This window comes from Stenella coeruleoalba, assembly GCF_951394435.1.
Source record: "Stenella coeruleoalba genome assembly, chromosome: 19".
Classification (NCBI taxonomy): domain Eukaryota; kingdom Metazoa; phylum Chordata; class Mammalia; order Artiodactyla; family Delphinidae; genus Stenella; species Stenella coeruleoalba.
The window spans coordinates 43,922,682-43,980,715 of record NC_137165.1 but is presented as its reverse complement, the minus strand read 5'-3'; the positions used below and the strand labels follow the sequence as shown (position 1 = coordinate 43,980,715).

The 58,034-nt window shown below is 54.6% G+C and overlaps 4 protein-coding genes across 11 annotated transcripts; 1 reads left to right on the top strand and 3 right to left on the bottom strand.

Annotated features, from left to right (window-relative positions):
* Positions 1-12,384: 12,384 nt before the first annotated feature.
* HEXIM2 (HEXIM P-TEFb complex subunit 2) lies at positions 12,385-16,336 on the bottom strand. The gene is given in 3 exon segments (XM_079903828.1): positions 12,385-13,375; positions 15,877-15,912; positions 15,914-16,336. Coding segments are annotated over 3 exon segments (993 nt in total). The 5' UTR covers positions 16,082-16,336; the 3' UTR covers positions 12,385-12,586.
* On the bottom strand, positions 13,239-26,084 carry HEXIM1 (HEXIM P-TEFb complex subunit 1). 2 transcript variants are annotated; one of them, XM_079903827.1, is made up of 3 exons: positions 17,493-26,084; positions 15,877-15,991; positions 13,239-13,375 (listed from the first exon to the last, which is right to left on the bottom strand). In XM_079903827.1, the coding sequence occupies exon 1, from the start codon at positions 25,471-25,473 to the stop codon at positions 24,430-24,432; it is 1,044 nt and encodes a 347-aa protein (XP_079759953.1). In that variant the 5' UTR covers positions 25,474-26,084; the 3' UTR covers positions 13,239-13,375; positions 15,877-15,991; positions 17,493-24,429. The 2 variants fall into 2 exon arrangements, with proteins under 2 accessions (XP_079759953.1, XP_079759952.1); XM_079903826.1 differs by having other exon boundaries at positions 15,877-15,988.
* Positions 26,085-30,239: 4,155 nt separating this feature from the next.
* ACBD4 (acyl-CoA binding domain containing 4) lies at positions 30,240-36,515 on the bottom strand. Of its 7 annotated transcripts, XM_079905108.1 has the most exons (10): positions 36,439-36,515; positions 35,915-36,044; positions 35,537-35,657; positions 35,381-35,465; positions 34,980-35,100; positions 34,671-34,757; positions 34,279-34,349; positions 34,110-34,188; positions 33,251-33,390; positions 30,240-30,859 (listed from the first exon to the last, which is right to left on the bottom strand). In XM_079905108.1, exons 2-10 carry the CDS (start codon positions 36,000-36,002, stop codon positions 30,752-30,754), a joined length of 900 nt encoding a protein of 299 aa, XP_079761234.1. In that variant the 5' UTR covers positions 36,003-36,044; positions 36,439-36,515; the 3' UTR covers positions 30,240-30,751. The 7 variants fall into 7 exon arrangements, with proteins under 7 accessions (XP_079761234.1, XP_079761232.1, XP_079761233.1 ...); XM_079905106.1 differs by having other exon boundaries at positions 34,110-34,349; XM_079905107.1 differs by lacking the exon at positions 30,240-30,859 and adding an exon at positions 32,987-33,120 and having other exon boundaries at positions 34,110-34,349.
* A 1,611-nt stretch (positions 36,516-38,126) lies between these two features.
* On the top strand, positions 38,127-56,616 carry PLCD3 (phospholipase C delta 3). The gene is made up of 15 exons (XM_079904356.1): positions 38,127-38,366; positions 48,267-48,428; positions 48,527-48,755; positions 49,091-49,220; positions 50,151-50,379; positions 50,849-51,050; positions 51,222-51,366; positions 52,196-52,348; positions 53,503-53,646; positions 53,789-53,939; positions 54,785-54,901; positions 55,534-55,700; positions 55,873-56,008; positions 56,099-56,248; positions 56,391-56,616. The coding sequence occupies exons 1-15, from the start codon at positions 38,216-38,218 to the stop codon at positions 56,477-56,479; spliced, it is 2,355 nt and encodes a 784-aa protein (XP_079760482.1). The 5' UTR covers positions 38,127-38,215; the 3' UTR covers positions 56,480-56,616.
* The last annotated feature ends 1,418 nt before the right edge of the window (positions 56,617-58,034 follow it).

Genomic DNA, 58,034 nt, shown 5'->3' with positions numbered 1-58,034 from the left:
CGGTTGTTCAATTTTTTTTTTTTTTTTTGTATTAGTGCATTTAATCTCTCCATGGAACAGAAAAAGGGGGCTTTCTAAGCCAAGGTTTGACCAAAACAGGATTGTGGGTCATATCTGACGCATGCAAGAGAATAAACAAACAGCCTTCAGCACATTAATTCTTTGTGTGTGAAGAGATGCCGCTAATTGCAGATGCGTTTTATCTGTTTGTTAGGCCCCTTGTGGAATGTAGACTCTTGAGAAAAGCACTTCTCACCACTCAAAACCCACCGAAGCATGCCCAGCCCTGAGAGGGTCTTCTAGGAATGCAAACAAGCGGCTGCCTCTACAGCAATCAGCAGAGTTTAACTGCCTGATGAACACAGGGGAGGGGGTTATTTTTAAGGAAGAGAAATAGGTCCTACCTACTCCTGTGGGAGACTGATTATTCACTTACCTCCAGAGCTAACAGTTTTTGAAGGGTTGTGAGTGACACTGGTGGCGGCCAGAGCTGGGAGAAGCCCGTCTTGTCATCCATCACATCATCACACACCTGTCTGCACAGCAGATGTCTCCCCCTCACTGATGTGCCTTCCAGCACGGTCTCTGCTTGGTAACATAGATGAAGGCAGTGCCACGCTGTACTTGATGGGGAAAAAGATGACGATTCTCTTCCAAAACTCTCATTCAGACTTTCCATTCAGACTGCCTTCTTGCCACCAGCACCCCCGACCAAGGCAGGCTGCGATCAGTTAAACAGTTACTCATTCACTCAGTTACCAATTTAAATTTAATAGGGGGACTTCCCCGGCGGTCCAGTGGTTCAAACTCCGTGCTTCCACTGCAGGGAGCACGGGTTCCATCCCTGGTTTGGGAATTAAGATCCCACGTGCCAGGCGGTGGGCTAAAAAAAAAAAAAGAGAAAGAGAGAGAAAACAAATTAATAAGGAATTTCCTGGTTGCCTAGTGGTTAGAATTTTGGGCTTTCACTTCTGTGGCCTGGGTTCAATCCCTGGTTGGGGAAATGAGATCTCGCGAGATGTGCGGCGCCACCAAATAAATAAATTAATAAATTTACTAAATTCCCCATTTGTGCCACCCACCATGTTAGATGCAGGGGTGACAAAGATGACTAAGAGGGTCACTACCCTTAGGATCTCAGAGTGAAGCTAACAGCTCACTGTGAGTCCATGTAATTAGGGCAATGACAGAGGGAATTACGGAAGTGAGGTCCCTGAGGAGGGCGGGGCTGCCTGCTACCTCCCAAACAACCTCCTCCCCCACCCGTACCCAGCTTGCCATCGTGCCCAACACCCGCTTGCCAAACTCCTTCCTCCGAGCCTTTGCCCTGCCGTTCTCTCTGATAGTGATGCCCTTTCCCACCCCCACCTGACTGCAAGCCCCTGCTCCTCCCCCAGGATTCAGCTCAAAATAAGCCCTAAATTCAGGTGGGTGGTTCATCTGGGAGGATGCGATCAGGGAGGAAAACCCTAGGGATTCTTTTTAATGTTTTATTTCCTAAGGAGGAGGTTCAGTCTATCATCCTATATACCTTTCTGTGTCTAAAATATTTCATCGGAATGTATTCTCTTTTTTTTAAATACATTTATTTATTTTATTTATTTATTTATTTTTGACTGTGTTGGGTCTTCGTTGCTGCGCTCCGGCTTTCTCTAGTTGTGACGAATGGGGGCTACTCTTCATTGTGGTGCGCAGGCTTCTCATTGCAGTGGCTTCTCTTGCTACGGAGCATGGGCTTTAGGCGCATGGGCTTCAGTAGTTGCAGCACGCGAGCTCAGTAGTTGTGGCTCCCGGGCTTAGTTGCTCCGCGACATGTGGGATCTTCCCAGACCGAGCTCCAACCCGTGTCGTCTGCATTGGCAGGCGGATTCTCAACCACTGCACCACGAGGGAAGCCCCGGAATGTATTTTCAAAAGAGAGTCAGTTCAGGGACTTCCCTGGTGGCACAGTGGTTAAGAATCCACCTAACATGAATAAAGACGCAGAACAGGAACAAAGACGCAGAGGTAGAGAGTGGACTTGAGGACACGGGGAGAGGGAAGGGTAAGCTGGGACGAAGTGAGAGAGTGGCATGGACTTATAAATACTACCAGATGTAAAATAGATAGCCGGTGGGAAGCAGCCGCATAGCCTGCGGAGATCAGCCGCATAGGGAGATCAGCTCAGTGCTTTGTGACAACCTAGAAGGGTGTGATAGGGAGGGTGGGAAGGAGACCCAAGAGGGAGGAGATATGGGGATATATGTTTATGTATAGCTGATTCACTTTATTATACAGCAGAAACTAACACACCACTGTAAAGCAGTTATACTCCAATAAAGATGTTAAAAATAAATAAATAAAAGAATCCACTTGCCAGTGAAGGGGACACAGGTTCGAGCCCTGGTCCAGAAAGATCCCACATACCACGGAGCAACTAAGCCCGTGCACCACAACTACGGAGCCTGCGCTCTGGAGCCCGCGAGCCACAGCTACTGAAGCCCGCGTGCCTAGAGCCCGAGCTCCGCAACAAGAGAAGCCACCGCAATGAGAAGCCTACGCACCGCGATGAAGAGTAGCCCCCACTTGCCACAACTAGAGAAAGCCCGCGTGCAGCAACGAAGACCCAACACAGCCAAAAATAAATAAATAAATAAATTTATTTTTTAAAAAAAGAGTCAGTTCAAGCTACACCTCCACCTTGATCCCCACCTCCTGCTATGTTTCCTTGTCAAGAATCAAACTCAAAAATCCCTTACTGTCAGTCAAAAGCAATGTTGTGTTTCTAAAGATGTGTGGAAATGACTGTCGTCAATCTAGGATCCTGGTTCCCTTTAGGGTATGGAATGCAGTTGAGGAGGGATTGCTGCTGGGGCTTCAACAATAATAGCAATACTGCTATTTCCTTAACTGGGTGGTGAGGTGTTTGTTTTATGTCTAAAATATTATGTAATAAATTAAACATTTAAAAAAGCAACTGTGTCCAGAGTGAGATGGACAAGAAGACAGCAGGAAGGGAGAAAGAGCTTTAGAGAAGTTCAATAAGAAAGAACAGAGGTGACTTGCTCTCTGCTAGGCATGGAGGGCACATTGAGAAATCAGGTTTGACTGCTGGTGCGGAGCAGAGGGCAGAGAAAAAGGCACGAGGCTGCATCTCGCTGTAGTGAGCCATGTGGTGGTGGCTAAGAGCATGGACGCTGGAACTGGACCATCTGGGTTTAAGTCCCAGTGCAACCTCTTATCAGCCCATGACATTGGGTAACTGACTTCAATTTCCTCATCTTGAAAAATGCTTGAGGGGATCAAGTGTGTGATGTAGTGTGTGACACTTGCACTGGTTGGAATCTAGCAATTGCTGAATATTGTCATTACTGGCATTACTACTGCTTAGTCACGTGACCCTGAACAAGTCACTCCAAAACTCAGTCTCCCCATCTGTGAAGTGGGGACCTCGTCATATCGCCCAAAGAAACTCACGTGAATGAAAGCGCTTTGAACACTCAAGTGTGATTCACCAACAAGAGTTAGTAATAAATAAGAAGCTGTAGGGGAAAAAAGACAACAAGAGAAGGTGAGCTCCATGAGGGCAGGAGCTGTGTCCATCACTGTGCTACCCCCCAGTGCCTGGCACAGTGCCTGGCACAGCACAGACACCTACTATTATGAACTGACTTGTGTCCCCCGCCTACAAAAAATATATGCTGAAGTCCAAACCCCAATACCTCAAAATGTAACCTTATTTGGAAATAAGGCCTTTACATAGGTAAATCAAGTTAAAATGAGGTTATCAGGGTGAGCTCTAATCCAACAAGACTAGTGTCCTTATAAAAGGGGGAAATTTGGGGCTTCCCTGGTGGCGCAGTGGTTGAGAGTCCGCCTGCCGATGCAGGGGACACGGGTTTGTGCCCCGGTCCGGGAGGATCCCACATGCCGCGGAGCAGCGGGGCCCATGAGCCATGGCCGCTGAGCCTGCGCGTCTGGAGCCTGTGCTCCGCAACGGGAGAGGCCGCAACGGTGAGAGGCCCACATACCGCAAAAAAAAAAAAAGGGGGGAAATTTGGACACAGAGACAGACACACAGAGAGGGAAGACAAAGAATCAGAGAGATGCATCTACACGCCGAGGAATGCCAAAGATTGCCAGCAAACCTCCAGAACCTAAGAAGAGGCAAGGAAACTTCTTCCCCTGCCGGGGTCCCCAACTACACCCCCCCCCCGCCCCATACCGGTCTGAGGCCTATTAGGAAACAGGCTGCACAGCAGGAAGTGAGGGGTGGGCAAGTGAGCGAAGTTTCATCTGCCGCTCCTCATTGCTCGCATCACCACCTGACCCATGCCCCCTGACCATGCAAAAACTGTCTTCCACGAAACCAGTCCCTAGTGCCAGAAACATTGGGGACTGCTACCCTACAGGTCTCAGAGGGAGCACGGCCTGCCTACACCTTGGCTTCAGACTGCTAACCTCCAGAACTGTGAGGCGTTACAGTCTCAAGCCACTCAGCTCATGACTTTGTTATGGCAGCCCTAGAAGACTAACGCAGCCAGTAAATATCTGTTGGATGAAAAAATGGTGCTTCTGGTGAGAGACGGCGTCTCTTCACCAGCAGAGGAGGACGTATGTGTCCAGAGAGGTGACGGGGAAGGTGCCTCTCCTACTCTGCAGTGGGTGGGGAGCAGCAGTGGACAGAATAAGGCAGAATTGAACCTGAGTAGTCCCATGCCAGAGTCTGTGCTCTTCACCTCTGCACTGGAGAAGCCCAGCTGGTCCTAGAGAACCCTCCTTGCCCAGCCTCCTAGTGGCCTCCTCCCTCCCTACCTCTGCTCTGGGTAAGCAAGGAAAAATGGGACAGGAGATAATCAAGAAGGCACTAAAAAGGGAAGCAAGGATAGCATATGATCCTGAAACTTCAGGCAGACTCATACACAACACTTGCTCACAGACGGATGCCAGTAGCAGGAGGCCGGGTAATCCCCAGTCCAGAGCTCCCACCCCAGCCCCGCCCAGATGGGGCAGAATCGTCATCGCACACAAACCACAAGTGGTTGTGCCGCTGTGGCCATGAGGCAATGATTCTATGCCAGGCAGAATTTCAGAATCTGATTGCTGAAGGGGCCCTCAGCGTGTTTTCTGGTCTCACTTCCTGCCTTTCCTCATGAGCTCTGGCACATCCAGTGATGGAGGCTGCGAGTCTCCAGGGACAGTTTGGACCCTCCACTGATTGGTGGAAATTCCTCCTTGCTCTTTAACCTGAGCTCTGCCCATCCCCTGGTCTGCCCTTCAAGGCTCCCCAAACACCCTGACACCCTGACTCACTGCTGGCGTCTGCCCACTGGAGGTCATGCCATCTTGGAGTCTCCTAGGGATGTGGACAGATGCCAGGCACCTACACACCTGGCCAAGGCAAGCTGGGCAGAGAGAACATTCGAAACTCTTAGAACTCTAGTTCTCAGCCCTGGCCTTTACGCCCACACCCCACCCCACCCCAGCACCAAGCCTTTAAAATTCCAATGACTGGGAGTTCCCTGGGGGGTCCAGTGGTTAAGGCACAGAGCTTCCACTGCAGGGGGAGAAGTTTGATGGGATCCTGGGATCTAAGATCCTGCAAACCACGTGGTGTGGCCAAAAAAAAAAAAAAAAAAAAGGTTAAAGAACATAAGAGAGGGACTTCCCTGGTGGCACAGTTGTTAAGAATCCACCTGCCAATGCAGGGGACACAGATTCCAGCCCTGATCCGGGAAGATCCCATGTGCCGTGGAGCAACTAAGCCCATGTGCCACAACTACTGAGCCCACACTCTAGAGCCCACGACCCACGACTACTGAGCCCGTGAGCCACAACTACTGAAGCCCATGCACCTAGAGCCCAGGCTCTGCAACAAGAGAAGCCACCGCAATGAGAAGCCTGTGCACCACAATGAAGAGTAGCCCCCACGTGCAGCAACAAAGACCCAAAGCAGCCAAAAATAAATAAATAAATGAATTTATTAAAAAAAAAAAAAAGAATGTAAGAAAGAGTCACAGATTTAGAAAGATATTTAATTCAGCCTAAAGACAGGATATTGAACTAGGTAACATCTAGAACTCTCTCACATGCTTCCTTCCACGATACCTATATCTGTGTCTATATCTGCATATCTATCTATATCTTTATATATAGATACATAAAGATATGCTTTGGGGAGGATATCTGGACATACTGCTTTTTTTTTTTTTTTTTTTTTTTTTGCGGTACGCGGGTCTCTCACTGTTGTGGCCTCTCCCGTTGCGGGGCACAGGCTCCGGACACACAGGCTCAGCGGCCATGGCTCACAGGCCCAGCTGCTCTGCGGCATGTGGGATCTTCCCGGACCGGGGCATGAACCCGCATCCCCTGCATCGGCAGGCAGTGGACATACTGCTTTTAAATGTACTCTAGAAAAATTTTAAATCTAAGAATATCCAGGAATCTTTAGTAAAAGAAGGGTAAGGAGAGACAATAGAGCTATCAGATATTAAAGCGTATTAAGTAGCGATAAGAATTTTTTAATGTGATTAGTTTATCAATAAATGAGATAGATTTAAAATTAGTGGAATAGAAAACTCACAAATGCATTTGTGAAGGTAGTTTTTGACAAGCATGGAATTTCAAATCGTGATGAAAAGACTTTTTCAATAGTGTTAAGATTTGGGGAATTCATGCGGAAGGTTAAAAAAAGGCGTCTAGCATCTGAAGCCCAGGGGAGGAGGGGGGAGAGGCAGCTGAGGAAGGGGAGCTGAGAAGGATCCTGGAAGTGGGGTGAATCCAGGGAGGGGTGTTGCCTGTGGCTACAAGCACAGCTGATGTGGATTACAAGTGAGGACAGTTGGACGAGGGGCCCAGAGGAAAAGATCCTGTTTATCAAAGGCCCAAGAGGGAAACGGCTGAGGCTGGGACGGAGAAGCCAAGGAAGGGAAGTCTAGCCAGAGAGGACAGTGGGGCTGAGGGCACAACAGTAAGAGAGGATGCTGGCCAGTTGGGCAGCCACAGGGCTTGGTTCCAGGCACGGCTGTGAGAAATCCGACAGCTTCCCTGTGTCCAAGTCCTCACACTATGGTAAAGGAGTCTGAATGGCTGACTGGGTGTGTGTGGGCCTAAGGAGAACCCCAAGGAGGGTGCTGGAAGGATCAGGAGCCAGGACAGACTATAGACCCCCAAAGACCCCTTTCCCTTCCTTCTCCGTGTAACCTTGGGCTGTGGCCGCGGTAGGCTCTGGACACGCTCATCACGTCTCCTCACAACTTAGTCTCCTTGGGAACTTCCTCTCAGAGCCACTGGAGTGGGGTAGGGATGGGGCAGGGGAGGGGGCCCATCCTGGTTGTCCTGAGGCAGGAGACAGCAGGTGCCCAGGGGGCTGATCTGGGCGTTTCCATCTTGGATGGGGTCCCGGGAGGATCTCTGGGGCAGGTGGTCTCTGGAATGTCCATGCCCACAGGCAGCCTGGACACAGTGGCCAACTGGGGAGCCAGCTGTTCAGTCTGTCCGCTGCCAGGCCAGGCCTATGCAGTCCCCTCCCTCCCCTGGGTCCACAAAGTCCTTTTTGTTTGCGGGGCAGGGGTGGACGTTCAGCCATGGAGAAATGGGTGAGCTGAGCTCTGCTGAAAGCAGCAATAACATCTCCTTCTCTAGGGGAGAGGGGAGCCACGCTTTCTCACTCCCACCTGCCTTAAAGGCTCAGGGTGCAGGCAGCCCCTCAGTCCCCACAGAAGCTGTCCTCCTAAGGAGGCCAGTGGAGGACAAAGATGAGGTAAGGGGGGGTGAGGGGAGCTCCCAAGAACCACCTTGGAATGGAGCTATTCACTTCAGGGCTATGCAAGGCTCCGCAAAGTAGTAAAATGTATGGCTGCTTCCCGTTGAGAGCACTTCCCACACGGCTGGCGCTTTGCTAAGCCCTTAACTTCCTTCATCTCTTTGAAGACAGGAGAACACAGTGGTCAAGAGCTCGAATACAATCAGATAGCACCAGCTGCTACCCCAGTGAAGCAGGAGTTGTGGGACCTTGGGCAAGTTTCTCAACCTCTCTGAGCCGAAGTTTCCTCATCTCATGCCTCTGACCCCAAACCCCACGGTACTAATCACACAGTCTCCTGGGGCCACCTTCAGTGCCTGGACCCGGCAGCAAGGAGCCAAGAGTATTAAAGAGGAAGGTTTTTTGTTTTTTTTTTTTGCGGTACGCGGGCGCCTCACCGTTGTGGCCTCTCCCGCCGCAGAGCACAGGCTCCGGACGCGCAAGCTCAGCGGCCACGGCCCACAGGCCCAGCCGCTCCGCTCCGCAGCAGGTGGGATCTTCCCGGGCCAGGGCACGAACCCGCGTTCCCTGCATCGGCAGGCGGACTCTCAACAACTGCGCCACCAGGGAAGCCCAAAGAGGAAGATTTTTCAGGCCCGGCATCACAATCCCAGACAGAAGCTCCCAGCAGGGGTAAGCCCTTGGAGGGCCCAGGATCCTGGCCTGAAGCCCCCCCAGCCCCGTTGAACAGGGGAGGGGAGGCTCCTGAGTTAGAAGCAGAACTGGGATGGATCACAGGGCTCGGGACTCCTGGTCCAGCGCTCCCTTCACAGAAGGCCCTCAGGGAATCTGTGCTTTTCGGTATACAGGCCCCAGAAGACGAGTCTTTCCCTCTTGTCTCTACCACCGGAATACCCAGAATAAGTAAAACCATACAGACAGACGCAGGTTGATGGCTGCCTGGGCAGAAATGGGGACGGCGCTTCCTTTTGGGTTGATAATGTTTGGAACTAGACGGAGGTGGCAGTTGTACCCATTGTGAAGGTACTAAACGCCACTGAATTGTTCACTTTAAAATGGTTGATTTTATGTTACGTGAATTTCACCTCAATTGAAAATAAGGGTACCTGGGGAATTCCCTGGCCGTCCAGTGGTCAGGACTCTGCGCTTTCACGGCCAGGGGCGCGGGTTCGATCCCTGGTCGGGGGAACTAAGATCCCGCAAGCCGCTGGGGCACGGCAAAAAAAGAAAGAAAGAAAAAAAAGAAAAAAGGGTACCTGTAGATAAGAGATTACAGGAAGAAGAGTGGGCAAGTGCCAAAGGGGGAAGGGAAGGAGAGCCTGATGTGAGGGAGGAAGGAGGACGTCGTTGCAGAAACAGGGGAGTTGGAGGTGGGGGAAAGGCTTGAGGGGGGCGGTTTCCTAGGCTGCAGGGGAGGGTGGCCTGGAGGATGCAGCTGGTTGAGGAAGCAGAGTTTGATCCCGTGAACTTGGGAGCCCTTGCCCTTTAGAGGAAGGAGGGAGAACCAGGAGAGGGAGCGGGGCAGGCGCTTTTAGCCTGCGAGCCGTTTGCTTCCTCTCAGACTTTAGACTGGATGCTCCCGGGGGTGGGGGCAGGGACCTCATCTTCTTAAATGCTTTTAATTTTCAGAGCAGAGCATCATCAAGGTAGGCAGTTCCTTTAGAAATCCTGGCACCAATGGAATGAAATCGAACACATTAAGCAGCAGGAAGAGCACCCACCACCCTCCCACAGCGGGGAAGTGAGGACGGCACTGAGCTGCGTGTGGGTGCCACCTCCGGGCAGCAGGGGGGCTGCGGAGACCTCCCAGGGCTGAGGGGCCACCTGTCACCCCCTTGCAGGCCCCAGAGCCCCCAGAGGACAGCACCCACCAGGGGTCTGGGATGGGGGGGAAGGGATTGGCTGAGCACCGTGGGCTCCTTTGTCAGACCCAGGAAGGAGAGAGGGGGCAGCTACAGGAAGTAAGGGGGGGGAGAGGTGCTCCCTCCGGAATCTCTCCAGCCACTTCCCTCCCCTCCGGCTCCCACAGCTCCTGCACATGCTCAGTGTGCCCTCGAATTGGGTTGGCTGGGGGAGGGCCTTGACTGGCATCCCCACTTAAAGGGCCAGTGCCATCCTTGCCCGCGCCCAACGGGGCGCAATGGGAACTGGCCACCCTCTTCACTCATACCGAACTACTTCACCTCAGACCCCCTTCCCCACGTCCTGGCAGCTCCTCCCGCCGCCTCAGCTGCTCTGTGCACCCCATCACCTCTCATTCTCTGACCCCACTGCAGGCAGGGACTGTCCACTGGACACAGGGGTGTCCACCTGGGGTGGGGAAGAAAGGAGGATCCCAGACCAGGGTACGAAATCCCTCCTGGGAACTACCTGCCTCTCTGGGCCTCCCTCCCCCGGCCCAGCTGACCGAGATGGTCCTGGAAAGCAAATGGCCATGAGGGAATGAGGCACTGAGCATCTGCTCTGGAAAGGCCTGGGGAGAAAAGGGGAGTGTGTCTAAGCCCGGTTTCCCCAGCAGATAGGGTGGTGAAGGCTGTAAACTGGAGCTTCCTCACTGAGGTGGGGTCCCAGGACCAGGCAGCTCGAGAGGGAAAAGCAAAAAGAACCCACATCTGGCCACCGGGGCTGAGCTGGCCCTCCCCAGTGCCGATCCCCGAGTCACGCCAGCTCTACCCTGGGTTCTGGGTACTGAGGTCAGGGACCCAGGTGGGGGGAAGGAGGTGACACTGACTCTTCACTGATCCCTCTCGGCCCCTCCTGACACTCTCCCATCCCACACCCTTCTCCTCTGGTTTTGTTTTTGTTTTGCTCCTCTGTTTTCTTGCCCCACCCTGGGCCCCACCAGCCTTGGGAAAATGAACCCACCTCAGTGTGACCCTGACCCAGAGCCCTTCAGCCATTGTGTGTGTGTGTGTGTGTGTGTGTGTCTGTCTGTCTGTCTGTCTGTTGGGGTTGCAGCAGCTTTTCTCTTTCCAGGCTCCTCAGCTCCTTGACCAAGAAAGGCCAAGCTCCTCACCTCTCCCCTCCCCCGTGTGCAGCTCCTGCCTGCTCAGGGATACACCTCCAGCACCCTCTCCCTCGACGCTGCACCCACAGCCCTCCCCCACACTCCGGCAGCCCTCTGGAATCTCCTCTCCCCTCCTAGTTACTTTTACACACGCGCGCGCCTCCGGGTAAACAACCTTGTCCTGGCCCTGGCCCTCCCCTCTCCCTCCAGCTCCACGCTGAGGAATGCAGCAGCTGGGAGGCTGCCTGCACCCTGCCCAGGGGCCTTCAGGTCCCTGGCTAGCACCCCACAGGGGAAGGCTGGCCTAGGGCCAGCTTTCCTGGAATCCAAAAGCCGCTTCCTCTCTGAGCCTTGGGTTTTCCATCTGCAAAGTGGGGACAATCTTTCCTCTAGCCCTTCCTGACAGAGGTGTGTGGGATCAAAGGGGAGGGGGCTAGGACTCCCAGCCAGGGTTGGGTGGGGGGAGACCCCAAAGATGGGAGATTTTGCTCTCTTAAAACCCATCCCTTCCTAGGATCCGTTCTGGCCTTACTTCGCTGTAGAAGACGCTGGAGAGGTCTGGGTGTGACAGGGCAGAAATGAAAGTTGTCCTGGCAACACACAGGATTTTTCAACATTTCCATCCCAGCGGCTCCCAGGCCTGAGCCCTTCTCTCGCCCAGTGTGGCCTGTCAAGATGAGCTCTCCTGGAACCGAGGTTAGGCCGGGCCCGCCAGGCCTCTGCCCCTCCCTGTGCACGGTGGCAGAGCCAATACAGGCTCACTGGTGAGTTGACTAACTTCCCCTCCACCACCGCAGCCTGACACTCCGCAGCACAAGAACAAGAGACAAGGTGTCTGGGGAGAGGTGGGTCTGCGTGTGAGGGGCGTGTGAGCTCGCTTCAGAGCCCAAGACTGCTGGTGGGTTGGTGGCATATCCGGGCTGACTCAGCTCTCTATCAGACAGACAGGTGAGGGGCTCACCTCAGAGGGAATTAACCACACAGGTGATTAGGCTAAAAGCAGCAGGATGGCACCCCGAAGGCCAAGCCTCCAGCTCTGCTAAGGATCGATCCCCTGTCCATCCAGCCTTGGGCTTATTTTCCATCAGGAGAAAAGTCCCCTTGAGCGCTTACTTGTAAGCGCTCTTCTAGGAGGTCAGGGGGCAAACCTAACCTCCTGCCCAACCCCCAGCTGGGTGATGGGAGGCTGTCAAGCACAGAGAGACACAAGGCACCCAGACCTTGTCCAGCCCAGCCGTCTACACTGTGGGGAGGACAGGGAAAATACAGGGAGCCTGGGAACAAACCCTGAAGAAACTCCTGTACTTGGGCCTAGCCCTCTCCCCTCCCGGGGGAGTTCCCAGGTCCTCACAGCGATCTTGCATCTTAAGTCAGGCTCTGGCTGAACCTGGTGACTCCTGACTGAGACCCCTCCCGCCTCTGCCTTCCCCTCTCTAAAACCTTCAGAGCAGTCTGATGGCCCCCAGATACGTGGAGCAGATTTCAGGCACTCTGGAGACGCTGAGAAGCCCCCGATGCAGGGTCCGCTGTCCTCCCAGGCTGGGGGCAGCCCCAGGCCTCTCTGCGATGGAAGTGCTTTGATTCTCAGAGCAGCCCTAGTGAAATCAATGCTAGCCACTCCCAAGTGATCTCACCAAAATCATTTAATTCCTTTGTGAAAAATAAGATGACATCAAAGAACAAACTGTGGAAACGACAAGATGGAAGCCGGAACCTAAATTAGCTGTTCTCAGGGGGCGCAGAGGTGCTGAGACCTGCCTCCTTGAGACTCGGCTGGCCTGAGTGTGTACAAAACGGGACCTTCTCCTTGGGTCAGCCTGGATGGGGGGGCACCCCTAGGTGCCCCGCTCCCCACCACGGCGGCCACCTTCTCGGTTCCACATCTCATTCTCCTGCCGAAGCCGCTGGTTCTCCGTCCGGAGCCTCTCTACCTCGGCGGCCAGCTCCTCCACCTGGCGACAGGGCTGCTGGCTGGTGCAGCCCCGCAGCTGCTGCAGCCTCCTCGTCTCCTCCTCGGCCTGCGACAGCCGCCGCTCCAGATCCAGGTAGTCGCGCACCAGCTCCTGCTTGCTACGGCCCTGCAGGCTCTCAGTGTGGTAGCGCTCATAGGCCTCGGAGAAATCCCTCTGCTGGAACTCCCCATGGGCTCGGCCCCTCGAGTCGCTGTCCCCGGCCTCACTCTCCCCACTGGAGCCTGGGTGGGAGGCCCCTTGGGGCACATCCAGGTTGGGCTCCTCGGGGTCTCTGTCGTTCATCAGGAACTGGGTGGTATTGTAGGGCGCCACGGGCTGGCCTTTGGCGAACATCTCCTCTCGGACCCGGGAGGCCCGCTGGCTCTGCCTCTCATCCCGCTGTTGCTTCTCGGCCCAGCTCAGCTCCAGGTAGGGCCGCCAGTGCCGCTTGCGCTTTGAAGGCCGCCGGCGGTGCTTCTTCCGTGCCAGGACGGCCTCCACTGAGCAGCGCCCTGGGCTCTGGGCCCGGGGACCCCTACCGTTCCAGCCTAGGCCACTGCCGGGAGGATCTTCCTCCTCTGAGTGGCTCTCCACCCGGGGTGTCAGGGGCAGGGAACCTCCAGGGTCATGAGGCTCAGGGGATGTTTTGGGGCTCCCAGGAACACGAGAGGTCTAAAGAGAGAGGAAAATGGAGGACAGATCACAGATGGCCCGTCCCATGGTACAATCCTCTGTTCATCCAGCCTGAAGCCGACCTGCCTACACCCAGCTCACTTGGTCCCTCTCTAGCCTCGCACCTTCTACAACCATTTGTCTGTTTCTGGGCTTACCTGTCTGCTGTCTGTCCCCCAACCCTCCCCAAGCAAACTCATGGTGAGAGCCAGAATCTTGCCTGTGTATTTCACTCTGTAATTTCAATGCCTGAAACAGCACCTGGCACAGAGCAGACATTCAATAAATACTCTTTGAAATGGGATGGGAAGCGGCTCCTGATATATTATTGGTTGATCAGAAGCCCAAACGGCGCTTGCTCTTCCCTCTTCCTAGAAAGCTTATCTTTCAGACAGAGCTGGTTTCCTTGCAAGTGGCCTGTACAGTCCCCCAGAGCCCCCCATTCAGAAAAGCCCCACGCCTTGCTTAATGCTCTGCTGTCATTGTCTTGAACTTCTTAGTAATTTTTGAATCAAGAGCCCTTTGCACTGACCCCACAAATCATGTTGCCAATCCTGCTTCCAGCTACTTGCATAACTGATTCTTTTTCATCCTTTAGGGTTAAGTTCCAATGTCAGCTCTTCAGAGAGGCCCTCCCTGACCACCCTATCTAAGTAGCCCCCATTCCCCTTCCCGGTGACTCCCTGTCATGTGACAGTTAATGTCCCACTTAGCATTTAGCACATTACCATTTACCACTTGTCTTTCTCCTAGAAGAATGTGTCGTGTCTGTTCAGCTCACCACTGTGTCGCTAAGCATGGCCCAAGGTGAGTGTTCAATAAATATATGTTAAATGACATAAGCCCAGAAGTGGGGGGGGGGGATCCAAAAGATATTGGAACATGACACTCTCGCTTCTGTCATTCTAGGGTGAATGGAGTGTATTTATTCCAGGCAAGTTGGTATCACTCTTCTACATGAGCGGCAGGAAAGCACTAGGGAGAGGAAGGGCCAATCTCCAGTCTGTAGCCCAGAGAATTCTACTCCTTATCTAAGAGGCGGAAAGGATTCTGTCAAGCGTGCGTGTGTTCAGGGCATCTGTTTATCTCTGCCGTGGTGAGGGTGGAAGTACTGAGTCTGGGGGAGGAGAATGAATTGCTGGAAGTTTGTGGTTTGGGGAATTCTAATAATAACCACCACCACTGGCACAGTGTTTTATAATGTTCAACACGGTTCAGAGACATCTGAGCATGGGTCTACACGAGTGTAGGGAGTGTACTGGGGGGTGCACGCAGCCCTGTTTAAGAGTCTACACGAGTGTAGGGGGTGTACTGGGGGGTGCATGCAGCCCTGTTTAAGAGTCTACACGAGTGTAGGGAGTGTACTGGGGGGTGCACGCAGCCCTGTTTAAGAGCTGGAGGTGTGTTAACGTGCATTTTGGAGACCCCAAAGTTCTCTTCATAATTTGGGATGGGGTACGTTGGAGTGTGTGTACGTGTGTGTTGTTTGTTGTGTTGTATTGTTACTTTACCTGCAAGGAGAATGTCATAAAGTAACAATACAATCAAGAGTGACAGGCCTTGTCACCACTAGTGTCTTGGGCCAACTGAGAAGACCTTCTGCCCCACCCAGGAAGAGGCAAGGCCACTGGAAGTCCGAGGCAAGGGGGCTTGCTTCGGTGCGCACAGTCATTCACCCGTTCCCAGCCCCCCACCCAAGCCAGCCCTGCCCCTCAGCCCCACATGCTGTCTCCCTCCTGAAGGCTTGTCCCCTTTCCACCATCACCACTATTGCAGATAAGCTGTGTGATCCCGGGTGAGTCATCTGCCCTCTCTGAACCTTCAGGCCCTGACATGCCATGAACTCCAAATTAAATAAATCTGGAAAATTTACTGGAAGTAGCTAGGTAGGGTGGATCAGAGGACTAGAGTTCCCTTCTTACCTACAGGGAGCTGTAGACTAGGGGAGAAGAATGGGCAAGGTGGGGGCCGGTGAGAGAGAGCATAGGGTGGGAGGGTTTGGGCTCCTGTTGCCAGATCAGAAGGTGACGTTCTCTGAGGGCATGCATTAGATGTTCTCTGATACAATCTGTCTCTCCCCTCTCTCCTGGGTGATTTCCTACCCCCTAACCTCCATCCTAAATTATGAACCGATGGCTCAAACTCTTCTCCCTGCTTCAGACTTGGTTCACAGCCTAGACAAAATGCAAGGCAGTGTTTAAGACGCTAAGTTTAAACCCTGGGTCTTCTGCTTGCTGGCTGCATGATTCTAGAAAAGGCATGTCAGCTCTCAGAACATCAGCTTCTTTGAAATGGAAATAGTAATTTCTACCCTGAATGGCTACTAGGATTTCATGAGATAGCGCAGAATTAAATCTGCCATATTGCTCAGCGCGTAGTGGGGACTCATTTAAAAATACTGGTTTTCCAAATCCACTAACACATCTGAGACAAGAAGCCGGGATCCCAGTTGGCAGGGCCCATGCGCAGGGCACTCAGGTGGTTGGGAGAATGGGGCTTACCTTGGCCTCCTCCAGGGCTGCTGGTGACTCTGTGTTAACAGTTGGTCTGGTTTGGAGTAGCCACCTTCTTCTGTTCCAAATCTTTCAGCAGATGCCTTTTAACTAGTGACACCTGCTTTAAATAATAGAAATCTAAGTCCCGAGGGAGAATTTTCAGGAAGACTCTGGCTACCCAGCAAATTTTTACCAAGTCAGCGGCAGCCATTTTGTAGCACCAGACCTGCACACCCTCATTTTCAAATGAAGGGCCGCCTCCAGCCTGGTTTTCACACCTAACGCCAGCAAGGGGTCAAATGGAGATTAAGGGGCCATCTCCCCAGTCCTGTTCCTCAGGCCCCAGGCCAGGGCTTACATCCTATACTCTTCTCCTGAAACTCACTGAGGCAGGCTGGCCGTTAGGAAGCTAGGCCTAAGCTTTGTTCCCCCAGCAACCAAAGAGGGGAAAAGACTGCCTGGGGAGGCGAAGACACAGCAATGACCTGGACAGGCTGGGAGTGGAGTGGGTCGGTGGCTCCGACAAGCCCGAGGAGGAGTCCTTTCCCCACTGCCTCCAGCGGCCCCAACCTTGACTGCAGGCCCCCACCTCCTCCCCAGGCTGGGCTCCAGAAGTCATCACCTCAAAACACACGACTGGGCCCAGCCTGGGGCTGAGGCCTTTTCACCTACAGGGCCTGGCCTGCCTCCCTCCTTCTTCTCAGGATGGGAAACGGAGGAAAGGGTAAGAAGTCTTCGCACTACAGGCAGCTGGGAGGGAAACCCAACAGGGATAAGGAAGGATTCCTTGGAAGAGGGGAAATGATCCGGGAAGGAGATTTTGCAAAGGCGGAACTGACCTATTTGCTGTCAGGGGCTATGCACAGGACTACATCTGTGTGTCTTTCTGTGCGACCGCCTGTCTGCAATTCCCAACGGCTCAGCCCTACCTCTTGCTGCAGTTGCTGCAGCTCTGGTCAAGCCGCTCAGGCACTGAGGTTGGGGGGAGGCCCCCCACCCCGTCCTGGCAGCGCGGTGCCTGCTGGGGATTGTAGTTCTTCTAGCTAGGGAAGGCGGATCAAGATCCTGTAATTTCAACAGACACACAGAAAACTCTAAAACCCATCTACCCTTGCGCGAATGGCGTCCCGCGCTCACCGATGCCCCTTTGATTGGTCCACTCGCCTGCCAATATTCCCTTTTTCGTCAACGATTAGCTGTGCGGAAGCACAATCCAACCGCCTCTCCGAGCTCAATTAAAGAGTTCATTGATGGCGTTAATCTTTACTGGGCAGAAAACAGATCCGGCTGAGAGGGGAGGGGCTTGGACGCGGAGGGATCCTCGGCCCTAGAGGAAGGCGACGAGAAGGATCGGTGGCCGCCGCCGCCATTTTGGGCTGGGAGGAGGCAGCGGAGGGACTCGCTGCGCAGTGAGAGCACCCCATGGGGGGTGGTCCGGGCGCGGGGAGAGGCCGGGCCGAGTGGGCTGCCTGAAGTGGCGGCGCCGGGAGACGGCGGGGGGTGGGACCGGGGACCGCGGGGGGGTGAAGGTTGGAGTCTCTCTGGCCGGGCCCGGTCCTCAAACCATCCCGGCAGCCCCGCAGCCTCGCCTCTCACAGAGGGCGGGGTTCTTGGGTAATTACCGCGTATTTCCCGAGACCCCAGCTGAGTAGAGACCGGGTGAAATGACTCTCCTTTGCTCTTTCCACGGGGGCGCAGATCCCGATGCCGAGCTCCGCTAAGTTCTTTCCCCACCCCCATGCGGCCTGGGTATAGCGGCGAGGCCCGGCGTAGCGGGAACCCCCACTTCGATGGGCGCCGCGGGGGCGGGTGGAGGTCGCAGCTCCGACTGCGCGTTCCTCTGGCGTGGCAGTCAGCTGGAGACTCCGAGGGCAGAGAGCCAGGTGCACCCACCATCTCCCCCCGTACACCAAGGCCATCCCGCGGCCAGGGCTGTGATCAGGAACAGCCTTCTTCCTACTGTAGCAACCACTAATTCTCCCCAGGGACCAGCTAGATCGGGGCACGTGGAAATCTCTGAGCGCTCTTGCCCTCGAGATCTCTCCTGTCCAGCCCCGATTCTCTGAACGACCTGACCTCGCACGTCGCCAGCCGCTTTGGGAAACTCCAAAAGTGTGCTGTTCCACGTCTCTTGAAAGTTTACATCAAAGGGGTTTGCGCTTTTGCCCTTTGCAGAGTTGGGACACAAAACAACTTGGAGTCGCCACGGTTCTGGGAATAAACATGGAGTGGCCCATTTCGGATGCTTCAGGAACATCTGTTTGCATTTTGAAATCTGAGCCATAACTTTTACCAAAACTTTTGGAGATGGCCGCCCTCCTAAAGGAAAAAACGAACTAAGTCCAACGTAGTCTTTATAAGGCTACAAATTCTTTCCAGTTTAAAGAACTTTTCTCCCACAGACGAAACAAAATGGGGGAGTATTTTGCCACTGGTGCATTGTTACTAGGGAATCTCTATTTTGAAATAACAAGTAATTGAAAGTCACTTCTGTGGATCCCAGATGGCCACCAAAATAGAAATTGCAATTTTGAGCTACTTCATATATGTGGCGTTTGGGGGAGCAGGGGAAACCTACTTTGAGAAAATAAACACTCAACCGTATAGCTGTAGCAGCTTCTTAAGGATTGAAGTTTGATGTGAAATTCTTTTCTTGAATTGCAGATGAAACCATTTTGTTTCTTACTGCTTGAAATCTAAATTCAGAGAGATTCATAGGTCAGGGGTAGCTTAATGTTGTTGCTAAAAGGTCAGTTGAAATTATGCCTAGGTAGACTCGGAATTAGGAGAGTGACTGGGCGGTGAGCTTTATCTTAGAGGGTACCTTGTGATGCGTCTCATTGCTGATTACAGATGGTCAAATCGTTCCGAAGCATTTGGCCTTAATAGCAAAGTTTCTTCAGAACTGAAGCCCTGTTCCTCCTATTAATAAAGTGATTTTTTTTTTTTAAGTTGTAAGAGTGACAGTTCCATAGCTTTAACTGTTTTCTCCCTTTGCCCCCCATATGTTCTCAGAGAAAGTCTTAGAACTGGATTGCAAACATACGATCACCTTTGACTCAGGTTAATCTAAAATTTGAACCACTTATCCTAAATAAAGCTTCAGGACACTTGATTCATGCTGTGGGTTGACTTGGCTTATGTCATGTTCACTTCACACTGTTGTTCAGATCAAGAGAATATGCCAGTTAGGAAAAGCTGACACTAACTTGGTAGGAGTTAAATAGTTATAGCTGAAAGGGGCTTTAAAGATTATCTTTGTGGTTCCTCTGTCAAGAATTTAATGGCGGAGGATCTCAGACTGTGATTTATCCTCCATTGTGAAGTAATCTATAGTTAAACCTTTGGAAGCTACTAAGTGGAGAATACTGTACCAGGTGCAGAAATTTGGTACTTGTTTTTAAAGATGAAAGTTTATCATATTTAAGGTTGACCCATAAGCTTTTCCTTTCCTTGATAAGAGAAGTTGGGAGTAAAATCAGTTCATTTAATGGTCCCTTGGTTATCTACTGAGCAAAACACAGCACTGGAAGTTAGGAACTCCCAGGTTCTATTTCTGTGTGTGCTACCACAGATTTGGTTGGCTTGGCTAGAGGCCAAATCCTGAAGATGAGGCCAAACTGGCCGTTTTGTTGCTGAGTCTATTGTTGTCTAACTTTCGACTAGACCTTCAACTTCCTCCTCAGCTCTCCTCTTTCAGATGAGTTGCTCTGTGGTTTATGACAAACCCTATATGCCTCAGTTTCCTAATTTGAAAATGGTATCAATGCAGCCTCCCTCATAAATACCTTCAGTAACTACTCTTCAGTGGCCATGTAAACATTTACTTGCTCTAACTTCGTTACTTGGAAACTTTAGGACTTCTGCTTCAAAGGTTATTTAGGGCATTTGGGAGGCCTACCTTACCAAAGTGTGGCCTTGGTTGCCATGGGCCATCCAAATAGGTTGAACGAGGGTCAGTCTCAGGGTACCAAGCAGTTGTTACCGCAAGTCCTGGATGTTTTACGTCTGCCTGATGGCCACCTCCTGGGAGTAGTGGCTATGCGTGAGCAGCATTCATTGACAGAGGTAGGAGTAGTTCTTCGCAGCAGTCCTCCTCTTCAGGATGAAGATACTTGCTTCTGAACTATTTGATTTCCAGTTAGTTTTTTACTTTGTTTAGCCCTCACCATCCTCTTTGTCTTTTCTCTTTTTAAATTCAAACGTTTGCTCTTTTAAATGCACTTTTAGTAAGACCCAGAGAGGAGGGTAGAACTAACCTCCTAGACATTCCCCTCCATCCTCTGGTTGGTCTTCTGCCTTTGACTGAAAGTCGTCCTGGAGTTATCCAGGTATGCAGAATTGCGTGCTTAAAGCCAACTTCAGAACTTCAAATCTTCTCTGACGCTCTGGAGTTTAGGACAAATTCTACTCGGTAGTTTACGAGAGCAGTGATGCTGTCATTTTCTCAAATTCTTGTGCATGGAACACTCTACAATTCCTACATTTTCCTTCAGGAAATTTGATCCTTTTTGATCACCGTAGATCCAGGGCTTTTTAACACTTCACACACAGTCAGTGGATGTATCAAATAGAATATGCCTTCAGATGAGGGTTTACAATACGCTTCTGAATTTTTGCTCTTTTTGGAAAATTTTAAGCCAGATGTAACTGCTCTTGGTGCTGTATTGAGGGAAAGAATCACACTAGCTGTTTCAGGAGGCTTACCAACAGTTCCTGGTACCAGCTCAACCATTTGAAAGAATTTTGTTGGTGTGCAGAAGTTTGTTAGTAAACTACTAGGATTATTCCTGCTGTTACCCATGTTACATCATTTGTCATAATTGGACTGCCTCTAAGTAAAGCCCAAGAAAAACTTCATTCAGGAGGATTTGTGAGAGCTGTGTTATTGATCTGTCTGAAACCAGCCTTTGTTTTTTCAACAAGAAATGAAATGAGGTTGTATGCTTTCCAGCATTCAAGGACAACTGGCAGAAATTGGCCAAATCGTGAATCTTTGCCACCTAGACCATATATTTTGTCTTACTTACAGAGTATGACTATTACCCTTTGGTAAGCAGATCCCACTCTTCAGGGCCTGAATTTGACATTTTCTTTTAAAAATTAGTTTTTATTTCTAGCAACAACCATTTACACTTTACACGAGAAAGGATAGTGGAATTTTATTCCAATAATCTTGCTTGAGAAATGTGAAAAATCATTTAAAAGAACTCACAAACTCAGGTGTACTTAGGTACAAGTACAGTGCTATTTAACTCTAGCCAGCTTTTCTGTCACACTGTTGTGAATACTTGTTTCCTTTCTGGTGGTGTAAGTGGACAGGGGGACACCTGTAGTACATTACCTAATATTTGACTAAACATTGGTTTTCTGAAGGTAGACTATTTAGTTGTGGATTTTGTTTATTTCTGTAGATTCCCTCTTTGATTTCTCTCACTTTTGAAGTCACTGGGTTAAAGTATATTTATTTATATTTCCCCAAGCAAAGGATTTTTATTTTACTCTGAACAAAGTGAAAATTAAAATACTGATCAAATGGGCAACTGCTCTGGTCTTAAAAAGAACCAATAATGATACCAATGGTACCTTACTTTTGGATAGCCTGTTTTCATGCTGTCTCCTTTAATCCTTAACAGCAGTTATGTGAAGTAGGCACGGCCCCATTTTGCTGATGAAGAATTAGGCTTAGAGAGTTTAATAAGAGATGCGTCCAGGGTTGTACCGCTAGTATTTGTCAAAGGTATAACTAGGAACCTGGTTTTTGACTCCTAGTCTGGTCTAATTTTATAATGTTTCCTCTCTTTAGATACCTAGTCCATTTTTCAGAACTAAACCAATCTGGAGCTCCTTGGCTTGTTCCCCTGCAAACTGAAATCTAAAGGGCTCTGTCTCTTGAGGGTCACTTTAGGTTATAGGCTGGCCCAAGAAAAGTTTTCCTTACTCAGAGGAGGATTAAGCAGTCCAGCCAGCTGTCTCCAAAATTTGGGAAGTGCTTTGCCCTGGCTGGATATCCAGGCCCCAGTATAAGAAAGAGAACTGAAATTGCTAATGTGTAAGCATGATCTTTGGAGCAGCTCATTTACAATGTTTAGCAGAAAAGCCTTTAGTGAAAGGCTAGAGTGGACTTGAGGATCAGTTGTCATGATCCTGTTAGTATAGGTAGTTCAGAGTCTTTTCTCTCTGCCCTTAGAGCAATATGTTAGGTGTTTCAATGTAGAAAGTGGTGATAGAAAACTGAAATTTTGCACAAATCTCATCATTCTAAGAGCATAAATGCAATAAATGCAGTAAAATGTCGGTGCCTTTGAAAGCAAACTTCAGACAAAGTTGCATATCTCAAGGTAAATCAAAGTAATTTATGACAGTTACTTAAAGCTAAATATTTATATATATTTTTAAGACTGGATTGAATGTCTCCTAAAACTTACACTTTTTTCCTAATGATAAATGCACTAAGAGTCTTTCTAAGACTAATAGTCGGGGAAACAAGATGGTTATATTTAAATCCATCTTGTTAAGTAAGAAGAGTTTCTGAAATCAGAGGTCATCACTGCTGCATCCTATATAGTTCAGTCAAAATGAGGCTTCTGCTGTGCACTGTAAAGGCAGAGGGCAGTGTTGCTGCTTCTGGGACTGCTGCATGACGTCATGGCAGAAGGAAAATTAAAAACACAAAAACTATTTCAAAATAGACTTTTAATGTAATTTTTAGGCCAAAGGAAAAGCTGATCATACATCGTCTCCAGTGGACCATCTGCCAGAATAGGGCCAGCTCAGTCCAGCTTTGAAGGCCCTGAGTCAGGCTTAACTGCCATAATTTCCCTTGATTCATGGATTTGTGTTGCTTCTCATGCATCATAAGGTGCATTTCACTCTTGACATACCCACCACCTCCACTACTTCATTTAGCTGCAAAAGCAAGCTTCCCAATGGGAGGTTTTTTCCGAAGGGTTCTTAACCTTCAGGGAGTTTGATAACTTCATGTTCTCTCGAACCCTTGCCCCAGAAAAATGTACACATAATACAAGTCTACATAAAATTGCATGGGGTTCATGGAGCCCAAGGCCCCCTATGGTTTCTAAGGCCCCATGTGAAGGAACCCCTGTGCTAGTGATTTGAACAATGCAGTTGCTCTAGGGAAACACTGACACAGGGCAGGTAAAGATGGGCTGGGTTAATCATGGTGACAGGAGGGAACAATCTTACAATTTCTTACTATTTTGATTTGGGGGCAGAAATTAATTCTCAGGGCCTCCCTGCATTTTCAAGAGCAGAACTACTCAAGGACTAAGCAGCTATCAGTAGTTTAGGAGATTGAGGAGAATAGCGGCTGTATAGGGAAGGTGCATGGTTCCCACTTGGCCCCTAAGGACTTAATTTAGCTCCTTAACCAGAAGCTTTACATTTGGTTTGCAGTGAGGGGGCATTTCTAATTTTAGTTTGACTCTCATGGAAAGGTGGACAGCTTCTATTCCTTTTTTTTTTTTTTTTTTTTGGTATAGGGAGCACCTAAGTATTGGACAATTAGGGTTAAGTCCTTGGAATGCCCCAAATGGCCATTTCCTCTATAAATATAATATTCTCTACCTCTGAATATTTTAACATAAAGAGCTGCCTCACAAGTCTATCCAACCATTGCTTGCACTAAGAAAGCAAGAGGTTTACGAAGAGCCTTTTCCAGGCATCCAAGAACAACTTCCAGCCTTATTGGGAGGAGAGGGGAATGACTAAAACCACACTTGTAGGAATGAAATGAGGCTGTCAGTTGTCGAACCTGACAAACTGCCAAATTAGGCTCACGTTTTTGTTAATAGACTTTTGAACGGCTATTGAGAAGCAGAATTAAAATTTTAAGCTGCTGATTGTAGTTACTTTCTACTCCCCAAACACCCAACACTGGTTTATTTCTCCAGCATCAAGAAAGAAAACCAAGGCACTAGAAAACAAGCACACTTAAGTACTGAAGATAATTAAATCTTTATATTTTGCCGGAACTGTATATTGTAGCACACTAAAACCCATTCAAGGGAAAACTGGGCAAATTGAAAATTCTCCCATTAAAGATTGTTTTTTGAAAATGGACAAATTAGATGATTCCTTTACCCCCCCCAAAAACGCAATCACATAAATCAGTACTATTCTGAATTAGCTCTAGAAATCACACTGAAACTACATTACATTTACAAATATTAAATTTATTATAACTAGAATGAATTGAATGGTTGTCAGATTTGGCCACCTTATAGCTCCATTTAAGGAGGGGATTTTTAACAGAAAAATGCTTTATAACTTGGTCAAATTACACATTAAAAAAGAAAAAAACTCCTAAAAAGGAAAACAAGAAAAGCAACCCTTCAGTTTCACATAATTAAAGAACAGGAGAAAGCACACAAGCTACATCATAGCTAAATTTACCAAACCAACCAAAGCCAGGGGGGATTTCTTTTCTGATTATGTGTCATAAAAAGGTCCACTGTCTTATATACACATGTATATAATGTTACATTCCGTCACTGTAAAAAGTCCCCTTTGCCCCCCTCCCCCCCCAAAAGTTTCAGTCTAGTCTCCAAACTTGGACAGCGGTGCTCGCTCCTGCTGCCGGTGCAGTTCGTTCTCCGTCAGCAGCTGGAGGTTCTCGGCGCGCAGCCGGTCTAGCTCCAGCTCCAGCTCCCGGACCCGCGCGTCGTCGCCGCCCAGCCGCTTGCTTTCCAGCCGCAGCCGGTTATTCTCGTCCTCCATACGCGAGAGGCACTTCTCCAGCTCCAGGTACTCTTTGATGAGCTCCTGCTTGCTCATGTTCTGCAGGCTCTCCGCGTGGTACCGCTCGTAGGTCTCCGAGAAGTCCCGCTGCAGAAACTCGCTGCCGTCTCCTCCCATCCCGTCGCTGCCCCCATCCTCCTCGCCCGCTTCTTCCATAAAGTCCTCATCGCTGGTGTCGTCAGATTTGGCAGCGGCCCGTTTGGGATAGAGGCCGGTTTTAAGATCCGGCTCCTCCTGGTCGTGATCATCCATGAGGAACTGCGTGGTGTTATAGGGAGCCACTGGCTGGCCCTTGGCGAACATCTCGGCTCGAATCCTCGAAGCTCGCAGGCTCTGTTTCTCATCGAACTTTTTCTTCTCCTCCCAGGTCAGCGTGTAGTACGGTTTCCAATGCCGCTTCTTCTTCGAGGGGCGTCTCCTATGTTTTTTCTTGCCCAGCTGTCTCTGCTGCTGTCCCCACGCCTCCTCGCCCCCTGCGGTAGAAGCTCCCAACTTGTTGGCCTTCGGCCTCTGTTCCCCTCCCGCCGCCGGCTGGGGGGAACCGCCAGCGGACAAGTCGTCCCCATTCTGGCCCTTCTCACCCGCTTCCGGACAGCTGGATTCTGGGCAGACCTGGGTCTGCACGGGAGGCGGCTGGAGCTCCAGGCTCCCTTCCCCGCCCAGCCCCGGAGAGCCACCCGACTGGGGGGACGCTCTCGATTGCCACCTACTGTCCTCCTCGGGCACCCGCTCCTCCGCGCCTGGGGGGCGATCAGAGTTCGGCTCTTCATGGACAGCAGCAGCACCTGTACAGTTGCTAGTTTGAGGCTGGTGCTGATACTCTGACAAGAGTGGCTCGGCCATTGCTAATAGAATCCTCTTCTCGGAGTTTGAAGAATTTTGGCTGTAAGTCCTTAAGGAAAAAAGGGTTTTCTTTTCTTTCAAAAATGTGCAGCACAGTCCTCTTCGGTCTGTAATTCCTGCAGTGATGCCTTCAGCCAGTCCTTCTGTCAGCAAACTCCAGTTGCAATTTGGGGGCGCTCAAGTCAGTAAAGGGTTAAGGGCCCACAGCGCGGCCGGCTAGCGGGTCCAAGGGGGTGCAGCAGCAGGAACAGTAGGTGTTGTGCGGGGGGGGTGGGCCTCAAGCCTCCCCGCAGAGCGCCCCCGCGATCAAGGAGTTGGTGGGCAAGGAGATTAGGTTAAATCCAACGGGCTAAACCCAGCCCCGAAGGGGTTAAAACTACCCGATGACGCTGACTCCGAGGGGCCGGATCCACAAAGGGTTAAATCCCCTGCCGCAGAGCCCACAAGGGGTTAAAGTCCCAGAGCCTCCTCCTCCCACTTCCACGGGTGTCGCTCCAACCCGTGCTCCCACTTCCCTAGGCCCGGCCGGAGCCTCAGCCGAGGACAGACAAACTCATCTCCCCTTTGGCTCGATGCTCTGCTCAGCTCAGTTCTCCTCCGCCTCCTCCTCTTTTTCCTCCCTCCCTCCTCCCCCCTCCGACAGCTCCTCTTCCGCCTCCTCCCCCAACTTCCCCTCCCAACCTGCCTCTCCACCTGCCAACTTCCAACTGCTGCCTCCCAGCCCTCTGCGCCCCTTTTATATAGAAGACGGTCCGCCCCGCCCATGCGCATGCGTAACGGGGTCCCCATCGCAGGAAGCTGGGAGTCGTAGTTCCCATCTTTCAGGCCCGCCGTCCTCTCGCGCCGTGCGACGTAGCCAATCCCAGGGCGCGTCGGGGGCGTCTTCCAGGCCACCTCCTTCCATCGTTTATCCCTCGCTAGAGAAACGTGAGCGCCCATTGGTCAAGAGGCACATGTCTCGCCGAGGAAGGAAGGCCGATCGCAGAGAAGATGGGGCGGGTTCTGGACCATACCATTCTGCTTCAGGAATACGAGAAGATTCGATGGCCTATGAGGGCCCGCACAGAATATTTTTATGAAAAGGTGCGTCCTAAAGGCTACTATTGTATTCTGTCCTCAGCGGAAAGGTTCTGAAGGTCATAAACACTTGTTAGCTAAAGCAAGAATGGTTTACTCCTAAAAAGTAGTCCCTAAAGTGTAAACGAGGATTTAATTCTGTAAAGAGAGATACTGGCCCATGGCTAATAATTCTCGATTCTTAAAATTATAGGAATGTCTTTAAGGTGTGTGGTTAGTGACTGGGATTGACGTTTGCGGAAGGATATTGTGAACACATTTTTGTTTAAAAAGGCGCATGAAGAAGTAAACAAATGAAGAATAAAAAGTGCCGCCTTAAAGGGACAGTGTGACTGCGTTAGGGCAGCAACCTCGGACTAGGCCTCGGAAAATGAGAAAGCAGGTTCGAGTCCCGGTTGATGTCCGCCTTCGGACTGGTCTCGGGACCCTTGGCCGAAAGTGGCCGAGTCCCAGCCCCAGCGTAGTCCTTCTGGGCCACCGCCGCCCCAGGGGCCAGTGCAAAATGGTGGGCCGTGACCGAGGCTCTCGCCTGGGCCGGGAAGCACCGGGTGTGCGCCCTGGGCTCCCCCGAGACCCGGCCTGTAAGGCCTCGCCCCCTCCTCCCCCTCCCCGGGCCTCAGCTTCTATCGAAGAAAATGGTCTTCTGGGGCCGTCTTGGTCTCTTCAGTTGGGAACCGACCAGGACATTTTCCTGAGCCCGGACAGGAGAGTCCAGGGCTGCTGCTGAGCCTCTTTGTTGGGGGAGGGGTTCGAAGTTAATGCTGAGTTGAAATAATCGAGCCTGGCTAGTCGAGAGAGAAGGGGGAATCAGCCACAGAGGCTCTTCCTTGTCAGTGGGCGCTGGGCAATACCGGGAGGGAAGCAGAGCCAGAGGCTTCCGCAAGGAGGAAGCCTTGCCCAGAAATGGAGGCAGGGGGATTCTGGCCCAGAACTGTGGGACAGATTCATGGCGGAGTGGAGGGGGGCGGCGACATAGTCTCCTTGTGAAAATTCTCCAGATTCCAAGCTCCCGCCCAAAGGACAGGGGCCGGGAGTAGCCCAAACCCTCCGCCCAATTCACTTAGGCCTAAAATCACCCCGAAATCTCAGTTTCTCCCACTTGCCATACGCACAGTGACCCGTTCTATTCTTACTGTTCTTACTATTTTTTCCTCAGCTGCCGTGTATTACATTGCAACGGCTTTCCACCGCACAACGTTCTTTTACACACAGAACCATTTGCCCCACCACAACAGCCCAGTGAGTTAGGCAAGGTAGGGATTATTGTCTCCATTTTAGAGATAAGAAATCTCAGAAATTGACTTGTCCAAGGTCACATGACAATTGAGTGGCAATTTCAGCTAAAGCGAAGGTCTTTGTGTGTGACCCCGTGCCATTTTTCTTTCTGTCACAAACACAGAATTCCTTTTTTTTCGTAAGAACGCTAGATTTGGTTCCTTTTCATCTCCAACAACTTCAGCCTAATTCAGGTCCTTATTTCTTTTTTCTCTCTCTCCTTTTTTACCCTCTCCCCCAACCTTTTTTTTTTTTTTTTTTTTTCTGGCTGCACCACACAGCATAAGGGATCTCAGTTCCCCAACCAGGGAACGAACCTGGCCCCCTGCAGTGGAAGCGGGGAGTCTTAACCACTGGACCACCAGGGAAGTACCCCAGGCCCTTCTTCACTTAGCAAACATCGGATAGAAGGGCACAATGGTGAATAAAATGTCATCCTTGCTACTCAGGTAATGTGTAGCGAGGCCATCAAACCACAGTAAGCAAATGAAGAAACTCCTGGTAGGAGCTTGTGAGCCAAGTTGCTTAGGAGTTGAGAATTGTGGACAGGTTTCATGCAGGAGGTGACTTCTTGGCTGTCTCTGAAAGACGAAGCATTTTCAGGCAGAGTAGCATGAAGTAGGGCATTCTATGAAGAGCAAGCATCTCATCCCAAGACAGGTCTTCTCTGGGGACTCAGGAGTGGTTCTGTGGGGAAGTGGTGATGGGTATGCCCAGAGGGAGAGGCAAGCAAGAGTGACCCTGAGGCACATCCAGGTGTTTTGAGGTTGAACATCCTAGCCTGTTTTCCCTGGGCTTCCAAGAACTCAGGTCTATCTGAAAAGCCTGCCCCTCCTCTGTGCTGCTTCATCAGTCACACAGGAGGCTTCCCGGGAGCAAGAGCTGCCCCTCACACTGGGAGCTCCCCGAGGAAAAGAGTCTTTGCAGAGAACTCGACCGAGAGTCAGAGACTTCCAAATTGTTCCATTTTCAGACGCCTGAGGACTCCTGGGTACCCTCAATCAGGGGATTTGGAAGGTAAACTGAGCCCAACCTCAGTCTACTGGACAGGGCTCAGCTATATGGACTCATTTGCCCTATTAGGGGAGGGGTGGCCAGACTGATAGTTCGTAACTCTAGAATTCTATGAAAGGAGGCCACGCACCTTGATATTAGCTGAGGTTTAACTCTTTGCTAGGCATTTACAGGTCCTGGTCATTTATTTTTAATTTTTTTAATTTTTTAATTTTTATTTTTGGCTGCGTTGGATCTTTGTTGGATGTGCGCGGGCTTTCTCTGGTTGTGGCAAGCAGGGGCTACTCTTCGTTGCGGTGCGCGGGCTTATTGCAGTGTCTTCTGTTATTGCAGAGCATGGGCTCTAGGCGCGCGGGCTTCAGTAGTTGTGGCGCGCCAGGGCTCGAACCTCTGTCCCCTGCATTGGCAGGCGGATTCTTAACCACTGTGCCACCAGGGAAGCCCCTGTCCTGGTCACTTAAACCCCTGGAGTGCCTTATGATGAAGAGATCTTCATCGTTATCTCACAAAGATCTTCATCGTTATCTCACAACGGCTCAGAGCAGTTAAGAATCTTGCCCAGGTCACACAGCTAGTATGTGCAACTGGTGGAGCTGGCTTCCGCCCGACTCCTGCATCCCCAGCATCAATTTGGTCCCTCTTCCACTGCCCTCCAGTTGTCCATCCTTAACACACGGGTTAACTCAAAATTTCGGAGCCCCAGCAGTCTGCAGCAGCCAGCGACCCCCGGAGGTCTCTGCACGCTCCGGCACTGGGCCCACCCCGACCGGGGCTCCCGCGCAGGGCCCCGCCCCCACTCCTCTGGGAGGGGCGGGAACGAAGCTCCCGCCGGCCTTGGCCTTCCAGAAAGTTCCCTGGGAAAGCCCGAGCGCAGAGGTCACCGGGAGGGGGAACGGGGAGCGAGCAGCTGAGGAGGGGACAGGGGGCAGGGAGCACCTCTGGGGCCGGGATGTCGGCCCCGACCCTACGCCTGGCGCGCTGAGCAGGGAGTAGCCGCCCTCCCCTTCGGGCGTGGACGGAGCCTGTGCCCGGGCCCCGCCGCACTCCTCTCCTCCCGCCACCCCTAGCTCGCCGGTTCCCTCCCCCCGGCCACGACGGGGCGGGGGGCGGGGCCGCGGCCTTGGCCCCGCCCCCACCACGGCGCATCTCCTCCGCCTCCGTTCCAGACCCTGGGCTGGTGCCTCCACTAGCCCGGGTAGCTGGGAAATGCTTCTGGGACGCCGCCCGCTGGCCTCTCGGGGCCGTCCACGGGCAGCGGGGGAGGGGGCAGGGAAGGGACTTGAGGCTCGCGCGCCCCGGACCCGCTTCCCGCCTCAATCCGTGGCAGCCCAGACGGCAGAAGATGAAGGTTTTATTTTATTTAGTGAAACACTCTTTTGTAAGTTAATGTTTAGTGAAGACGTCCTGAGTATATGTGGGGGTAGGGCGGCCAGGAAAACGGAGCAGACTCCCCTCCCCCGGGGTTAGCTCTCTCCGCCTTTCCCCAGCTCGGTCAGGCCTCCCAGGCAATCATTCTTCCAGGCCCCGGCCCAAGTCCCAACTTGCCCACGAGCTGAGCCTCCTCGGGGAGAGGCTAGGGTGGGAAAGGAGTCAGGTGACCCAGAGGCTGGGGAGGGCAGAGGCTGAGACCCGCAGCTCCGCCCCAGAATCAGCCGCCAACCCTGAACTGGGGACGTGCACCACACGTGCAGCCTCCCCAGGGAGCCTGAGGTGGTTGGGGGTGAGAGGAGGGGAGTTCTGTGGAGCTGCAGGAAGAGTGGAGTCCTATCCGGCTCCCCATTAGGGGAGAGGTGCCAAGGCAAACACTAATTGGGGCAGGAAGGGGGTGGGAGCGGGGTTTAACGCCGTTCTCCTAAACTCTAGGAAGGCTCAAAGTCTCCTCCGTTGGCTGCAGAGACTCCTCCATTGAGAGTCACCTCTTCTGGGTCCGAAACTGTCGGAAGAGCCACTGGACGATGAAGGGCCACAGGAGGAAGAAGAGCAGCGTGGGAACAGAGAGCCCAGTGCCGGGCCTTGGCCTCTGCCGCCAAGGGGAGAGAGTCAGGAGCCAGCCCGGGCCTCAGCACAGGCTGGGCCCTCCTTCGCAACCTGCTTGCAGAGCTCAGGTGGGAGCTTCTGCCTCCCTCTCCCCAGTCTGAGGACTGGGGCTCCCAGTTTGTCCCTGACACGTTGAGCCCTAACTCCCTCCCATATCCTCCTCCAAGGTGCCGAGAAGGCTGAAGGCTGGAGAGGCTGCTGAGTGGAGAGACTGGCTTCGAGGCGTCTCCTCTGGGCCACAAAGCAGTGACCCTGTTGGTGTGGCCCGAAGACCCCATATTGTAAAGGACATGCCACATATTTCAAATGAGGACCCTGGGTGCTCAGATTTTAGTTTCTAAATACCATTCTCTGCTGAATGGAGAAGTGGCAGATTTTAGGTCTGGAGCAGGGAAGGTAGAATTGAATGTGAGACGTCTTGTACCAGGAAGCAAGGAAGCTTTTAAAGATTAATGAGGTCAAATTACCAGAACATAGGACCCAGCTTGAAAGGGTCCCACCAAAGTTGTGACAGCCTGGGCATCAAAAAGAATGATGATTGCAGTTGACTGAAATACTGAGTCTTTAAAATCCATGAGTTCATGATGATACTCAAAGAGAAAGGGGAAATTTATCACCACTGAGGTGGCTGTTAAATCAACTCCTTACTCTAAAAATAGATAATTAAAGAGAAAGAATTAAGCGCTTATTCTGCCTTCCATAAGGCACTGTATTTCAGGGAAATCCTAGATGATCAGGGAAACTCTACAGAAAAATGACAGCTAATAAATGTTAAAGGAATAATAGAATTTAAAAGTCAACATTGTTTTTTGTAACCAGTAAATAAATTATTGATCCAGGCAAGGAGTATCTATCAGTTGTCAAAAGCTGTATGTCAAATGGGCTTGATGGGGAACTGGACATTCCCTGGCTGCAAGTGGTGGGAACAGACTGTCACCCCTTCATCCCTGCTAGTGGTCCACGCTAAAATCATTCACGGTAGGACATCCAAATATGTGTCCCTTGATGTAAAGAAAGAACATCACTTCTGATGTAATATGGTCATGTAAACTAGCCAGGAGGCTGTCATCAGACAGACCACAAGAGTGGAACATTCTACAGGACCACTATCCAGTCTCATCCGCAAGTCAGTAGCAGGGAAGAGGGACTAGTCTAGACTAACAGAGTCTTAAGAACAGAGGCTCCTGGCCTGGACAGACAGGGAAGGTGGAAAAGGGGATTTGAATGTGGATTGTGTATTTGATGATATGAAGGAATTACTGTGTGTGATAAAATTTTGTTTTTGCTAGGTAGTAGAATGTCCTATTTTTAGAGATGCAAATCCAAGTATCTCAGGGTGGAAACCTTTAAAATCTTCAGCATATAAAATTAGTAAAAGGTAAACAATAAATGAAACCCTGGGGGGTGAGTGTTGAAAGGTTAGCCACTGTGGATCTGAGGGAATTCCTGCCAACCTGGCTGACACCCACTGTGCCAAGGGGGTGAAGAGTCACGTGAGTGATTCCCCCGCATCCAGGAACTCAGCCGTCCCCTGCCCCCACCACTCCAGGCTTCGCAAGAACAGACTCACTCATAGTGAGTGGTGGATGCCAGCTTTGGTGGGAGACAGACCTAGGGCCACTCCCAGCTCCATTACTTAACGTTAATACTAACAATGAACCCCCTTTGAGAAGTCCCCCCCCCGGGCACTGCGGAAGCACCTACATGCATTATGTCATCTAATCCTCAAAGCAGCTCTCAGGCTGTGTACCCTCAGGTAAGTTACTCAACATCTCAGAACTGTAGTTTCCTCATCAGTAAAAGGGAAATGAAAAGAAAACCTATTTCACTGGTTTGTTTTGAGGATAAAATGAGATAATGCAGGTAATGTGTTTGGCACACAGCTGGGGTTCCAGAAATGGCCGCTGTGATTTATTTTGCAGAAGCAGAGGTGTAAAGGGTAAGCAGACCTAGAAGTTGAGAGAAGGGAGTGAGGGATGCAAGGGCTGAATCTGGGTAGGGCGAGACAATAAATCTGGGAACAGAAGTCCTGACTGAGGGGCAATAGGGACACACCCCCCCAGCGCCAGTGCAAAGAGCAGACACATTCTGGCCCCTCCAACTGCTGGAATTCCATCTGTCCTCAGTTACTCTTCAGGCAGAGGGAGATAAGAGCAGGAAAGGAGGGCCTCTCCCAGTTCCAGGCTGGAAGCATTACTACAGACCCCCTGACTTCCTTGCCTGCGCCACGAGCCACAACATTCTCTGGAGAAGGCAGAGGTGTGAGCAGGCAGAGACGTGGGGACAAAGACGGAAGTGGCTGGATGAGGAGTCCAGAAAAGAGACCCTCAAAGTGCTGCCCCAGCCTTGCCCTGGGCCTTCGGACAGGGCTCACCTGCTTGCGGGGGACAGGCATGCTCTCCAGGCTCTGCAGTCTCCCCTGGACGTCCCGCATGCTCTCCTGCAGCGCCCGAACCGTCCCCACCAGCCATGTGTCCAATTCCTGGGGCCCCAGCAGGGTGCTTTCCAATCTCCCTGCAGTGCACAGACACACAGGGAAGGGGACTCAGGAGGCAGCTCAGCTAGGGGCAGGGTGGTGGCAGGCTGGGGCAGGTCCAGGGAGAATAAGAGTAGAGTGCGATCCCTTGTACCAAGTGTGAGTCTTGTGCAGCCCATCCATGTGGCTGAGTAATGGGCTGCCAGGGGTTTGAATCCCAGCAGGACTACCGCTTAGCTGTGTGACTTTGGGCAAGTCAGTAACTTCTCTAAGCCTCGTTGGTCAACTGAAAATTATGTCATCTCCCTCACAGGGCTGCTCGCTCTGAGGAATAAAGGAGATAATATTTATGAAAGTGCCCTTATGGGACGTGGCACACTGGAAGTTCTAGAAAGGGACAGGGCAGAACTCATTGTCCTAAGAGAGTCCCAAATGGGAGACCCAGAGAGAGAGGATGACTCTCAAGACCACGTAGGTATAGGTGAGAGAGCTGGTCTAGGAATTCTACCCCAGCTGCCCTTCCTCAGTGCCAGCCAAGAGTACAGACTCCTGGCGGCCCTCGGAGAGGAGGCCGGGCAGTGAGTTTGCCCATCCAGGCCAGTGTCTGGCTTTAACCCTTCCTGGGCAGAGGCTAGGCACTCTCTCCAGTGCCTAGCGTTGGATTTCACCTCTTCCCACGAGGGCAGCCAGGGGAAGGCCCAGGGCACCAGAACCATGGGAACGGCCAAAGGGGGTGAAGGGTCAGTCAGGGGCTCACCTTTCTTTGCAGGAGACTCGGTGCTGTTTCTGGTGTTGAGCTCTCCTCCCAGGGCGCCCCTCTGCTCTGCCCCAACCTGCTGAGAAGAGTCACAAAGTCCAAGGGGGGTGGTGGGAGCAGCTAAGGCCCAGTGGGGTAGGGAAGGGGAGGCAATGGGAGTGGGTCTCACCAGCTCAGGCTCCAGCTGCTCCATGGAATCACAGAAAACCTCAGAGTCCTGGTCCCTGGGTGGCTGGGACTCTGAGAAGGGGATGAGTAGGGTTAGTGACAAGAGGCAGGCCACGGAGGGAGGGGAGGGGGGTGCATCTAGGCAGAGGCATCTGTCCAGGGCACACTAGAGATACTGCCACAAGAGGCACAGATGGCTCCCTGAGTGGGGCTCTGGATCAGGAATCCCAGAACCTGCCCCTGGCCTCTGGGAACGCAGGCGGTCTCAGTGTCTGGGCACGAGGCGTGATAGGCACAGCGTGGCACCTAACCTGCTACCCTCCACCCTGCCTGGAGGTCCCCCCCACCTCCGGCCTGGGTTTTGCCCTCTGCCCCTCCTGCCCAGGCACTGACCTGGGCTTGGGGGTGCGGGTTCCTTGGGAAGGCAGGGAGGCTCTGGGGCAGGCTCAGCATCTCCATTCAGCACCTGCTCTTTCCAACCTGCGGAGACACAACACCCAGAGGTGGGGCTGGGAAGACATCAGGCCCCTGCTCCCCAATTAGCCATGGACTCTGCCTGAGACCCACCCCATCAGGGGCACTGGTTGCGGTCCTTACAGGGACATCACCTAGAGCCCTCTGCCCCCAGGCTCCCCTCCAACTGAGCAGCCCCCCGAGACAGTTCAGTCAGCACTAGTGGAGCTCCCAGCCTGGGGGCCTGACCTGTGACCCTTTTCAGGAAGGTCTCCGGGGGCCTCGGCATGTCAGGGATCACCTGGTACAGGGGCTCGAAGTAACCAAACATGTCCTCTGCCACCTCGCCCAGGGGCACCGTGTCGATCACCTGTGCAGGAGGGGGTCTAATGGGGAAGGGCTGGCCCCTCCCACCACTGCCCCCTTGAGCTGGGCCGCCTCCACCCTGCTTCTGCCCTGTCATACCTCTCCCCCTTGTGCCCAGTCAGGAACCAGAGACAGGCAGGGGTGGGGGAACAGCATGAAGGTGGTTAATTCCCATAGGGGTATCAACGTGCAGGAAACATAATGGGGGTCAGACTGGAAGGGTGGGGGGCAGGCCACCTGGCTGAGAGCTTGGTCACAGAGAGGAGTCTGCAGCCTCTCCCTACCCTCTGGGCCACCAGCTTCATCTCAGTGACGTAGGCGGACATGGCCTGCTCCCTGCTCATCTTGCCCAGGCTGTTCCAGGCATCCCTGGGGGACAGAAGGCTGTGAAATGCTGGTTGACAGCTGAGGCTTGTTTGCCCAGCCGATGGGGAGCTCACCATTTATAACGTCCAATAGGGTCCCAGAACCCAGGCTGGGGGACCAGGCAGGGCCCCATGGTAGCCTGCTTGTAGTAGCTGTAGAATCGCAGCATCTCTTTATAGGAGGGGCGGTAAGAGCCTGGGCAGGGGTTGGGAAGTGGGGGAGAAAGCATCACTCCCAGCTCCAAGAGGATGGAGGTGGGGGGAGAACCACCCTTGGGGAGGGCAGAGATGGCGAGGGGTCCCACCAGGGCAGCTGGACAGGGGCAGGTGGCAGAGGGGACCCCCAGGACAACTCAGGCAGGGACTTGTCTGTAAAAACTGCCAGGATCAAAGCCTCCTGGGAGGCGGACCCCAGTCGTCTTGACCCCCAAATGCGGGTCCCCATGCCCTCACCGTTCTTAGGCAGGTTCTGAATGACGCTTACTGCGGCCTGGAACTGTTTCTGGCAGTCCGGCTCTGGATTTTCATTTTCGGTACCCATACCCAGCTGCTCTGAGCCTTGGGGCCCTACTTTTGAGCGACTCTGCAAGAACAAACCTGTGTGTGAGCAGGCTCCAGCCCGCCCCACCTGCCCCCCGCCCCAACTCCTCCCTGGCACACGCCTCTGTAAGTCACTGGTCCATTTTCCAGGAGCAAACTAAGCTCTTTAGAGGCCTGAGTGAGACACCCTGGGAGGTCAGAAGCTGCGACTGAGGAGACACCTTTTCCTACCCCAAGGCAGCGTGGGTGGGGCCAGGATGGGTGGAGAGGACCTCGGTGTGTGGGTGGAGAGACAGGTGGCAAGTGCCTCTCTAGATGCACATCTCCAACTCCTAGACAGGAGAACCCGCAAGCCGAGAGGAGACAGGGCGGGGCAAACATCCTCCCACCCCGGCCCCCCATAGCCCGGCTCAGCTGCCCGGCCGCCCGACACTCACCCTCAGCGCCCACTGCCCGGACACCTGGGTTCCCGCTCGCCACTAGCCGGAAGCTTCCGATTGACCTCCTGGCCGGGTCTGGCCCGGATGGGGTCGCGGAGCAAGGGGGAAAATTTAAGCCAATGAGAGAGCCCGTTTCAGATTTCTTCTACACCTCGACCACTCAACGCGGCCCTTTCGAGATTATGCAAATAGTTTAGCCGTGCCTCTCCCAATCAGGCGGGGCAAATCCGCGGGTTGGTTCCTCAACCCTGGATCGCCAGAGGCAGGCGGAAGCGTCCCCTGGTGGACACCGTGAAATGACGCTGTCTCTTGCGCCCCCTCTGGTGGAAACCCGCTAGTCAGCTGAACCCAGGTCCCCCAGATTCGAGCCACGCAACTCAGCTCTCCAGACACTTAACAGGCGCTGGGGATAAAAGGGGGAATCATGTTCTGAGGTCAGGGGTTCTAAAGGAGGGACACTGGAGCTGAGTTTTGGAAGCCTTAAGAGTAAGCCACGAGAAGAATGAGGAAGGTCATTTCTGGAGGAAGGAATTGCAGGATCAAAAGTACAGAGGAGAAGACTAAATATTTAGAAAGAATATCCAGAGAGGTGTGGAGACGCCAGCCAGCACGGACGGAATCTCTGAGTCCGGGATATCTGAAAATGGAGTAGAGCAGTAGGTGGCAAATCTAGGTCCTGAGAAACTAAGCTTTATCTTTGGGATGACACACTCCCGGCCGCCGCCGAGTGGCGGTGTGCACCCAGCCCTCCACCCCCGACCCAGGGCACTTGCTGCAGAAGACGCACATATCCCACCCCTCGCGCACAAATACGCAGGTGGTTTCTTATGTAGTAAGTGTACGCATGACACGGTCACCGGAACCCGCACTCGACGCTCATCCACAAGTTGATGCCAAGGACATCTACGCAGCGTGCGGTGGCCGTCCGAGGACGATCAAAGGCCCGGCGGGGGTGCCAACCTGTCCAAGCCTCCAACCACAGATTCTGCCGGGGTCTCCAGGCTTCGCGCCACCCCATCCTCTCCAGACCAGTCAGCTTGGAGTCTTCTACCCCTTTGGGGACGGCAACTAGCCGGGCGAGGAGAGGGTTAATCCTATGACGTCATGGCCAGAGCCTTCCTCCCTCCCCACCTCCAGTCAGTTCCCACTCCCCCCCACCCCCCACTCCTCCGGTTCGGGCTGCCCTGCCGCCCGGCTAAGCTCCCGGGGCTTTCCGGGCCCGCGGACCCTAGGCCCAGGACGATCCGGCTCGCGGACCCTATCCCCTGTCTGGCTTCCTTCTGAGCCCTCAGGCGGGACGGGGAGGAGGAGGGTGGAGAGGGGTCCTGAGTCCACACTGAGTCAGGGTCCGGGGAAAGGAGAGGGTGTCTGTGCCAGAGGGCGGCCGTCGCTCCCTCCGATGCCTCCCCCCAGCACCATGGGGGCTCAGGACTCCGATAGGGCCGGGATCCCAGGAACGCTCGGAGAATGGGGAGGCGGACTCAGGAGCAGGGGCCTAACGCGGAGACTCGGGGTCGCGGGTCAGGCCCCCTCCCCACACTTCCTCTAGGGCACGGTTCCCCGCCTGGGTCACCGCCCCCTTCGCCGCCCCCTCGCACCTCCCCACGCCATCCTTGGCCCCGCCCTCTCCCTCCGGGTCCCTCCTTCCCTAACCCTCGTCCCTCCCTCTTTCCCTCCTCCCGACACCTCCTCCTCCCGACTCCCTCACGGCGCCGGTAAGTTTCTTCGCTCGACACCGCGCACAGACCCCGGGCCCGGCCCCGGCCCCGCGACCATGCTGTGCGGCCGCTGGAGGAGCCGCCATCGGCGGCGCGAGGAGCCCCCGGTGCCGGCCCAGGTCGCAGCGCCCGTCGCGCTCCCGTCCCCGCCCGCACCCCAGGACGGCGGCAACAAGAGGCCCGGGCTGCGGGCGCTGAAGAAGATGGGTCAGTGAGCGGCTGGGGCGGCTCGGGGTGGGTGCGGACGGGCCCCGGGGGCGCAGCCTGGGAGGGTTGGGGTGTTCCGGCGAGCCATTGGTGGGCTTCCCAATGGGGCTGTGGGGAGTCCGGCGAGGGATGGAAGACCAGCACCGTTCCAGCGGGGGAGGGGAGGTCGCACCTGGGGTCACCCGAGGTCCTGGGGTCCGAGCGAGGCTCCCAGGATGGCTTTTGTTTTCCACCAGGAGGCGCCCTACCTTCGGGTCAGAAAGCCAGAGTTGCCTTCTCAGATTTGAGGGAAGTCAGTGGGGGAAAGGAAAGTAACTATGGTTTATCAAGCATCTCCCAGACACTGGCCAGCACTGGGTGGTTACAGATGTGGTGCCCTTCAATCTTCTTCACCTTCCTGAGAGGCAGGTGGTATAATCCCCATTTCACAGATGAGGAAACTGACTCAGAGAAAGTCAGGAATTTGTCTATGACCACACAGCTAATAGAGGGCAAAAGTTGGTATGTACCCCACACTGCCCCTGGCCCCGTCTCAGAACCAGGGCAAAGTGGGACTGACTGGGGGGTTGAGGGCTTGAACGAGGGGGTTTATGTGTGAGAGTTTTACATTTTATACAATGTAAAATACTGTAAAAGTGAAGTGGTGTAGTAGAACTGTGGTCGGTAGAATAGTTAATGAAGTGGGGCTGAGGGAACAGAGGGCAGGGCTGCCCGAAGACCTGTGTGAATCTTGGAGCAAAAATCAGAGGTCCCGATAGCCGGTCTTACCTTCTCTTTACCACTGTCCTCCACCCCTTGTTCTTTTTTTTAAGATTTTTAAATTTTAAAATTTATTTTATTTATTTATTTTTGGCTGCATTGGGTCTTCGTTGCTGTGCACAGGCTTCCTCTAGCTGCGGCGAGGGGAGCTTCTCTTTGTTGAGGTGCACGGGCTTCTCATTGCAGTGGCTCCTCTTGTTGCAGAGCATGGGCTTTAGGCGCAGAGGCTTCAGTAGTTGTGGCTCGTGGGCTCTAGAGCGCAGGCTCAGTAGTTGTAGTGCACGGATCCACGGCATGTGGGATTTTCCCAGACCAGGGCTCGAACCCGTGTCCCCAGCATCAGCAGGCGGATGCTCAACCACCGCGCCACCAGGGAAGCCCCACCCCCCTATTCTTACTTCTGCCTCCTCTCATTCATTTGACCTGAATTTATTGAGTGCTGTGTTCTGAGCGCCGTGCCTGGCACTCTCCTTATGGAGACAGAAGACGAGGTCTCTGCCCTACCTTTCATCAATCACACATGCATTCCACAAACATTTATTGAGTGCCTATATTATGCTCTGCCCTGGGGATTCAGCAACGAACAAGGCAGACACAGTCCTGGCCCTCAGAGAGCTGAAGTGCCAGCAAGGATGTCAGACAATGAAGCAAAGAAATAAGGCTGTGAAGGAAGGACCAAGATGCTGGCGAGCCCTGGCTGCACCCTGGAGCTGGAGGGAGACTAGAGTGAGGCAGAAGGGGAGAGGCAGGTGGAGGCTGGGTCCTCAAGGCCCCTGCTTATAAGGTTATGGACTTTCTCTGGAGGGTGACGGGAGCCCGGGAAAGGTCTCAGGCCGGAGGAGAGAGGCAGGAATTGTGTAGAGTAGGGGTGGGTTGGACGAAGGCAGGGGTGAAACAAGGAGACCCACAGGAGGGAGGTTGAGGAGTCAGCTGGGCAAGCTGTGTGTGTGCGGGGGGGACGGGGAGCTCAGAAGTGGGCCGGTACAGCCGAGATGGATTCCAGAACTACAGGGAGATGCACCGGGCTGGACTTGGCAGTTGGTGGGATCTGGAAGGTGTCTCTAATGGGTGGCAGCGTCATCATCCTGTGGTCTAAGGGGCAGTGGTGGTTTGGGGAGAGGTCGATGGCCATGGGGAGTTGAGGTGCTGCTGAGATAGTCAAGGGCTGGTGTTGGGCCAGAGAAGCAGCCCCAGGAGTCAGCTGCCTGCGGGGGTTATGGGTACCCTGGGAGGGCTGAGGTGATGCTCCCGCACACCTGCCTGCCTCCTCATTCTATACATTTTTGCTAAGCCCCGTCCGCATGCCAGAGCGCAGTGTCAGGGCTGGGGCTACAGCACCTTGCCCTGGGGGAATGAACAGTCTAGTGCCAGGAGCCACTTGTAGACAAATAATTACAGCTGAGCCCAAGACTCATTCCCCTTTGGCTGAGTAATGTTGAACGGGAGCTCCGGGCACCCCATGACAGTGACACTCTTGGGAACTATGTGGGTGTCAGAATGCCATCTGCGCCACCCTCCCTCCCCGCTGACTGCGGCACCGTCCTGTTGAGTGACTGCCTTCAGAGAGAGGAATGTCAAGTCTGTGGGGAATGTCCCTTCCCCAGGCCTCACTGAGTCCAGGTGGAGGTGGAGGTGAAACCCAGCTGTCCTGGGGCCCAACTGCCCTGGCCATAAAGGCCCAGTCCTAGGTCTACCAGCCAGGTAGCTTCCACGATGACCCCTGCAGCTGCTGCCTCTCCTGAAATGACCCTGAGGGCTGTGTCCTGTCACCGCCTTTGCCACACCCCTTAGTCTAACAGAGGACAGATTTTCTTTCCGATCAGGTCAAGAGACTAGAGCAGGGAGTGGCTCAGAGTCAAAGGTGAAGAGGGGCCCAAGGAAAAGAAAGGGGGGCCATACTGGAGGAAACCGAGATGAGGGGGGATGGACAGCAGCCCCCGCATTGAGTAGGAGTCATTTGTGGAGCCTAGGGTCCACTCTGCTCCCATCTCCCGCCCCCAGCCTGGGCTGCTGGCCTGGCCTGCGCCAGGGAAGCCAGGGAACAGTTGAAGAGCTAGAAGAGGAGCCCAGTGAGCACCAGGGCAGGGCTGAGCTCGCAGTAGCCCAGATCCTACTTAATCCTCGGCCACCCCAGGGGAAGGTGCTGTCACTGTCCTCACAGATAAGAAACTTGAGGTGGAGGGGGTGAAGTCACCGGCCCAAGGCCATGCGGTTAAGAGGCAGCGTCTGTCTGCCATCAAAGCCATCGTTTTCAATGAGGGCTCTTTTTAATAAGAAACAGCGTTTCTTTTCTTTTTTTTCTTTTTAATTAATTTATTTATTTATTTATTTTTGGCTGTGTTGGGTCTTCATTTCTGTGCGAGGGCTTTCTCCAGTTGCGGTGAGGGGGGGCCACTCTTCATCGCGGTGCGCGGGCCTCTCACTATCGCGGCCTCTCTTGTTGGGAGCACAGGCTCCAGACGCGCAGGCTCAGTAGTTGTGGCTCACGGGCCTAGTTGCTCCGCGGCATGTGGGATCTTCCCAGACCAGGGCTCAAACCCATGTCCCCTGCATTGGCAGGCAGATTCTTAACCACTGCGCCACCAGGGAAGCCCTCAATGAGAATTCATTATTGCTGGAATTAATGAATACTAATTACCACCTTTATAACACTGTGCGAGCGCTTTTCTTGTATTAGCTCGTTTAATGTCACAACCTTATGAGGTAGGTGGGACCATTAGCCTCATTTTACAAGTGAGGAAACTGAGGTTCAGAGAGGTTCAGTAACTTGCCCCGTATTCCAAGCTGGGAAGTAGCTAAGAGAGGATTTGAACCCAGGAAGTCTGGCCCAGTGTCCAAGCTCCTAACACAATGAATGAATGAGTGATTTAAGCCTGGTGGGGAGGGGCCTGCTACACCCCTCTCCCATAGTGGTTTTGCCAGCTGCCAGGGCTGTCCTCATAGGGCTGCCAAAAAATATATATCAGTATGTCCCAAATTATGTAAATATTTGATACTAAAATATTATTATTTTTTGTTCATCTGAAATTCACATTTAACTGGGCATCCTGAATTTTGTCTGGCAGCCCTATCTCCCCAGAGCCTGGAACTGTCCCTGTGCCCCGATGCTCCACCCTGCCGCTAATCCTCCTGTGAGCAGAGCACTAAGTGGGCAGAATCTGTTGCCTTCCCTCCCCCGTCGGCACACACCGCCAAGTGCCGCAGGGAAAGCGGGCTCTCCCGATGGCCTGCCCAGGGCATCTCCTGCAGGGTGAGTGGGGCTGCCAGGGGCGAGGTTGGCAGGTGGGGCGGTCTTCAGAGCAGCCCCCGGTCTGGGGAGGTGCCTGGCCTGGGTGGTGGGAGGGGTGGGCAGCCCTCCTGGTCGCGCCGGCGTGTGCCAGGCAGGGCTGGGGGGCTGGCTCTGCCCTGCATCCTGGCCCCCCTCACCTCTCCTCCTTCCTCAGCTCTGAGGAGCCCCGCTCCACGATCTCAGCCCCCAAACAGGCTTCACGCCTGGTCTGGCCCTGCGGAGAAGAGTGTTGCCACCTTTATCGCACTACGTCCACCCAGAGCAGGGGAAGCACCGCCTGCCTTTCTTGACTTTGTTGATGCTTCAAGGAATGTTATGGATTCTGGCACTGAGCTCCGCTAGGCTCTAGCCTTGGGTGTGGCAGCCAGTCAGGGCGAGGGGGACGCGTTTGGTACCCGAGGTGCTGAGGCTACCTGCTGGCTTGAGGATTCCGGTGGGAAGGAGTTTGAGACCCCTTGCCGTTGCCTGTCCCCTCCCAGAGCCTCATGGCCTCAGTCACCGGGAAAAGCTGCTCTTCCTCCCCTCCCCCCGTTGGCATGAAGCTGTCGGCTGTCGCTGTTCCCTGCATGTCTCACATTCCTACTGGAGTCCCGTGGGCCCTTCCTGAGTGTGCACTGGCGCACACACACACACACACACACACACACACACACCTTAGTTTCCATGCCAAGCTGACCACCTCCCACCCACCAACCCCATACACACACACACACACACACACACACACACACACACACACACACACACACACACACACCTTAGTTTCCATGCCAAGCTGACCACCTCCCACCCACCAACCCCATACACACACACACACCTGATGTGCACACACCACCCTACACACACCTTCACTCCTTACACACCCTGCTCTGCATACACGCCCCGTGACCACACAGCACTCCCACCCCTGCCACCAGCCCACTCTGGCCTCTGCCAAACCCCTACATGGCCCCTGCATCCACCCCTGCCTTGGGCCACCTACACTGTTTTTAGCATACACAGCGAGTCCTCTCTAATCATCAGTGGCCCACCTGTGAGAAAGGTGGGATTGAAGGGCCAGGGATAAACTTGGCCTCCCCACAGCCCCTTGCAGCTCTGCCAGTGAGGCAGATTCCTGCCCGCAGCCTTGGCCCCAGACCACACACAGCCCAACCCGCCCAGGCTGCAGGTGGTTACTGGGAAACTGTGGGGCTGCCCGTTCCTCACCACCTCCTGGCCCCTCTCTGGGGGCTGAGATAAGCGGCTCAGGGAAGGTGTCTGGGCCCCAGCTGATGACACTGGGCGGGAGAGGGGCCCAGCTGCAAGCCATGGGACTGAGGAGCAGGGATGGAGCAGAATACCCGGGTCCTTGCCCACCCCCCACCCCCGGCACTGCCTTGGTTTCCTTCTTTGTTATCATTTACTGTGCGCCTCCTGTGGGCAGGCCCCAGACAGAGAGCCCTGTGTGCTCCTTCAGTCACACAGAGCCCTTTGGGTGAGGCCCCCCAACTCTGAACGCACCCCAGCTGCCCTGTGACCCTGGACAAGTTCGTTAGCTGCTCTGTGCCTCTTCAACAGCTTTATTGAGAATTAATTCACATCCCATACCATTCGGCCATGTAAAGTGTACAGCAGTTTCTGGCATATTACATTATCATTATTCTTATTCTTTGGCTGTGCTGTGTGGCATGCAGGATCTTAGTTCCTCCACCAGGGATCGAACCTGTGCCCCCTGCATTGAAAGCACGGAGTCTTAACCACTGCACCGCCAGCAAAGCCCCTTAATTTTTAAAAATTGTGGTAAAATATATCTAACATAAAGTTGGCCATGTGCACCATTCCGAAGTGGGTAATTCAGCGGCCTTAATTACATTCACAATATTGTGCTATTTCTAAAACTTTTCCATCACCCTAAACAGAAACTCTGTAACCATTAGGACATAAGTCACCATTCTTCCCTTTCCCCAGCCCCCGGTAACCTCTAATTTACTTTCTGTCTCTGAGTTTTTTTAAATTGAGGTATAAGTGATATAAAATCTGTTTCTGTGAATTTGACTGTTCTGGTATCTCATGTAAATGGAATCGTACATCCTTTGTCCTTCTGGGTCTGGCTTATTTCCCTTAAAATAATGTTTTCATCTTTTTTTTTTTTTTTTTTTTTTTTTTTGCGGTACGCGGGCCTCTCACTGTTGTGGCCTCTCCCGTTGCGGAGCACAGGCTCTGGACACGCAGGCTCAGCGGCCATGGCTCACGGGCCCAGCCGCTCCGCGGCATGTGGGATCCTCCCGGACCGGGGCACGAACCCGCGTCCCCTGCATCGGCAGGCGGACTCGCAACCACTGCGCCACCAGGGAAGCCCGCATAATGTTTTCACGGTTCATCCGTGTTGTAACAGAGATCAGATTTCACTCCTCTTTATGGCTGAATAATAACCCACTGTATGCATAGACCACATTTTGCTTATTCATTCATTTGTTGATGGACGCTTGGGTTGTTTCCACCTTTTGGTACTGTTTGTCCTCATTTTTACTACTGTTATTTCGTGATTGTTCCCCCACTTGCTCGGTTGAGGTGGCCATGGTGCTGGCCCAGCCCAGCTCCAGGTTCAAGGCAGAGATGGATAGATAGAGAATCCACGGAAACCACGGGAGGCAGGCAGCTTGCACTCCTGCTCCAAGCAGGTAGGAATGAGGTCGAGGAAACATCTGTGGGTTTGGATCTGGTGGGACCGATAAATGTTTACTGGGTGGCTAGGCAGAGGGCCAGGCCCCTCTCAGTATCACTGCCCAGGGCCTGGGCCTGCTTCCTGACCTCACGCCCTTACCTCCCTTGGTCCTGCCCCTCCCATCTGACAGCTCAGCCCCCTCACTACCCTAGGGTTCAGAAGCTCAAGCAGTGGAGAAATAGAGGCACCCACCCAGGGACTCGGCACCTGGCCCAGCCGGGCACTTCACCCTCGTTCTGTGTGGCTTTTCCTCTGGCAGTGTGGTTGGAGGACAGTGTGGTCCAAGGGGCAGTGTGATTCGGGGGGCCTGTGCTGGTTGGGTGGGCAGAATGGAATGTCACCCCTTCCCCCAGCAGGCTCCTGGGGAGCTGGGGGTGAGAGCCAGGAGTAGGGGCCTCCTCAGCGTGGGAACCTGTCCCGGTGGGGTGCTGGTCGGGAGCTCAGGCTGCCTTTCTCCATGTCCTGTTTGCAGCAGGCTCTGGACAAAAGAGGCCTTCAGTGACTCACCTCCATTTCCAGCCTTAGTCATGCACCAGCCCCCCTCCTCCACCTCCCCCCCCCAACCTCTGGCCTTGGCATCACAGGGCTGGCCCAGTCAGGGGAGGTGGGTGCAGCTGCAGGGCCTGGCTGTCATGGGGATGAGGAGTCCCCTTTCCCATAGCTGAGGGGGTGGTGGAGGGGCGGGCTCAGCCCTGATGGCGCTGCAGGTGCTCCTGAATGCCCTGCCCCCCACTCTGTTGTTCCTCAGGATGAGAGAATGTAGAGGTTGCCTGGATGTGGGGAACCTGTGGGGATAGGGGCCTGAGGGTCTGGTGAGTCTCTTGGCCTGGCCCATGCCAAGTTCCAGCTCTTTACCTGGAAGAAGGAGGGTTCCACCTCCCCTTCCTGGCTAGGTGGCACTGAGTGGGCATTGACCCTTCCAGAAGGCCACAGTCTAAACCCTGAGAGACCCCTTGGAGCCATTAGGGTCACAAATTGGCCCCAAGGGGGACCATAGCCTCTTAAGGATGGCAGGTTTCTCCTCCTGCCCCTGAGTCCATGATTCTCCATTATAGTCACTCTCAAAGTCATAACGTAGCTTTTTTTTTTTTCATAAGGTAGCTTTTTAAACATACAGATGTCCAACCCCCAACCTGTACCTGCTGGATGAGAATCTCTGGGTCATGGGTTTTGCAACCTCCACCAGGTGATTCTGATGCACAGCCGGAGTTGAGAAACCCTGACCCACAAGGCTGCTGCCCTGACATCTGGACAGATGGCTCAGGGCTGGGGCTAGAATACACTTAGTCCCCAGCTGTCTGTCCATCTGCCTCCCCTTTCAGAAAACACTGGCTGCAAGCCTGGCTCTGGGACAAGCACTGAGGTGTGGATATCCCAGCGCTTGGGCTTATTAAGGTCCACTGAAATTACAGTTTAGGTGGGGTGATTTAATTAAAGTAAAAAGTGTTGCTGGTGGTCAGGGAAGGAGAACTCCTATTTGAGGACAAATCAGGAAAGACTTCCTGGAGGAGGTGGTCCTTGAAGGACCCCAGTCTGAGGAAGAGATGGGAGAATGATCCTACAAAGGCTCCTAGAGAGAGTGAGAGGAAGCCCCAGGAATTTAGACTTGATTCCTCAGGTCAGGGTTTGCAGCTGGGCAAGCAGAGTCCTTGGGGCCACAAAGCCTAAAGCCAAACCCAGTATTGGGAGCTTGTTAAAATAAAGGGAGGAAGAGAGGCCCACTGTCTTGTTTCTTTTGGCCCAAACAGTGGTGTTTTGGGGTTTTTTGTTTCAATTTTGATTTAATTGCCAACATTGAAAAATCTGGAGGCGTCACATATAAATCCAGATTCGGTTCTCTGGGAACTCTGGGCCTTCATCCACTCCTGGCTGCCTCCGTCCTTCCGAAGGGTGTGGACCCTACAGTTTGTCTGGTTTCCACACGTTCTGTTGTCCCCTGGCTCATAAACCTTTGGTTCTGACCCCTGCTGAGGCAGATCTGAGCAGGGTGTGGCCCTACCAGGATGGGCAGCATCTTGACTGAATTTTGGATTTTGTAGCAGCTACTATTGTGGTCTCCATTTTATGAATGGCGAACATGAGGCTTAGAGCTGTCACAGGGTAGTGCCACCAAGGCCGTGTAACTGGGGAGTGACAGAGCTGGTATTTGACTCCTCGGACCCTGCTCTTTCCTAGGTCCTCAAGCCCAGGGTGGTTGCAGGGAGTTGGGGGAGGGAGGAGGATAGAAGGAGCAGAGGGGTCAGTGTAGTGGCCAAGGGCGAAGGTGCTGGAGCCTGACCTCCAGGGTCTGAAGCCTGCTTCTGCCACTCCCCAGCCATGGAATTCTGGCAAGTTGCTGAAGCATCTCTGCACTTGTTTTCTCGTGTGTTAACACGTGAGTGGGGTCTGGCATGTAGTAGGTACTTTGTAAGCATTTTGTCTTATTAAGAAGGATGGACGCTGTGACCGGAGAGCACATGTGGGCTCAGGGGTTACATGGGGTTGTGACAGTGGCTGGGCAAGGGGGATACCAAGTGTCACAGGAGATCATGCTTTCAGCTGGGCCCCACCAGGGCATCTGGAGATCAGCCCCAGGCTGGCCAAGGCAGGACTGGGCCTGGCATGCTTGGTCTGAGACCCTGGAGCCAGAGTGACCTCTGCTGTCCTCCCTTGTCTTCGGGAAAGCAGAGGTGAGGAGCTTGGGTTGCAGCAGGAAAGATTTAGGTTAGATAGTGAGACTACCCTCTTGATGGTCAGGTTTTCGTGTCAAGGGAAAAGGCTGTTGATGGCAGATCCCAGGCTTGAAGGCTGGAGGCCGTGATGGAGGGGAGTGGCAGAAAGAGTGACCTTTAGCGAGGCCTGAGTCCCAGGCGCCGCCTTGGGCTCTGCTCTGAGGGCCTCCGGACGAGGCTGCTTGACACGGGGGAGGGCAGGCCTGTTACTGGCACCCCTCCCAGGGTGGCCTGGGTGGGACACACCAAGCACAGGCCTTGGGGCCAAAGAGCCTACAGCCAAAGCCGGTATTGGGGCCTGTTACAGGGAGAGGAAGAGCCGCCTGGGAGAGTTTAGGGAGGCTTGGGGAGGAGGCCGCACCTCCCTGCTGGGAGGAGGGTGGAGGGAACCTGCAAGCAGGGCCGGCCAGGATGCCCATCACCTCCCACCCCCGCAGGCCTGACGGAGGACGAGGACGTGCGCGCCATGCTGCGGGGCTCCCGGCTCTGCAAGATCCGCTCGCGGACATGGCAAAAGGAGCGTCTGTACCGGCTGCAGGAGGACGGCCTGAGCGTGTGGTTCCAGCGGCGCATCCCGCGCGCGCCTTCGCAGCACATCTGTGAGCTGGGGCCCGGGCGGGCGCGGGCAGGCTGGGGACAGTGGAGGCCCGGCCCCGCCGCCCTGACCCGGCCGCGCGCGTCCCGTCCCTCTCCGCAGTCTTCGTGCAGCACATCGAGGCCGTCCGCGAGGGCCACCAGTCCGAGGGCCTGCGGCGCTTCGGGGGCGCCTTCGAGCCGGCGCGCTGCCTAACCATCGCCTTCAAGGGGCGTCGCAAGAACTTGGACCTGGCGGCGCCCACGGCCGAGGAGGCGCAGCGCTGGGTGCGCGGTCTGGCCAAGCTGCGCGCGCGCCTCGATGCCATGAGCCAGCGCGAGCGCCTCGACCAATATCCTCCCGGGGAAGGCAGCGGACCGCGCGGGGAGGGGGGCCGGCCGTGTGCTGGGAGGACCCTCAGGCCCAGGGGAGGCGTGGCTCCGCCCTTAGGGACCCGCGGTTAGAGATAGAGCCCCTTGTCTTAAGAACCGAGGGTGGTGACGGGGAGCCCGTTCCCGTGGAGGACGTGCGGCTGGGGCAATCAGGGGGTCCACAGGCTGAGGGGAAACCACAGCCCCCAAACCTGGGAGCCCCCAGGGCGGGGTTGGGGGTATGCCATACCTGTCAGTTACCTGTCAGCAGGGGGCTGGGCCCAGCCTGTCTCTAGTATTTCTTGAGCACCCACACCTGGATCCACTTCTATCTGCATCGAGCGGACTCCAACCAGGACAGTAAGATGAGCTTCAAGGAGATCAAGAACCTGCTCCGCATGGTCAACGTGGACATGAACGACATGTACGCCTACGGCCTCTTCAAGGTGGGCATCTGCCACCATTCTGGCCTCTGCCCTCTGCCTTCCCCCAGCCATCTGGGTCACCAGTTCCCTACCCCTTCCCACCTGCCCTCTGCCTTCCCCAGCCATCTGAGCCACCAGTTCCCTCCCCCTTCCCACCCGCCAGCTTTTGTGGAGAGTGGCCTCTCTCTGCAGAAAGGCCACATCTGGGCCTAGGTACACTTTCAACCCAGTGAAGCCACTGGGCCAGGATGGGAGTGCTGGCCCAGAGCTCCTTTCCTCACCCTCAGGCAGAGCCCAGGTAGGGAGGACCTCAGGCTCACGGGTACACACAGGAGCGCACCCCCTCCACTGTGGCATGTGTGGCACCTCCACACGTGACCATGTACACCCCCCATGTGGGAGCACAGCCAGGGGCCCACGGAGGTGGGCTGTGCATCCGTGGCCCAGTTGGATCACGTGGAGACACCTGTGTGGATGTTGACTGTGACCCCAAAAGACAGAAGGGGCCACGGCACCAGTGCACCTGGGCCGATAGCGCCACGTGAATTCTGTTATGTGTTGCTCACTGCCCCTGGGTGTGAACGTGTGAGGCTGAGAACGGTAGCGTATACACACGGGAGCGGGGATTCTGGCACCGGGTCTCAGCCCTGCCCGGGGCTCAGCCCTGCCCAGGGCTCACAGTTTTTCCTCCCACATCTTGATTCTTGGAGTAGGTCGTGGGGCAGAGGAACAGGCAATGAACCCCAGAGTCCTTTCTTAGAATCCCAGCCTGTGATTTAGCAGCTGTGTGAGTCTGAGTGAGACCCGGAGCCTGGCTAGCTTTCAGTTTCTCCACCTGTGAAACTGCGGACAGTGCCTCCTTCCCAGACGTGGTGGATGACGGGTGTGTCAGCGCAGGCCAGCTCTCCCAGGGTGTCCTCCTCCTCTGAATCTCTCCCTCCTGCTCTCCAGGAGTGTGACCGCTCCAACAATGAGTGGCTGGAGGGGCCTGAGATCGAGGAGTTTCTGCGACGGCTGCTGAAACGCCCTGAGCTGGAGGAGATCTTCCATCGGTACTCGGGCGAGGACCGGGTGTTGAGCGCCCCCGAGCTGCTGGAGTTCCTGGAGGACCAGGGTGAGGATGACGCCACACTGGCCCACGCCCAGCAGCTCATCCACACCTATGAGCTCAACGAGACAGGTGAGGGGTCTGACAGATGGGGCTGGGGGCCAACACGGCCCAGGGCTCGGCATCTGACAGGTCCGGGTTCCCAGCTAAGTGGGCTCTGCTATTACAGGCTGTGGGCACCATCTTGGGCAGGTTACCTTGCCTCTCTGAGACTCAGCTGCCACATCTGTAAAATGGCATAGTAATGTACCGTCCTCACAGGGTTGGGTTGAAATTAAATGGCATAACTTGGGAGTCCCCTGGTGGCCTACTGGTTAGGATTCCAGCCTTTCACTGCCGTGGCCCGGGTTCAATCCCTGGTCGGGAAACAGATCCCGCAAGCTGCGAGGTGTGGCCAAAAAAAAAAAAAAAAAAGGCGTAACTTACGTGGAGTCCAGTCAGTAGACAGGTGCTCACTATTACTAAGTTGAGTGAGCTTTGAGGCATTTTAGGGCCAGACAAAGGGGTCCCCCGTGATGCTCTCTTCTGCCCATTCCTTCAGCCAAGCAGCACGAGCTGATGACTCTGGATGGCTTCATGATGTACCTGTTGTCGCCTGAGGGGGCTGCCCTGAACCCGGCCCACACGTGTGTGTTCCAGGACATGAACCAGCCCCTGGCCCACTACTTCATCTCCTCCTCCCATAATACCTACCTGACCGACTCTCAGATCGGTGGGCCCAGCAGCACCGAGGCCTATGTTAGGTACCATAGTGGGGGGGATGGTGGGAGTGAACATGTCTGGGAGCCAGTTTGGGGATGGACATGGGGCTCAGCTCCCGCCATGGGCTTCCTGGGGCCTACCTGGGGGCCTGTCCATCGCCCTGCTCTGTGCCACCCATACGACACCTTGCCCATCCATCCATCTGTCCGCAGAGCCTTTGCCCAGGGATGCCGCTGTGTGGAGCTTGACTGCTGGGAGGGGCCAGGAGGGGAGCCGGTCATCTACCATGGCCACACCCTCACCTCCAAGATCCTCTTCCGAGACGTGATCCAGGCAGTGCGTGACCATGCCTTCACGGTGAGCCCTGGGACTCCCACGCCCAGCCCCAGAGCCTTCCCCATGACATCAGCTGGTCTCAGTCCTTCCAGAAGAAACCCCTGGGACTTCCCTGGTGGTCCAGTGGTTAAGACTCTGTGCTTCCACTGCAGGGGGCACGGGTTCGATCCCTGGTCAGGGAACTAAGATCCTGCATGCCGCGTGTGGTGCGGCCAAAAAAACCCCAAAACAAAAAACCCCCCGAAACAAAAGAAACCCCTGCCCAGGGACTCACTTTCACCAAGTGCTGCTGGGACAACTGCCCAATGGGGTAGAATAAAGCTGGGTGAGAGGCTCCCTTCTCCCACCCTTATATTTAGTAAATGTATTAAAATCGTAAAATTTCCAGAAGAAAACCTTGTGGGTAGGGAAGGACCTTTTAATCGTGACTCGCAAAGAGAAAATCGTGAGAGGCTCAGTGTTGCACCTACATAAAATTGCAACTTCTGTCGAGCTATACAAACCTTACCGTCAGCAAATGATGGGCTGGGACCAAAAGTGTGCAACCTAAACGACATGGTCAGTGTCATTAACAGATAAAGAACATTCATTAAAAAAAAACATTCCTGCAGCCACCCTCAGCTCCCCAGACACTCTACCCCTTCCCCGAGGCCCCAGATCTGACCTCTGCCCCTCCACGTGCACACTGACCCCAGTGTGTCCCACATCCACGCACTCAGTCTCCCCCAGAGTGGGTTCTGCAGAGCCCTGCCTTTGCCTGCTTGGCCTGAAAGGGGTTGGGGGCCGGGCATAGCAGGGGTCCTGGTGGGGGAGGGGTGAGTGACTGAGCTGCTGACCCTCCCTCCCACAGCTGTCTCCGTACCCCGTCATCCTGTCCCTCGAGAACCACTGTGGGCTGGAGCAGCAGGCTGCCATGGCCCGTCACCTCCACACCATCCTGGGGGACATGCTGGTGACGCAGCTGCTGGACTCCCAGAACCCTGAAGAGCTGCCGTCCCCAGAGGTGATGCTCCCGGACCCCCAGCCTGGGTGGGGGGAGGGTCTGGCTCCGAGGTCCACATCCACCTCCCTTGTTCAGGGCCCCTCCCCTCTCTGTCTTAACCTTCCTCCGCTTCTCCGTTCATCTGACATCTGCCACCCTGTGGTCTAGTCACTTGTCTGCCTTCCATTTTGACTAGACACACCCCACCCTGTCACCTGGCATCGAAGGCCCTCTACGACCTGGCCCTGACCTCCCCGCTCTGCCTCCTGCCCACGGAGTCCCTGCAGGCTTGGCCATTCCCATCTCAAAGGCCTTGGTTGACACTGTCTCTTCCATCTGAAGCTCCCTTCCTAGCCATCTGTGCTCGCCAAGCGCCACCTGCTTAGAGCTCTAGCTCAGCGTAAAGGGCCTCTTCCTGTGGCCTTAACAACTTCCTCAGCTCTCTGGCCAGAAGTGGTCCTTCCTCCTTTCCTCCCAACCCCCAGAGCATTTCATCTGCCCCTTCAGGACACTCATCCTTTTGGGGCTCTTTGAGAAAACTCTCCTCCTCCTCCCAATCCCAAATTATGCAAGGAATGTAGGTTCACCTTTGTGTGTGATTTTTTTGTCGGTATGAAAATAACATACATATGGTAAAAGAAAAGATGGAGCCGCAGAAAAGCATACACAATGGAACACGGATTTTCCTCCACTCAGGCTCCCCCCGTCCTATTTCTGGAGAAGTGAGCATCTTCAACAGTGTCTTGTGTATCCTTCCAGAACTTTCCCACGCATATATATAGCTATGTACACAGCTATCTTCTCTTTCAAATGGTGCACGAAGATCACGTGAACACGTATTCTACATGCGCTTCTTTCACGAGATCTTTTTTTTTTTTTTTTTAACATGAGATCTTTTTTGAAGAGAGCACCGTCTCTCTCAACCCTGAGCTGCCTCATTCATTTTACTGGCTGCTGTGTAGGATGCTGATGCTTAGAGGGACCCCATTAGCCAGTCCCCTGTGGATGGGGCTGTTTCCCTCATAGGTTTCTTCCTATTAGAAACATCACTCATCTGTGTCTCCTTCGCTGCTCGCCACCCTGGGCCAGCCCCTCACACAGTGGTGGCTGAGTGACAGACTGACCGGCCGACACAGGGGCAAAAGGGCTTAATTTTTCCGTGTTGGTCTCTACAGCAGCTGAAAGGCCGGGTCCTGGTGAAGGGGAAGAGGCTGCCAGCTGCTCGGAATGAGGACGGTCGAATTCTGTCAGACCGGGAGGAGGACAACGAAGACGAGGACGAAGAAGAGGAGGCGGGGGCCCCAGAGCAGAGGCGGCGGGTGAGTGGGCCTGGCTGGGCCAGCCCGGGCTGGGCAGGGGCTTGAGGCCACTGTGGAGCTTGGGGGCAGGTGGCAGAGGGAAGGAAGGTGGGAGGACCAGGGGTCTGGAGTGGGCAGACCCCCGCTGAGGCTCGTCTCCCAGGCCAAGCAGATCTCCCCGGAGCTGTCGGCCCTGGCCGTGTACTGCTGTGCCAGCCGCCTGCGGACCCTGCGCCCTGCCCCAGCCCCGCCCCAGCCCTGCCAGGTCAGCTCCCTCAGCGAGCGCAAGGCCAAGAAGCTCATCCGAGAGGCAGGTAGGAGCCGGGACGTCGGGCCTCTGGGGGACCTGCAGGCTGCTGGTGGGTGGTAGATGCTGAAGTTGATCTGGAAAGGAGTGCGAAAGGGCTTCGGGGGGCAGTGAAAAGAGGGGCTCAGGGAATGAGTGCCCAGCACACGCCCGGCACCCGGCCAGGCGTACGTAGAGGGAAAAGGGCACAGGAAGGGGAGGCTGCTGGCTGCCTTCACCAGCTCACAGCCTAGTGGTGGGGCCAGACACAGATGGATAATTACGGCGCCGGGTGATCAGTCGGGCAGGACAGGCACGACGGAGCCTGGGGAAGCCCAGCAGGAGGGGGTGAGACCAGAGAAGGGTTCCCGAGCAAGTGGTGGCTGAGAAGACACCTGACTGAAGGATGAGGCGGAAGCAGCCAGGTGAAGAGGGGGAGGGGACTTCAGACAGGAGGAGCAGGTTGGCCCAAGGCCTGGAGGCTTGAGGTACAGGAAGGGTTCCTGGAACCAGAGGCGTGGCTGGAGGAGTGCTTGTGGGATGAGCCATGAAAGACAGGGGATGCCAGCCTGGGGCCAAGTGCTCCACCCACCAAGTTGGGAACGTGGGGACTTGGGGTGGGAGGCAGTGTCAGGCGGCGGGAGCGGGGGGGGGGGGGGTCCCTGCCCCTCTCTGGACTTCAGCAGCCTCCTTGTGAGGACCCCCGTCCCCTCATCAGAGAGAACAAGGAGCCGGGGCGGGGGAGCTGGGGATGGGAGTTCAGCCTCTGTTCCCAGCTTGTCTCTGGAGGTGGGGGAGGGGAGGGGACAGGCCCTGGCACCCGGTGAGCCACAGCCCAGGGGCTGTCACAGTCCTGCCCCAACTCTCCCTCAGGGAACAGCTTCATCAGGCACAATGCCTGCCAACTGACCCGTGTCTACCCACTGGGGCTGCGGATGAACTCCGCCAACTACAACCCCCAGGAGATGTGGAACTCGGGCTGTCAGCTGGGTGAGTGGGAGCGCCGGGGAGAGGGGGTGGGCAGGGGGCCACGGCGGCCCCAGCGGTGATGAGGCCGCACAGCTTTCCAGAAGGTGGAGAAATGAGTCCTATAGATGCCAGTGATTAAAAGATTGATCAACAAGGAAGGTGGGGAAACACAGAGCAGGCTCGTTTGTGTAAACGAGCCAGTGCACAATCTCAAAACTTTTCATGCAGGTGGAAATTCAAAACCTCCGCTCCCATGTGCCCCATACACACACGCACACAGTCCGGCAGTCCCCACTAAGCAACGCTGACGAGCGCGTGTTCTGGAGGGAGGCCGAGCAGAGCCGAAGGAGAGGAGCCTGGTCCCCTTGGGGGCAGGGAGGGAAACATGGGGCTTCCTTGGATCCTGCCTCTGGCCCGGCCCCAGGCCCAGCCCCACCCTCCGGCTCCAGCTGTGGAGGCTGCCGTGAAACCCCCCAGCCATGGTAGGGGTGGGATATCACTACCCAGGCAGTGGGACCCTGGGCCCTCTCTAGAGAGAGCTGAGTCCTCGCCCCATGAGGTGTGTCCGGTGGGGAGGGCAGTGAGACTCCTGAAACTGAGCAGTGAAGAGAGGGCCACTGAGAGCCCCTGCCCTGCCCCCGCTGTGTCCACAGTGGCCCTGAACTTCCAGACGCCAGGTTATGAGATGGACCTCAATGCCGGGCGCTTCCTTATCAATGGGCAGTGCGGCTATGTCCTGAAACCTGCCTGTCTGCGGCAGCCTGACACAACCTTTGACCCTGAGTGTCCTGGACCCCCCAGAACGACTTTCACCATCCAGGTCAGCAGCCTGGACCACACCCTGCCTGGGGTCCCTGTCTGCGGGGTGCCAGCCTGAGGATAGCAGAGGCCTGGGGACAGCTCGCGGGAGGGCGGTCCGCCTCCAGGTCCTGAGCGGGAGGGCCGGTGTGAGCCCCTCGGGCTAGGCTGCAGCTCCCCTCGCTCCCGCGCAGGTGCTGACCGCGCAGCAGCTGCCCAAGCTGAATGCCGAGAAGCCAAACTCCATCGTGGACCCGCTGGTGCGCATTGAGATCCACGGGGTGCCCGCAGACTGTGCTTGCAAGGAGACCAACTACGTGCTCAACAACGGTGGGGGCCCTGCTGGGGCGAGCTGGGGGCAGATAGCGGGGAGCGGGGCAGGTGCAGGGCGGGCTCTTGACGGTCAGGCCTGCGCCCTAGGCTTCAACCCCCGCTGGGGGCAGACCCTGCAGTTCCAGCTGCGGGCTCCGGAGCTGGTGCTGGTCCGGTTCGTGGTAGAAGATTATGACGCCACGTCCCCCAATGACTTTGTGGGCCAGTTTACACTGCCTCTCAGCAGCCTGAAGCAAGGTTGGTGGGGTTGACAGGGGTGGAAAGAGGAGGGGCGCCGGGCCCCCAAGACCCTGTTCACCCGGGCTGCCCACTCCCTCCGAGAGCCTGGCCCCGCAGGGCGGTGGGCAGAGAAGCTGACACCGGGCTACCCTCCCGGCAGGATACCGCCACATCCACCTGCTTTCCAAGGACGGGGCCTCACTGTCACCAGCCACCCTCTTTGTCCACATCTGCATCCAGCGCTCCTGACGGCACAGCTGAGCCACCCTGGGTTCTGCAGGTGCCAGTCTGCATCCCTCAGCGGAGGCCGTCTCCTCCTCTGGAGAGGAGGGGTGACGGAGGGCCAGCCCTCCAGCCTCCCACTTAGCCTGCCCGCCAGGCTCTGTTCTCAACTGGGTGCTGAGGGCCGCCTCAGCCCCTCCTGAAGAACAGGCAGTTGACCTTTTCCCTGGGCTGTGAGATGCCCCCAGCTCCTCGGGTGCTCAGCCCACCTGGTCGTCGTGGCTTCTGAAGAGCCAGGCCCGTTGCTGCCAAGAGACTTGGGGAGCAGGACATGTAAGCCCTCAGCCACTCTCTGCCCCGTCCCAGCCTCCTTCCCACAAGGAGCCCAGCCACCCCCTTGCCCCCTCCCCAGGCGTTAGCCACCCCGTAAGGCCCTCCTTCCCCCTCCAGGCTTTCTGGGCTCCTCCCTCCAGCTCTGGAACCTGAGCGCCACTCCCTTGTTAAAGCAAGCAGGGAGAGGGAGGCTCAGCCCTGGGTAAACCTAGGAGGAGATTTTTAACTTGTCTTAGAAGAGCCCTGGAGAGGACAGCAGAACAAAATAAAGAAGCAAGTTTACTTTACCACTGCCACGCCCTGAGCACCTCTGAGGCCACACCCACAGGCCTATGAGGAGGGACGGGGCAGAGGGAGCATCCCCTGGGCCTCTTGCTGCATCTGGGCTCCCTGTCTAAGACAGCCAGGGGTGCTGGAGGAGCTGCCGCAGCTCAAAATAGCCCTGACCCTTCCTCTTGGCTCAAAGCTGCTGCCAGCATCACAAGACTGTGAGGACAGCAGCTCACAAAGCCACCCCCACAGCACGTACACCAGGGGCCTTGGACGGGGAGCGGGGCAGGTAGGTGGGCTTCTGCCAGAGCAGGATTGTGATGGCCCTCAAGGGGCGGGGACAGGCCTCTGAGGGACTCCAGACAGAGTCCCCCTTTCCAGGCTCAGCTGGGTTCGAGGCCCCTGTCTGCTCAGTAGACGAATCCCAGAGACCTGGAACTCTCCTTCCACCAGCCAACCAGCCTTCTAGACAAAGGCCTGGAAAGCAGCGGGCCGCCCCAGGCCCCCCTAGAGATGCTGGGAGAGGTGCCCAGACACCAGAAGGCAGAATCCAGAGGAGACCTATCAGAAAGGTGACTTTCTGGGATTAAATGTGGAGCCCTGGCATCTGGGGTTCCCTCAAGCAACAAGGGCTGAGCTTGACGGCAGTTCCCAGAGGGTGGGCTGGGGCAGGGCTGGGCTGGGCTGGGGCTGGAAGCTGCTCCCATAGAACCCAGGGCTGGGCTGTCTCCACCTTCCTGCCTGATGCAGAAGTGACAGCCTCACCCTGCTCTCGGTTTACACCAAGAGGGGCATTCGGTTCTGAGGAATTAGTGTGTCTGAAAGAAGACAATCAGACTCTGAAGGGGCCCAGATGCCCCCCTGTCCAGGAACCGTGAAGGAATGGGCTGGGCGGCCTTGGTACACAACACTCACGGCTGTCAGGAGAGGCAGGCGGCCAAACTGCAGCCCCACGGTTGGGGGCACGGTGAGGCCAGGT

What these genes read in the sequence shown, in the direction of transcription:
- HEXIM1 (XM_079903827.1), bottom strand. Translation starts at nt 25,473, where the DNA reads ATGGCCGAGCCACTCTTGTCAGAGTATCAGCACCAGCCTCAAACTAGC.
- PLCD3 (XM_079904356.1), top strand. Translation starts at nt 38,216, where the DNA reads ATGCTGTGCGGCCGCTGGAGGAGCCGCCATCGGCGGCGCGAGGAGCCC. An exon ending in GCGGGCGCTGAAGAAGATGG is followed by an intron (nt 38,367 to 48,266) that starts GTCAGTGAGCGG and finishes CCACCCCCGCAG; the next exon opens with GCCTGACGGAGGACGAGGAC. An exon ending in GAAGCTCATCCGAGAGGCAG is followed by an intron (nt 53,940 to 54,784) that starts GTAGGAGCCGGG and finishes ACTCTCCCTCAG; the next exon opens with GGAACAGCTTCATCAGGCAC.
- ACBD4 (XM_079905103.1), bottom strand. Translation starts at nt 36,002, where the DNA reads ATGGGTACCGAAAATGAAAATCCAGAGCCGGACTGCCAGAAACAGTTC. An exon ending in TCAGAACCTGCCTAAGAACG is followed by an intron (nt 35,658 to 35,914) that starts GTGAGGGCATGG and finishes ACCCCTGCCCAG; the next exon opens with GCTCTTACCGCCCCTCCTAT. An exon ending in ACCCGCACCCCCAAGCCCAG is followed by an intron (nt 34,350 to 34,670) that starts GTCAGTGCCTGG and finishes TCCCCTTCTCAG; the next exon opens with AGTCCCAGCCACCCAGGGAC.